Genomic DNA, 72,089 nt, shown 5'->3' with positions numbered 1-72,089 from the left:
CTCTGTTCACGCCTGTAGGAATATGTGCCATCGCTGGAGTTTCCGTCTTTGCCAACCTGATTGTGGTCAACTTCAATTTCACCACCTACTCTTCAGTAAATTCGTTTGGGGGGGCCGCGGGGGTGAATTTTGGAGGGCCTCTCACCCCAAGGTGAGAGCAGAAGCACTCTCTCTACTAATGGCTTATGTTTCCAAATGGTGGCTTATTTTCCACCTGTGGTGACCTGCATTAACGTACTCCCCTCTCTTTGTTCTAGATACACATTTGGGTCAGCCCTCTTCGTGGGCTGGGTGGGAGGTGCCGTGCTGTTGGTTGGCGGGATCATGATGTGCCTGGCCTGCAGGGCGATGATGCCAGAGCGACAGGAACCGTACGTTCCTTTTTACAATACCTCTGTTTCGTTTAAATACTTGATTAATCACCACTATGTGGATACTGTTTTTAGTATTGATTTAGATTAAGTGTTAGTTAGTATAATTTGTATTTTAGTATATTTAGTATATTCTTTATCTTCTACTGTCCTTATTGCTTAGTTGTGTTTTTATATTATATACTTTTAATTACTTTTTCTGCTGTTAGTGAATGTGTGTGTGTATGCTACTGAAACCTTGAATTTCCCCTGGGGATCAATAAAGTATCTATCTATCTATCTATCTATCTATCTATCTATCTACTTCGACCGGATACGCTAATCTAAAGTTTAGAATCTAAACCATAAAATAATGGACAGGAATGCTGGCAGGTAGCTTCACAATAAACTACTTCCAATCATATCATATATTCCAAGAGCCTAATTTACATAACTGAACAGTAAATATGTATGGTAATACAGACATTTCCTATTCTATTCTTTGTGTTCAAACAGGGTTGCCTGCTGTAATCCTCATTCTTATCTTTCAGATACAAGGGTACATCCTACAGACCACCGCAAAGTGCGGTCTACAAGTCCGAAGGAAAACCAAGGACCAACTACGACGAGTCATTCCGGGCACACAGCATGGATGGAAGACAGACCAAATTCGACTACGTCTGACACAACACTGGGAAGAATTTGTGCTTTACTGCAAAATGCAAATGCTGACACCTGTGCATGTACATACATCAATCCACACATCAATCATCATAGAGGTGACAGTCAATTGCATTCTGTTGATAGTATAAATAGAGAAAAAGTTAGATTAGTTACTCTGTTACTGTCTTTTTTGTGTAGTCTTGTTTATTTGTTTACCTTTTTATATTTGTTGTGTAAGAATATTTTGTATCAATATAAATGACTTAAGAATCTAGTAGTTAGAGTTGCACCAATACTATTTTCTTTCTGTTTTCTTTCTTCTTGTTTTTTAAGTACTATTCAGGGTTGCAGTAGAATGAAAAGCTGTAAAATGTTCATTACTGTATATTTGTTTATCACAAGGTCCCTTTTCCTCCTTGAAGCACTCAGTCTAGGAAACTAGCAACTGAACAGGCATGCAAAAAGTAAACAAGAACAACAGAACATAATGATAAATTGTAATGATAAAAGGCTTCTTAGCATATGAACTCATGTCTTTTTAGCAATTTACTTGGAGATGTCGTGCTTTGAAAGCTTTCTTTTCACGTTTTTGTGGGGTGGTTCAACTGGACCACAAAAATGTGTGGTACACAGCCTAGGACACAAGTTGGAATGACCATACACCATGAAAATTGAAGTGTTAGTTGCTTGTAAAAACATGCTTTAGAAGTGGCACATGTAGTATCATTTGTAGTTTGATGTAGTCTGCAACATAATGTACTTGGTAAAATTGAATGGGGATGTGATAAACAAAATAATTAAAAGAATAAAAAAATTCTTTGTTCTGGTCTGTGCTAACCATTTTGATGTATGCCAACAATAGTTGTACTCTTTTTTCTTAAAATAAACAGTTTGAGCCATTGTTTCAGTAGTCTAGCCTAACAACTTATACTGTAATAGCAGCATAATAATAATATAATACGCAAGAGTGAAAGGACGATAAGGAGGGTAAGAAAACATCTACAAAAACATGTTGATTTAGAAATCTCTGTTTGCCCAGAGATTTGTTTTATTACGTTGATGTAAAAGCAGCTTAATAAAAAGGAAGTACCATAACAAGTGCTTTATAAATATTATAATAACAAAGCTTATACAAATTGTTCATATAAAATTGAATCAGAGACAGAAAATGCATACAGACATGTATAGTAATAGTATAAAAATCCATGTGTTTAAATCACTTTACAAGGAACACATAGGCTAAATATATCTTTTTCACTAATTGCTAACCTAATTCAAGCATAAAACTTATTTGTAAAAACTACACAGAATCGAGAATACATGTGAGATATGTAGTACCCTCTTGTTCCCTTAAAAGTATGGGCATGTTTTCTATGCCTGTCTGTGTATGTGCGGTGGGGGTGCTACATGTTGCTGTGAAAGTGTGTACCTATAAACCTAAAGGCTTCAGGGGTTGGCCCACCCTCCTGGACGGCTGGTTGAGGAACTCCAGACGCTGGTGCCCGACGTGCCCCCAATATCAGAGCTCCTCCGCACCCCTACTGGCTCAGCTGACACCTCCTCTATGGAAGACAGCTCCAGATCACTGTCTTCATCCGATAACTGAGGAACACACACACACACACACACACACACAAATACGTATACACACACACACATAAACAAACACATACATGCGTACGTACATTACAAAGTCAAATGCAAATACATAAATACATGTAATACATAATGTAGATGCTGCCAATGCCTAGATGAATTGACAAGTGCACATTTACTGACAGAATTATCTGGTAAACAAGCATTTTACAGCAATAAGCAATGCACTACATTCCAATGCAGATAGTAAATTTAAGTTGCCTATTCTGGGTTACATGTGGTTTTACCTGGAGTTTTTTCACCACACTCTTTGATTGAGTCGTGGCTTTGGTGGCGGGTGGTATTACTCTAATCCCACCCACAGGTTTGCTCATTGGTGAGGTAAGCTGTCTCTCGAGGCTCCTTGTCAGGGTTTGGACAACTGACCCTACAAATAACAACAAATAAACAAACAAACAAATAAATAAGTAAATAAATAAATAAAATAAATAAGTAAGTAAGTAAATAAATAAATAAATAACATATTTTCTTTATAGGGCTGTCAAAATAACTGATTAATTTCGATTAATTAATTTGAGAAAAAATAACTGATTAAAAAAAATAGCGCAGATTAATTCGATTCCGTATGACCTTTGACCCTGAGCCGCTAGTCAGTAACCATTAGACTGTAAAATGGAGAGATAAGAAAATGTGCTGCCTAGATCATTGATTGGAACATTTACTTTTAAAAAATAGCCTGATGGTGTTGATAAAAATAAAGTGTTGATTAAAACAGTGGTTCTTAAACTTTTTGTCTGACGACCCCACAAAAAAGTATGGCGAGGTCTGGCGACCCCACTTTCCCCAAACCCATTCTAAGTCCTTACTCAAATACCCCCTCAAACGTTAACAACTAAATCAAGCAAAAACTAGAAAGCAAAGTCATTTGTTTTATGACAATCACGATTAAACAAGTGTAGGCTGCCGCCATATCAGATCAGAGCGATATGTGCGTAGCGCGCGAGCACACACAAGCACGCACACACACATGCAGCATTAGGCCTACAATGTTACATTAATTATATTTATGGCGATAACAATAAAGTATTTTTTATTTCCCTTTTCTGGTTTACTATCTTTAACAATTTCAATGGGAAGGGTGGGCATGCTTCCGTGAACATAGCAAGTTAATTCTAGGAGGAATGTTGCATACGGCGACACAGAGATTTTCCTCCACGGTGCTGAGCCGCCATCTGTATTTTGAGATGTCGTTTCATTTTTACAGGTTTTAAGCTCTCATTCGCTAGAACATCGCCGCAAATCACACATTGTGGGTGGTCGAGGTTATCTTTAACTTGGCAAGTGAATGCATATTTCAAAAAATCTTTCTGATAAAGCCGACGCACCGTTTGTTCTTTTTTATTCTCACCGGCCTGTAGACTTGTCCCATCTGAGGATCACGGAGGAGTAGACGCACTGGTAGATGGCACTTCCGAGCTTTTGTTCAATTTTTTAAGCAGCCACCTGTCCATTTTGGCAAGTAGGCTACCTATGTTTTTTGTTTGGTTTTACTTAAAACAGCGGGAACAAGTTGAGTTTGCATAGTGGGAGCAGATTGTTTCTATCAGCGGACCAGTAGCCCATAGGCTGAACCAGATCTCGTTGAAAGACAAAAACATTTCTCTCTCTTCTCTTAACTGCGTGTAAATAAGAAAAAGGCAGAAAAGGCCAATATTATTTTCCTTTGTTTCACCTAATAATAATTTCAGACTGAATACAGAAAATAATTGGAGACCCCGCGGAAGTTTTTGGCGACCCCATTTGGGGTCGCGACCCCTAGTTTAAGAATCACTGGATTAAAATAAAGTCCTCTGCAATGTCTGCAGCAAGGAATTTGCATATCACCGGAGTTCGTCAACTCTAAAGTCACACATCAATGCAAAGAAATATTGTTGACATTGAGGGGAGTGTTAATTTATTTTCAGTGTGTCCCCTTGGTTATATCTGTGGCCTGAAATGCCTTGTATGTGAAAAAAAAAATCTTCCCGAAACACTTTTGAATTTATTTCCTCAGGATATTAGGTCATATCATAGATCATTATGGCCATTATTTGAACAGTGAAAATAATAATAAAAGAGTTTTTGAACTTTAATGTCACTAATGCTGATTATTCAATGATTAATTTGAATTTAAATATTTAAAATACTTTCACAGCAAAAATGATATATGCGATTAATTTAGATTAATTAATCACAGAGTATGTAATTAATTTGATTACATTTATAATCGATTGACAGCCCTAATATATATATATATATCCATACATATCATACATGGTACAGAGCGAACCTGATGAAGCGCTAGGCGAAACGCGTTGTTCGTTCTAAAATAAATATTAAGTTAACAGTGATCAGTGATCAGTGTGCGGTGATTTTTGATCTTTCACTCTTGGATATATATATATATATATATATATTTATACTATAGTAATAGCATACAACAGGGGTATTCAATTAATCTTCAGCGAGGTCCAGTTACGGAAAATTTCCTCAAGCAAAGGTCCGGAGCATCATAATGTTTAACGTGCGTGTTTAGGTTATGTATATGTATGTATGTATAATATTAGGATGGATGGATGGAGCCTAGTTGTAGATAGATAGATAGATAGATAGATAGATAGATACTTTATTGATCCCCAAGGGGAAATTCAAGAAATAGAAGATTGTAGGCCTAGGCCTAATGTTTAATGTGAAATAAAATAAGTAGCCTAAAAGGCAACATTCGAAATGAGGAGAAATAAGGCAAGATAAGAGAAGCCTAATTGGGGATAAAAACTGAGTAGGCCTAGCCTTGGCTATTTTTAAGATCTTAACGTGAACTTAAAATAAAATTTGAGCTGAGACAAGGATGTATATCCCACAGCTGGTTCCTTGAACCCATTAATCAGCAGGTTTAATTTAATTGTTTTAGTTTTTTTTATATTGACCCGAAATCCTGGAAACCCAGGAATAGCACGTTGTTGGGCAGTTAATGCATGTAGGCTTAACTAGATTGTGTGATCAATCATATTGCCTTCTTAAATCGTAAAATATTCTGTGGTCTCAGTTCACTGTTGAATGGGCCTAGCCTACCCTATGCTTGCTCAAAATATATGCTTTGTCTAGTAGAGGTGCTTCAAATTGGCGCTTAAAATCGCCTGTCTCAGAATATATAGAAGAGGTCCAGGGCAATTCCGCGCAAAACTGTCACATCCATATTTAGTTGGCGTTACGGACGTGACAGTTTTGCGTGGTATTGCCCCCGTATCGTTATATAAAGCTCTGTTCTCGCTGTCTAGCTTTCTCCTCTTTGAGCAATCGATGATTTGAAAATAACTTAGGGTACTTATCGTTAACTTAGATATCCATCTGATTGCTTCTCGTCCCGTCTCCTCTCCTCGCTCGTTTCAGGCTAGCAGTCTCTTCTCCATAGTAGGCTACTCACTGACTCGACTTTATCAGAATTCACAGATTTCACTGGCTGAGTAGCAGCAAGCGAAATGATGGTTCCTGAAGCTCCTGAAGTAAATGCTGTTATCCTAACCAACGAAACATTTAGCGCAGCTTTGAAATCTTACGTGAAAATCTAAATTAGGCTATTATGGTCTGGGTCCGGATAGGATCACGTCATGGTCCGGACTCGGACCGCGGTCCGCCATTTGGTGATGGCTGGCATACAATCCTTCTAGAAATGTTTGAGCTGGTCATAAGCCCACCTTGGGTGCTCAGGCCCTGCTGGGTGCTGGTGCCTGCAACTTCTTCTGAGAGGTCTGAGTCGGACCAGTCGTCTGTGGGAGCACTGGAGGGGCCCTGTGGAAGGTTCTGCTGGGGGCCCGACTGCACCAGCCGGACCGAGGGAGTGGGCTTACTGGGGCTGGTGATGTAAGCACTGTCCCCTATCGACTCCTCCTCTGAACTGAAGGGCGGGGTGCTAACAGCAAAAGATAAAGAAAGGACAGAGGAAGGGAGGAGCAGAGAGTTGTGGGGAGAGGAATACAGGAAGAGATTTTAAAACAGCTTTCACGGTAGGCCATCAACAAATATGTTATAAACTGTGCAACAGTTAGCAAGCTAGCTAACTTTGGCAGCTGTGTGGTGTTTTTGGTAATTGCTAGATACATCTATTGGCTGATAGCTTATTGTCTTGCTCATTAAAAAAACTGTTCTCATCAGACAATATGAGGTGGTGGTGTATACCTGCTCTTCTTAACTTTTGTGTGTGGGGTCATAAGTAGTTTAGAGCGTGGGGTGGGTTGAGGAGCTGGACTCTTCCCTCGTTTTGGAACAGATTTTACAGTGGTCTGTTTAGGCTTGGCACTCTTCTCCTTTGAACGGCCAGCCGCCACCTTCACTTCTGAAAACAACAATTGACAAAGGTGGGTGTGACTGTTCATCTATGTATGTTAGAACATTTAACTGTGTTTGACTGTGACTGTGTGAATATACTGTAGGCTATAGGGATGCAACATCGAACTTTTTCAGTCTCCGTACAATACTAATACCCAAAGACCAAAACTGATATCAGAGCCTTTGTTTTTAGCTCCTACAATGATATTATTAGCTCTCCTTCTAGCAAATTGTAAGGGTTTAAAGACACACTGGTGTACAATGCATACACACACATGCAACGCAAACAATGCAATAATGCAAAATAAGAATAATGCAATAATGCAATTATGCAATGCAATAATGCAGAATAATGCAAAATTTAATCGAACTGAATAGATCAACCAGGCAATATGAATCGGTTCCACTGTCCAATACCCGATCCAGCTATTTTAGTCAGTATTGGACCAATACCCAATATTTGTATCAATTTAGTGCATCCCTAGTTTCTAGCTGTTACATATTTCCAAACGACAACATGTCTCTCTGTGCTCTGTGAGGCAGCATCAGACTCCACAATAAAACACAACAAATGACATATTGACATTAAACATGAGCTGAGAGGGAGGAATCTGGTCTCACTCTGGCTCTGAGTGGTGGCTCTGGTTATGGTCATGCTCTGGCTCTTCTGTGCAAGGCGCAGGCGGCGGTTCACCTCGGCCTGGACCCTCTCCCTCATGCTCTGCAGGTTAGGGTCCTGCCTGGCCTTCTGCTGCCTCTGCCCAGCCAACAATGAGGTCAGACTCTTCAGCGTCTGCTTGGAGATGCCCTTGGTTCCCTGTAGGGGAAACACAGACGTAGGTGACAAAAGGCATTGTAAAGGAGTCAGCAACCTTGAGTCTGCCAATACAGGGACTTCTAGTCACAAATAAGCTGGTAACACTATGGGAAGTCTCACTTTGTGCTAACTACAGTATATTCAGCCAAACATTAAAGCTTTTGTCAATCAAATGAGTAACCATTCAAAATATTTACACCACAACAGCACTATTTGATCAATATAATCTCTGCATTTCAGTTCATCTGAAACATTAAAGCATCAAATTTAAGGACTTTAAAGGCCCAATTCAAGTTCAAGGACAAAAACACAGCATAGTTTGAGAAGGTCAAGGCCAAGGGCTTTTTAGGGCTGTAAATCAATTATTAAAAATTAATCTGCATGTGTGTGTGCGTGTGTGTGTGTGTGTGTGTGTAAGAGAGTTGTGTGCATTCATGTGTAAAGTACACCTTTTTCAGCCCCATGCGTTCCAGTCTGGCCTCCATGTTGTCCTGCAGGATGGGCCTGAACTCCCTCAGCATGTCAGGGTTCTTCTTCAGGGACTCTCGATGCTGCCGCCTGGCCTCCAACTGCTCCAGCTCTGGAGAGGGAATGCAAGCATGTCGGGACGGGATATGGACCCAGGTGACAAAGAAATTGCAATGAATTTGAATGGATCGGTCCTGTCATAAGGGTTGACTATGAATTCTCTATGGGTTCCATGGGTACACCAGGGCTGAAAGTGGAATTTGGGCATTCCCAACCTCATCCGGTAGCTTCAATATAATGTTACGTGATTGAGAAATATACCATCATCTTCCTCTTCTTCCTCCTCCTCTTCTTCTACTTCTTCCGATGACTCAAGAGCATCTTGTCTAACAGGTGGTGCTGGTGCTATTTGGGTAAAGCTCATATTCAGTCAATGACTAAATGTATGGCCAATATATAGTTGGCTGAAAACAGAATGCTTAATAAAAAGTGTGAGAAAATAGTAGTTGGTGCTCATTACCTGCTGCTGGCTTTGCAGACAGCTTCTTAATCTGCAACAGATTGTACTTGATCAGATTGCATTGAATTGTCAAGCATGTTCAGTGTTGAAGAATCAGTTGAAGAAAACATACTGTACTATCGACATGCCCTGTAAGTGCATCTTTAAGTATCAGGACATCAACTAAGTATATTGGTGGATGAATGAATAACCTATGAGTAACACTAAAGGTGCTAGAACAGGGGTGGACAATATTTTTCTCCAGAGGGCTATACTGACTAAGGTAAGCCATGGGCCACACATTTGACAACTGACTGAAAGAAAAAAACGCATTGTGCTGTTCAATAATGCTACATGATTACAATAAGCCTATAATGTAGCTTATTGAAAGCCCATTCGAAGGCCTGAAAGTTTGAACAAGCTTAATTTAATACATTACAATGAAAATGTTTACCTTCGTCAAACAATCAACTTAAAATACAGCACCCATTTTTACCTTATTTACCCAGCATCTTGTGATTTGTCTGATTAATGGAGCCTGTATCATATATTTCTATTCTATCAAATGCATGGCAAACAAATGCTGAAGAAATACACTGAATTGTGTTACTTAACTTCAAGGCTTTGTGCACAAAGACACATTTGTGGCATAACTTCACACTGTAAGTTTTATTCTTGAGGACAGCAATTAATGAATTAGTGAATTATTAACGTATTATCATATTAGGCCTACTTTTGAACTGAAACTCATCACAAGACACTTAGATGTTTTCTTTATAACACCCACAAAATTCACAGTCCAATTTTCTCTTATTTGTCATATCCATTCAAATTTCACTGATTATTTTGCATTGCAATCATTAAGCCTGTTATTTAAGGACAGTGAAGAAGAGTAATGTTTATTTAGCATTATTTCAATTGTAGACAGTGCCCTCTGTTGGATTGAAATGTATAACCCTAGACTACATTTAGACTTGCCACTTACATACAGAGCACAGTGGCACCATGTTTCTTCCCACCCGAAGGTGCAGCGAATTAAAGTAGTTTGTGGGACAGATATGGAACGCGGGCTGTATGTTGCCCATGTGTGTGCTGGGGGTACTGGTTGAATTTGGACTGCACAAGCTGAAGAGTCTGTGAGAGATCTTTTTGTGAGCCATATGAGAGCTTTTCTAAAAAGCTTTAAAATGTAATGAAGATTTATGAAGATCCATAAAATATGATGGATGCCATTAGTTCTTATCCCCTGTTTTCACCTTGTCTTCCTGGGTGCGGATGAGGTGGTCCTTGCTGTGGAGTTGGGAGGAGAGAGAGTTGACCTGCTGCTGAAGCCGCTGCAGGCCTGAGCTCTGGTCCTCAGACGTGGTCAGATGCAGGAGCCTCTCATTCTCTCTCTGCAGCTATGGGACAAACACACACATCCTGCTGTTAGCATAGCATAGCAGTACAGGTATTGTGAATTAGGCATGCACATTCAGGGCCAGATGTACTGACGTTTTTGCGCCCACTTCAGGCGTATTTGGGGGCGGTGGGGCGGTGGTAGTGTAGTGGTTAAGGAGCTGGGCTAGCGTGCAGTAGCCTGAAAGTTGTTTGTTCAATTCCCGGCTTCCACCGTGGTGCCCTTGAGCAAGGCACTTAACCCCAAGTTGCTCTGGGGACAATGTGATCCCTTGTAATATAGCTGACACATGTAAGTCACTTAGGTCAAAAAGTGTCTGCTAAATGTACGCAATGTGCACGTAAAAACATGGAGAGGTATGTACAAACAGGCCACACTGAGGAATAAACGCAGACTGCCTGCCTTGCACCTGTTAAAAGTAGGTGTAATCCAAATCGCGGTTAAATGCGTCAATTAGAGAAACTTTTAGAGACAGCTGAATCAGTATTCAGAGCATCGGTTTTCTTCATTGTCAAAAGCATGTCAAAAGCAACCTTAAGTTTTGTTTGCCTTTCTAATATCATATTTTCACTTTCACGACATACACTTCCCATTCTGCTAGACTAGGGTATTAATTCATAGCCCTAATCTACGTGCAGTTAATAGTTCAAGCCTTTTTTAAGTACATTAGTAGAACTACTAGGCCTACTCTGTATACCGCTGCTCGTTGACATCTTATTATCATATATGATCGCTAAAGTTTGATTCTTTTTAATGTCGCAATTGGTTAACTCTATTCAACTGAGCTTGTGGTTCAGCTGTGGTCACGCAATTAGCGCTGTAGAGGGGGCGGGGCGGACGGTTAAGCTGTTTACGTAATGAAGTGACAGCTTAGTAAATTCCCCGCAATATGGCAAAGCACAATGTTCGCTTTCTGCGCATAGAAAAACTCGATATTAGCGCTTTCTCTGTACATCCGGCCCTCAGTTCTTTGACTTGTCCACAATCACTAGAGCACATACTGTGCTGAAGGTCATGTCCTATATAATGGACATAAAAGAATGCAAAAGCTATACACTCAAAGATGTATTAAAGAAAAACAATTCACCAATACAGATGAATGTGCTTTGCCTTGTTGTTTTGTAAGAGAGTGCTTCTTACACTGAATGACGTTCAATCTGGAGAGACAAAAGCGTGCAAATGGCCTCACCTCCTCCTTCTCTAGCTGATGCTTGTTCTGAAGCTCCTTCACTCTCTTCTTCCAATCACTCTTCTAAATGAAAAGGTGGGAAACAAAGACTTGGTTTGAAATACAAGCACATGATCAATAGGAAAACACACACTTATTATGCATTCCAGTTGTCTCGTAAAACGACTAGTGATTCGAAATGATGTCACATCCATGTAAGAGCCCAAACTAGTTGCGTTCCAGTTGTCAACAAGTCGTGAGAACAAAATGCTTCTGGTTGTTAGCAATTGTCTGTTGTTAGCAATTGTTACCAGATATAGAAATACTTTGTATGTCTGAATTCACTCTGGCCACAGTGTGCATGCACTGTTGGCAAAATATGCTGTGAAACTCACACCCCATATCTACGGCTCTCATTTACTGTTAATGGGTGCGGCCATGTTGGATATTTGAACTCGGGGTACTTGGGGTTCCAATGAACTGACGAGTTGGGATACAACTTCAGTGGGTGTTCCATTTGCAAATTCCTGTTAGTAGCTCGGGAAAACAACTCGGAGACTGACTCGGGCAGACAAATGAAACGCAGCATTATGCACACTGAAACCATATCTACTGCTATGTGCACATGCAATCCTAGCTAATAGCTAGCTAGGGCCTGACTCATAGATGAGAACAGGCATAAAACAGGTTTATGGTCTTGGACTATGATTTCAGGAGCGTTCCCTCCTCGGTGAGATCCCGAGCATCACCAAACCGTCTCTCACCTGACGCACCAGCTTCTCCCTCAGCTCCTTCTCTCGAGCCTCCGTCCTCTCCAGGTCCTCCTCATCTCTGGACACACGTATTTCTGGCATACTGTGCACCTCCTTCCTCTGCAGCACCTCCAGTTTCTGCAAGGATGATTATCAACTTCACAGTTCACACAGTCCTTATACTCAATCATAATTACATGTTAAGAGATGTTGCGTAGACAAGGATATATTCTTGTAAAGATCCATAGTGAGAATTGTGGCATGCTGTGTTCTTGTCATCGCAAATCCATCATTTTTAACATATGCCTCCCCCTAGTGGTTAAAGACTGATTGGTGGAATATTTCACAAACAGTAGAAGGAAAAGGTTAGTTGATGTCAAAAGATCCCAGCACTTGCTCTATGACCTCTGCACAGGATGTTCTATGGTCCTCATAATTTGGTTTGGCGCTGTTTGGAATATGTCAAATGATGACATTATAGGTGCACAAAACGTAGGTACATCTCAGAAAAGGGTAAAAAAAAGAATCTTTTCGCATGTGGAACATGTCAGAATATTTCAGTGCAACAACTGTCATCTGAAACAAATGTACTACCTACACACAAACTTGACACCAAACTAACATGAAAACAATCAGGTGAGGTGAGGGAGGCACTCACAGCCTCGATGGAGGAGCTCTTGCTGTTGATGTCTTTGAACTCCTGCAGGAACAGCTGCTTGAGTTCGGCCATCTCCTGATAGACCTTCCTCCTTTCCTCCTCTTTCCAGCGGTCCAGCTCCTGCCGTTCGGACACCTCCCTCCTCCTCTGCTCCTCCAGCTCCTGTGGGGCATGGCCATTACAGAGGATGAATATGAGAAAAAGGCTTGACAAACAACCCATCTGAAATCCTGCAACACTTATGGAAATCTTTGTAACATTGATTACACGTATAAGCCACATAATCTCTACAAGCTGTATAGTAGATTGTGTCCTCTGACATCAATTATTGCACACACTGAACAGGCCACTGAGTATCCTTGTATTAACAGAAGCTGATGAGTTTATGTAGCCAAAAACCAACTGGGTCAAAGAGAGGGGTGGGTAGAGTACTGAAAACCTGGCGCAACTGGCTGGGGCACCTGCACTGTTCGATACCCGCCCCGTGGTCCTTTCCAGATCCCACCCCTGCTCTCTCTCCCATTCTCTTCCTGTCACCCTCCACTGTCCTATCATTAAAAGGTAAAAAAAAAGCCCCAAACAAAAAAAAAAAAAAGTAAATGTTCCCATCTGAGAAATCTACTCAAGTAAAAAAAGTACTTTGTTAATAAATTACTCAAGTAACAAGTTACTTTTTTTATATGGCCCTTTAAAGGTATACAAAAATATCCTTTACGCCTGTTTGCTTGCATTAAGTGGCTACGGATTGAAAAGCAGTCACTTCCAATCAATTGTCAGCTGATTCTTCTGTTTGCATTGCTAGAAGTCTGGTTATAACTTCACCATACAGACAACGTAACCTAAAAACAATGGCTATATTATGGATAGACCCAATATTTAGGCTACATATAGCCTAGGCATTTCCACTCGGACAGAGCGACAGAGTAGGCTATCTTCTTCCCCAGTCGACTATGTCTGTCATGTCCTGTGATGACAACATTAAGGCTACATAAACGAATGCTAGATTTATCTAACTTGTGTGCTCGATTTCCAGTGCATTTGATTTGCTTGTAAATTAAGTTGTAGGCCTACTTTCCTTGTCCAATGTGATTGTTGAATGAAGCTGGCCGGAAATGAATATAGGTGAAAGTTATATATATATATCTGTGTCATGTCATATCTCTCGTTTCGCTGTTACTATGGCAGTTTCACTAGAAGATGCAGCAGCTGGCAGGACGTCATTGACTTAACTGAGCTGTTATCGTAGATATATAGAACATCTACTTCCGTGTAGTAGGGTACAACATGACAACGTACAACGTAACAATGCATTCTGAGGCCCTGTTTGTTTTCTCCCATGCCGTTGTGCACCGAGGGAGAGGTGCGCTTTTCTCCCTCGAGATATTTTCTCCTCCGATAATAAACTTGTTCTCGTAACGAAAGGCAATTGAAGATGTAGAGGAGTAAAGTGTAGATTACTGGCTCAAAAATGTTTTTCGTTCCTTGAAAAAAATACCTTTTTACTCATGTGCGTTACTTGTAACGCATTACTACCCACACCTGGTCAAAGACAACATGTGGCCTGCATGTCTTGGCCACTCTCTTCATCAGTCCAGCAGCACCCACTGTTTCAGACGTGACAGAGCAGCTGTTCCAGTCCCACCTGGTTCCTCCTCAGAGCCACAGCCTCCTTCTCGGCGTCCAGGGCAGCCTGGCTAAGCCTCAGCCTCTCCCTCAGCTCCTCGATCCCATCCTCCACCTGCTCCAACTGCTTCTTCTTCTGCTTCTCTGAGAACGCACAACACACAGCACATAATCTACAGCAACTGACACTTCTTACAACCCAACACACCAGGCATTTCCCTTCTTCCCTCCTTTCTAGTTCTAGCTTCTTCTTCTTCAACCACTATCTCCTTCAAGCTCCACTACACTTTGACTAGTACTTAAAGTTCTGCACTATCATCCTCTGGCAGTAGTATTTATTGTTCTAGTATTGACTGTCACCTAGGTCTCCTCTTAGTAACTTAAATGTTATTCCACACAGTATTTAAAAGAGTCTGCTAAATGAATAAATGTAATGAATATAAATTCTGTGGAACAGAAGAATAGACAATAATCAGGTTCAAAACAACAACAATCCAATCAAACTTGAATTTCCCCTTGGGGATCAATAAAGTATCTATCTATCTATCTATGTATCTATCTATCTATCTATCTATCTATCTATCTATCTATCATACATCCAGGAAACTAAGTAACAGAAACTCAATTTTCCATTCAGGACTTCCTGCACACAAATGAAGAAACATAGGATATTAAGACAACACTGTCATTTACTCAAAGACCAATCTCACCTGTTTCTGTGGCCTCCGGATGCCTGCGCTGTTGATGAGCTTGAAGGTAGGAGTAGTTTATGAAGGACTTCTCACAGAACTGGCACTACAATTGTGAAAAATCCAAGTTTGAAACTACTTTTATAAAAAGAAAATACTTTCAATTCTGTAATTAAGCAGGGGAAAAAACAATGACATTAGCATTAAAAAAGTTGATACAGATTTATAAAAAAAAAACAGGATTATAAACAGGATTTTACTGCATATACAGCGGGGAAAATAAGTATTGAACACGTCAACATTTTTTTCAGTAAGTATACTTCCAGTGAGGCTATTCGCATGAAATTAGTATTAGCTTAGGTAATCCACACATATATAAAAATCCAAACATTAATGTCTAAAAGTAGTGTTATGAGTAAAAAAGTGGAATGGCACAGGAAAAAAGTATTGAACACGCTAAGAAAAAGCAGTACACAAAGGCGAGGAATGACAAGGAACAAACTGGAATCTATAAGTAGTTAGAGAAATTATCCCTCCTGTCTGTGCAAATTGATATAAGATGGGTTAGTACATACTGGTGGGCTATAAAAAGGTTTTTTATTACCAAGGTGTCACAAAAGAAACATTTCATGATGGGTAAAAGCAAAGAGCTCTCCCAAGACCTTTGCAACCTTATTGTTGCAAAACATATCAATGGAACTGGTTACAGATGCACTTCAAAACTTCAGAATCATCCAGCAAGCAATATTGGAGCCATTATCTGCAAGTGGAAGAAACATCACTGCATCATCAACTGGCCATGCACAGGATCTCCTTGCAAGATTTCTGACCAGGAAGTCAGAAGGATAGTCAGAAGAGCCAAGGACCACTCTGAGAAAGCTCCAGAAAGATTTGAAGGCAGCAGGTACAATTGTTACAGAGAAAATCATAGGTAATGCACTCAGCGCCATAGCCTCTATGCACGCTCATCCCGCATGAAGCTTGTTAAAAGTTTGCTACACAACATTTGAACAATCCTATGAAATACTGAGAGAATGTATTCTGGTCAGGCAAGAGCAAAATTGAACTTTTCAGATGTCATACTACACACCATATTTGGAGGAGAAATGGCACTGTGCATCACCCTAAAAATACCATACCAACAGTGAGGTTTGGTGGTGGTGGAATCATGGTGTGGGCTGTTTTGCATCTCATGGCACTAGCAGACTTCATACAGTTGAAGGAATGATGAATGGAGTCATTTTGTTCTGGGAGAATCTTTACTTCCACCAGGATGATGAGGATGAGACATGACTAGACCTTCCAGCAGGACAATGATCCAAACCATTCAGCAAAGGAAGCTCTCAATTGGTTTCAGAGAAAGGAAATCAAGGCCCTGACTTCAATTCAATTGAACAGTTAACTAAAGATCAGGATTCACAAGAGGGACCCCTGAAATATTCAATATTAAAGGACTATCTGTTTAAAAGAATGGGCCAAACTCACACCAGAATACTGTGACTGATTAGTTTCGTCATACAGAAAATGCCTTGAAGCTGTCATCACGAATAAAGGCTTTTCCACAAAGTATTTAAGAAATTTAAGCAGGCGTGTTCAATACTTTTTTCCTGTGTCATTCCACTTTATTACACATAAGTCTACCTATGGACATTAATGTTTGGATTTTTTTATATCCATTTATATTTATATTTATTATCTGAGTTAATTCTAATGTCTGGTGAAAATTTCATGCAAATAGCCTCATTGGAAGTATACTTACTGAAAAAAATGTTGATGTGTCCAATACTTATTTTCCCCGCTGTAAACCCAGTGGAGTGTCTGACCTTGTGGTAGTTATTGGAAGCGGCCTGCAGGAGGAGCTGTTGGGTGGTGATCATCTTCTTCCTGCGCTTGCTCTCCAGCCTCTCAGCCTGCAGCTCGGTGTCCAGCTTGGCCTTCTCCTCAGCCTCGCGCTCCGCGGCGGAGAGCGCCCCCTGCAGTCTCTCCTCTAGGCTGCCGAGCTGGGCGCTCAGGTAGTCCTGGCAGTGCAGCAGGTACTCGGTGCTGAGCTGTGACATACGCAGGACCTTCACCAGGGCGGGGTCCACCGAGCCCCTGCAGTGGGGGCACCTCTCACCACTGACATCGCAAAAGGTCACCCCGGTGACGTGCTCCTGGAGGAGCCCAATGTCCATCTCCCTGCCGACACGGTCCACATCCAGAGCCCCGATCCGGCGCCAGTCGACGGGTTCGGTGCGCACCCGGAAGTGGAAGGGGTGAACAGGGCCGGGAACCCAGGTGGGGGAAGGAAGCAGGCCTGACAGAGGGGGTTCGCTGCTGGAGAGCTGTCCAGGCATGGCGATGCGTTTCAGGGGGAAAAGGGAAACTGGGTACCCTATGCCTGTGTAGAGATGCTTGAGAGAGTGATAGAGAGATTTCATTGTCTTGTAAAAAATGGGGTTGCTGAAGAGTCTCAATTCTACCTCACAAGCAGTTACAAAAAGGCATGCCAATTATGCAGTTATTAAATCGTTAACATCTATTATTTTAATAACGGTTAAACAGACACACAAAATGTATTAAGATGGAGGATTTCAACTAGGAATTAATTTAGTTAGTAAGATCACTGATGCAAAAACTCAAATGTTATTTTAGTGCAGCCATCATGACTATGCTACAGTATTTATTTTACTCTATATAAAAAAAGAACAGTGTACAGCTGACCTACAGTGTCCTCCGACCCAGACACTGAAATTTTATGTCATTATAACAATACAACACTTTATCCAAAGTGACTTACAAAAAAAAGGAAGAAACAAGTCAAGAGCAGTTAATTCACTGATAGCAAAGCTAACAATCACTCTTGATCAGCTCTGAACGAAGCAGATCAAAAGGTACATTCACCCTTGCCTACACAATAATAAACAAACAATATAATCAAAAAACACACATAAAGACATAATGTTGCTAATGCAATTTCAAAACTGAAGTTAATAACTATTTAAGTATTCAATTTGTCGAAGAAAAAAAAAGATTCTTGGGGCAAACAGTACCTGGTAATGGTTCATCCTGCCTTCAACGGTGACATAAACTAGCTTGTCTCCTTGGAGCCCAGCTGTAAACATTAGCTTTGCAAGAATGCATTGTTGCCATAAAACAGCGTTCTACTTATTACGGTCAGTCTTCTGTTGCCTATCAACAATTCTTCAGCCATTCAACAATAGCCTCTGTCTATTGTGTACTCTAATGTCTACCACCAAGTTTAAGATGCACTGTCAATGCCTGTTTGCCAAATAGATACAATTTGTCAAAAAATATGCAATTTCAAGCATATTAAATTCCCAAATGAAGCCTTCACTGTTAATAATGTAGTGGTAATAATTTAATTACTGATTGCATTTCCAAAATAAAATATTACAAAAATTGGCACTACTTTGAAAAAAGAAAATGCACGTGGGATCTGACGAATTGCATTTTTGTTGGGGTCTTTTTTAATCTAATAATACAAGTATTCATTTTAGTAGTTTTTGATATATATATATATATATACGCACATGTATAAAACATCTGCGTCTTATTGTTGAGGTTTTGACCTCAGATCTTTGATATTGTAAGCATAGCAGACTTTTTCTGTGCATGCAATAGGCTACTGTAAGCGAAATATGCAGACTATTTTAGGAATTCAAGACCGAGCACAACAGTATAAAATATTTTTCACAACTAACTTCTAGTATATCGTTATAAAAGTATAAAAGGGGCACAAGTAGTCACTTTCATCTTGCATTTGAACGAAACCTTAGATTGAGTGTCAGCAAATTATGCAAGTCTGCACATAGGCTACTGCATAAGTTACTGTAACTATGTTTCATCCAGACACTTTGAACTCAAGCAGGGTTGATGTAATTTCTACTCAACTTTGCAATGATATTCTAAAAGTTACTTAAAAATTGCAGTTCAGTTAAAGTCGGAAACAAAAAGTTTAACGTTGAGGCATCGCATCAGTCTGGTATAGTAGCTTGTTGGCTAGGATAAACGCAACTTTCTAGCTAACGGTTGGAGTAGCGAAAACTTACCATGCCATACATAAAGCAAACTTTAGCGAGGTTAGCACGCCAGCTAAGTTAATGTGATTTTTAATGAGGAATAACGTTTGCTGTTAGCCTTCAAACATTACTTTTGCTTCCTATAACATTATCAGCACTGAAAGTTACCGTAACGTTAACGTATTTTTTTAACCTTCCCAGCGGCTGTTGCCACAGTATTTCTCCCAACTGAAGGCAAAAAGCAAAAAGCAAAACGTTACCGTTGATGATAACATAATAGTAGGCCTATCGATAAGTGTATTTATCAATTTTGCCACAAGCTAACGTTAGGGTAAATTGCATTCGACTGTACGTTAACCTCTTTAACATGGTGCGTTTAACCAGCTTTAACATGAGCTAAGACAGGAATTCCTAAGCTCCGAATGAGATGACAATTATGCTCATTTTGTTGTTATCTGCCTAACTTAGCTCAGACATTCTCTGCTTAGCTGGTTCACGTTCGTGTTCGACTGTGCTAGAACTAGCTAGCTAACACTCGCTGACGTAACTTACCTGCACTTTGTTTGATCGCTTTCAAATTGCTAATGTGAAAAAATAACCGACAATCCAATTCCCATCTCCAGCAAAGACATTCTATTCCATCAAACGAATGTCTTGATTTCTTGTTTTGTTGACAAAGGCGAGCTTCGTGCAAAGACGCATCTGCAGCAACGAACAGCTGCAAAAACTAGGGGTGGAGCAAAGCCAAGCATAAATGGTTACCAAGGAGATACCAGTCCCTGAGATGAGTGTGGAAGCAGAGGTCATGGTCAAATAGTCCAGGCAAAGTAGCGTTTTACGACAGACTAATTGTAAAATAATTTTTTGCAGCTTAGATCATTTCTATGAGGTGTCCAGAACAACATACTAAAAGTCCTAAGAAATCCTAGTTGAGGAAATATGTTAAATTCTCATCAATCCAAGATGTGTGCCAAGAAGACCAGGCAACAATAGGCCTACACCATCAATGGGGCTATTTTTTTCCTTTACTCCTATCAAGATTAAACTTTACACAATGAAAGTAGCCATGAAAAGTATTTTTTTTTGTATTACAAGTTTTTTTGAAAATTAATTTTAATATGCAAATGAGCTATACACTAATCGAATATGCCCGAAATACACCCAAATAGGCTTAATTTTTCCTTTACTCTTACCACATAAACTGATTTAACTATATAAACCATATATTTTCTGGAAGGTTAGACCCTCAGGATGTGATCTAACATAGGTTTTGACCTTTCTCACCCTCCCCTTTACTTTGCTGCCCATTCATAATAGATAGGGTATGAGTAAATTGGGTATATGGCTCATACCTTTGGGTCTGTGCCATTTAGGAAAAACTGTTTCAACCATATAAACCATATATTTTCTGAAAGCTTATACCCTCAGGATGTGATCTAACATGTGATGAAACATGTCCCATCCTCCTCATTAGTATGCTGCCCATGCATAACACATGGGGTATTGGTAAATTAAGTGTGTTCTGATACATTTTGGGCTGTACCATGAAGAGAAAACTAATTAAACCACTTAAACCATATATTGTCTGAAAGCATATACCCTCAAGATGTGAACTAACATGGATTTTGACATTTGTCACCCTCCTCATGACATGACAGCCCAAAAAGGTATTAGCCATATACACTATTTACCAATACCCAATGTATTATGCATGGACAGCATATTAATGAGGAGGGTGGGGCATGTCTCATTGTACCCATTGTAAAAAAAAAATGTTACCTTCCATATATATTTTCACTGCGAGGATTGATTGTGATAGGAGTAAAGGAAAAAATAAGCCCATTAGGGTGTATTTTGGGCATATGCGATTAGTATGTTGCTCATTTGCATATTCAAATTAATTTTCAAACAAACTTCTAATACAAAATGTTTTACTTTTCATGTAGACTTTCATTGTGTAAAGTTTTATTGTGGTAGGAGTAAAGGGAAAAAATAAGCCTATGGGGGCCTATATTTGATTAGTGTACAGCTCATTTGCATATTCAAATTCATTTTCAAAGAAACTTGTAATACAAAAAAATTTACTTTTCATGGATACTTTCATTGTGTAAAGTTTTTTTTTGATAGACGTAAAGGGAGAGAATAGTCCCATAGGGGTGTATTGTTGTGTGGCCTTATACTGGCACACATCTTGGATTGATGAGAATTAAACATATTTCCTCAACTAGGATTTCTTAGGACTTTTAGTATGTTGTTCTGGACACCTCATAGAAATGATCTATGCTGAAAAAAATTCTTTTACAATTAGTTCTATTTTTGGCTCCAAAATGGGTTACTTTGCCTGGACTAAAAGAGCGCTCTAGCGCCTTATGGTAGCTTCTAGGCTAGGCCTATGACTACATTAGCTAAAAATAAGTTGAAAAAATAGTTGAAAAGCCTACGTTAGCCATAATAGTAATAGTAGGCCTAATAATACCAATAAAGAACAATATCAGATAAAAAATAATGAGTTTTCATGTAAACAAAAATCATAAACAATCCAAACTCTGTAAGATAATTAATTAAAATGGTGCAAAGGTGAAAAAGCCTTTAAACTCTTCCTGAAACTCCCCAAACTAACGCAACGTAGAGCATCCAGCTAATAATTTACATTTTGGTTACATTGAACGTTCTGGGAACGTTCCCCTAACATTGTAACATTTTAGGGAATGTTCCGCTAACATTGCAATCTTAGGGAATTTTTAGGGAACGTTCTTTTTTACATCCCCTAACCTTTTAAAAGCTTTAACAATGTTACACCATGGTACCAATTCAGAATCAGAATCAGTTTTATTGGCCAAGTATACTTACATATACAAGGAATTTGACTTCGGTAGGTGTTACATTTATAAATTTCTATACATTTAACAAATAGACATGTAGTAGTAAACATTCAGTAGACAAATATTAATATAGACACACATACTGTACAATAGAGACAACAATATACATATAGGCACACATCAACATAATATACAAAAAAACAAATATACAAATAGGCCTAAAACATAATATCAAGAAGTACACATGGAGTGGGATGTAAAGTGCAAAAAGTAATAGTGCAAAGTAGTGTGCAAGATACATATTGGAATGATAATGTAATGGATTGTGTAGGAGAAGTGGGTGAGTGGCCAAAGTGGGGATGACCCCACTTATCCGCTGTTCAGTAGAGTGATGGCAGTGGGAAAGAAGCTGTTCTTGTGTCTTGTTGTTTTTGTGAGCAGGGATCTATAGTGCCTGCCAGAGGAGAGGAGGTTAAAGAGAGTATGTGCAGGATGTATGGGGTCTTTGGTGATGTTCCCTGCTCACTTCCTGGTCCTACCAGTCTACAAGTCCTGGAGGGAGGGCAGGGGGCACCAATGTTGTTTTCAGCTGTGTAGATTGTGTGTTGTAAACGCCTGTCGAACTCTTGCAGCTCTGTGACTATCTATAGGCAATTCATTCCACCTACAGGCAATTCATTCCACCAATGAGGAACCACTGAGGAAAAAAAGTCTTGATTGATTGTGACCATACAGTCTATGATTATGACCTGTTAGTGGATAGTCTACACAGCAAATGCTCACCGTAGTGGGTGAGAACCATTGTAATAATCAGGTAATAATTTAGTTAGTGCTGCAGTTTGGTCAAGTTTACTAGACTGGCCTGGTTCTACAGTCACTGTGGTGTTTGTAGTTCAATTAGGCTTTGCCATACGTGAGCTCTAGTCATCTAGTCATCGTCACTTAGAGCCCGATTCTTTTTGCAATTAGGCCTACCAATTGAATGAAAATAAAGTAGGACAATTTTTTGTCATTCTGATTGAAAAATGTGTGCATCCTGTTTACATGCCAGGCCTATATGGAAGAATATTAGACTCAAAAGTTTTGTACGTGTGTATCACGTTTTGAAACTGTAGAAATTATTTGTAACTGTAAACATGATCTGTACACGTAATTGTCAATATCACAAATATGCCCTACACTTACAAATCTATTCTACGGGTACGGATCGGTTTTACAGCTACAAATCATATTACAGTTCAAAATATTTTACCATTACAAATCAATATTCTACATACAAAAAGTTGTCCTACAGTTACAAATCTTTTCTGCAGGTGCACAGACTTTTGCACCACCTTAGGGGTAAGAAGCGTCTCATATGTATTGTGTGTGTGTGTATCAGGATTTGTAACTGTAAAAATTATTTGTGATTTAACAAAAAATAACACAAACGATTTTAAGTATTACTCATATGTCCTTCACTTACAAATATATTCCACAGGTACTAAACCTTCCACAGTTGTTGTCTTTCAATTACGAAACTAATCTGCCATTAAAAATCTCTGCCGTTCGCAGAAGTATTTTCTGCAAGTATACAAATACTTTTGAGACTGTTCTGGCACTTCCTGTTGAATAGCCAATGGCGATGCTCAGGTTTGGCTAGCCAATCAGGAATCTAAGTTCACTAACCAATCACAGAGCTTTAGATACGGATTTTTCCAAAACGTCAATGGGTGAAATGAATGGGAAACTTACTTCCGGAAACTAAGCTCTCTTGGAGGAGGGGCGGGACTGTGATGCTCTATTTGATACTCCCTTGATTGTATGTAATGGGCTAACCAGCTAGGCCTATAGCAAACTAAATTTGTTGAACTAACAGTCTTCAAAACCTCTCTGTTTACCTTGTTTCTAAGTAATAATCTCTATAGCAGTTAAGTTTATGCTTATTATTATTATTCCAACTAGTCTTTTTCCATTTAAGACCATACTGTAAACTTTTAATTTGAATGTAAATGTATCGATAATGTTTATTGATGTCATTGTAAGTCACTACCAGAGGGCAAAATAAAATTTGTCCATATAGGAGCCAAACATTTCTAGCAATGGCCCTGCTCTTATGGGATATAGCCCTATAAGCTGCTGTTGCCACCTGCAGAAGCTCACCTGCTGGGAACTGACATCTCAACACCCTTTAATTTGCCATAAGTTAGTTCTGAGATCTAAGCAAAAACTGGCAAATGTATCTTTCACTATTATAATAGTGACATATTCCTTCCAACTGACAGAACAAGTGGTCATGCTGTCCTCTTTATTCTGAATGTTTAATCCGATGAGCAACCAATTTATGCACAAAACGGGCTGTCCTCTCCAGAGCAAACATGAAGGCTCTCACAGGGCGGCATTCAGGATGAACTATTTAAAGAAAGACAAGAATAATTTATTTATTTAATCATTCATATTACCTTTGTCTAGTTTCACATCTGTATTTGGAAATGTTGGTCCTCATCACCTCATCAAAGGTAAACCCAGCTATCTTGCAGTCACAAGGTAAACCAGACAGGACCTTAGCATCAAATCGTCCTGGGAAAACAAAGATAAAGGAATAAATTACATTTTTCTTAAAATTAACTTTTACTTTTCAGTACATCACTAGTGTGTGCCACACATGTGTATTGGGTATTGTAGCCTACCTTTCAAGATCTCTAGTTTTGTCAGAATGACTACAAATTCATCATACTCGTCCTTGCCAATCTTGTATATATTCCACAGGTCCTCTGTTGTCTTATAACTTAAATTCACACCTGTGAAAAAAGTAGGGCATGAAACTGGTGAAGCAAAGGAGTATCAGGTATAGAAAGGGGTTCTACAGTGTGAGGTGGGACTTCAAGAGATTTCAAGAAATACATGTTCAGAAACGGCGGATGAAGAATGTATGAATGGTGAATAAATTAACTTGAAATGAAATAATGATTTGGCCTTTTCAAAAGCTATTTGAAGTGATTTAGCCAACACATGAAAATTAATTAATATCATTTTGACTGCATTTGTAGCCTACATTTGCTGAGTGTGCCAGTTGGTCCTTCAAAAAGTGTTAGAAAGCTATAGAGCTTTCAGCCATTTAATTTTTTGGTTTGTTTTGTTGATTGTGCCGTTATTTACTAGTAGTTATCTACAGTTATCTGCTATTTCACACCCAATGCCAGTGGGCTAACAGGCCTACAAAAATTCAATCACATTGCACGATCGATGTTCCAGCAACGTCACTGCTTGGATCCCTGAGGAAAGCACCAGAAAAGACGACCATCCGAACAATGCATCCAAATTGGTGTGACAGCATGAGCAAATTGATAGTGATTCGTAGGATAATTGCTGTAAAAACTGCTTAAGAGTAATGTTGTTTGCGTTGATGATGGTTGCCTACCAAATGGAAATGGTTGGTTAATTGCATTAACTTTAATTAGGCTAGGCACATCTCATAGATATACTGTATATATATGCCTAGCCTAATTAAAGTTAATTGCATTAACTTTAATTAGGCTAGGCATAAATATACAGTATATCTATGAGATGAGCTATATTGAGCAGTCAGAATGGAGATTCATCACTTTTTTTACAGTTTGCTGGAGCCACTTCACAAGATAAATCGAGCATGGATTGCAGAACAGGTGATAAGTCACCATTTCCGGAAGGGAAAGTCACCTAGCCCACGTCTTTGTTGGGTCGAGGTCCCCAGGTCCCAAGTCAACTACCTGAGCCCAACCCCAGTGAGAAGACCCCCATTCCCCTCCTATCTAACAAGGCAACCCACAGTGCACACCTAGGTGGTGTTTCACTGGAGAACAACCCTGAGGAGGTCACCCCAGATTCTTGAGGTCCTGGTCAGGACCCGCGACCAGCGTGAGGCCCCTCTGCTTGCTGGTAATGTAGACACCACTGCCATAGCTGAACCCACCCAGGGTCTGCTGGCCCCCGCACCTGCTATTGAGGACCCTGACTGTGGTCTTACAGTTCAGGCAGACCTCACACCAGATGCTCAGAATCTGGTTTATGAAACTACCTTGAACTGCGCTGACCATGCATTTGCCATTGCTGACACATCTGGGATACCCCTGAGAACCCCACAGCCCCAGAACAGTGTCAGAATCACAAGGAGGACGTTCTGAAGGAGGTTACGCAGGGCAAACCGGATGGCTCCAACCACTAACCAGGAGGACTTCAGGAGCAATCATGGCTGCTTCCCCTTCTGGCAGATGTTAAGCAGACTTTTTAAAATAAATAAATAAACTTGACTCTTGTTGAAAACAATAACCGGTATTAATCTCTTCATTTGATATTCTTCAAAATATATAGCCAATAGAAATGAAGAGGAAGACAAAAACATAATAGTTGTTAATAGTTAATAGTAATTAATAGCATATACTAATTAATAGAATCAATTGGTAAATTAATAGATAATTACTTTGCACAAACAACAATGTATGCACCATCTTGTAGTTGATAATGTAATTGACTTGACCATGGGATGGTTGCAACACTTTTTGCTTCAGCACCTGTAACTCACTGAATTTGAATTATTCATAAAAAAAATGACTCATTGCTTCCCAGTTCTTACCACGATCCTGCAGAATCTGTCGAAAAGATCTGTGGTGATGACGTCCTGGCAGCCAGCGTTCAGTAAACTGTTGTCTTAAAATAGCGAGAAAGCTCTTCATTTCTTGATACTCTTTGTTATTTAGATCGCCCGATCCATCTTTCTGAGAGGTATTTGTAAGGCACCCAGTAACGTTTATGGCAATACAGAACTCAACCACAGATATTATGGATTGCACATGGGAGAGCCAATGGGATTGACACTTAGGATTGATCGCGATGCTATTGCACACTGACTTGTATAGTATTATTATTCTGAACCTGCACAATTGGCTGATTCAGTCAATACCAGTATAATTCTAAAGCAGCATACAAAAAGTAATACCTGATTGCTACTGTAATTTTGTTACAATATGGGCCAATAACACGGCCCACATAATGAATAGTAAGGAAGAACAGTTAAAGGATACATCACTGTAGAAAAATAGCTTTCGCCAGGTCGTTGGACTTAAAGCTGATATCAAATGGTTTGAAAAAGATATGGATGCAGTATATTAGATATGGATCACATCACAACATCACAATACCACATGTTTCTGAATAAAACTCAGATATTATATTCTACCTTTATCATGATCTGCAATGTCTTGCAGAAGATGAGGGATATCTGAAATGGTGATGTTCTGAATAGTCTCACTCTCCTCGCAAGTCTCTTCACTGAATTTGTCACAGTTGAGCTGTTCAGGCCACTCAAAGCCAAACTTGGCCATGAGTGGCTGGCAGCCCTGTTTTGCTGCCATGCAGGTTCGCTTGCAAGGTGCACGGGCACTCCCAGACTCACACTCAGGGGCATACACTGAGCAGATGAAAGGCTTCATTGCTTGGGAGCATTTGATTTTCACCAGGGGGTAGAACTGATGTGCTTCCAGACCAGCATCCTCCTGAGTCATGTGTCCTAGCAAATTTGGCATGAGGGTGTGGTTGTAAGGCAGGTCTTTGCATAGAAGGATGTTGATTTGTTCACAAGATCCAGTGGCTGTGTTAGGCGTCGCCATTCCCTCCCCCTAGAAAGGTAAATAAAAATGCAATATGCTAATGTCAACCCTAACCCCTGACCTGAACCCTGGCAATATTGACAGTGCACAAAAAACAAACAAAAAAACACCAAAAACAAAAAAAACATTCTTGCTTCCAAATTGATTCGGTATACTCCAGTCTGCATTTGTTCCATGAAAATAATGTTTCAAGAAATACTCTCTTGACTAGAAAGTGTTTCAAGACAAAACAAGTGTCTAGAAGTACTGTATTTAGTAGGCCTAATACAAAAAGAACTACAGAACATTATACAAGTGTAGGCCTATTAAAAATCATCCTCATCAATAGACAAGTTTTGATATCAGTTACTGTTTGAAGATGATCAGTTGCAAACAAAGCAAACATTCACCAACATTTTCAAAGAGTTTTTTGTGTGCTTTGAGTTCACTGCTTAGGCTAAATATGCAAACACACAAACAGCCTGAGGAGTTCTCTGTTAATAATAATGTGAATATAACCCATCCCTCCTGAACATACTTCACATACACATTATAAAGCTAATTATCATCATAAGTAAACTCGTGCCTCTTACTAGTTACTTACTCTCCTATACAAAATATATTCAGTGCAGTATACTTACTAAGACTGCAAAGTGAAATGCTAGGATCACACATAGTAGAGCCTTCATCATAGCTTGTACTGCTTCCAATTCAATATGATCACTTGCTATTCGCTCTTAACAAGCGTGAGTGGAAGATACCGGAACCGGGACCTTGTCCTCTGCTTTGAGGCATTGCAAAATCCTAGTGTTACATAACCTGACTTACATAATATCCATTATTGATCATATGGGATCAGACTCGAAAATACTCGAAAAAGTTGCATGGTGGACTACTTGCCAGAGGGCACCTATTTCTGAAATGTAAAGCATTGAAACTAAATTATTTGTCTTTCGTTGTTTTTGGAAAGTGGAAAGGCACTTATTAGAGTATTACCAAAAAAAGAATCTAAGTCAAATGGGGAGTAACTATGTTCTGCGTAAGTTACATGAAATGGTATACAGGGATGCTACAGTAAGATTGAGCAGACATGGATAAAAAACAGCTACACAAATGAAGTAGACCAAGCTCATCTGCTTCAAGACATTGTGGCAACAATGGGCAAGTCAGTCACAGAATTGTTCCAGGTCAAGATCATGACACTAACAGAAAACTGCTTTGAGCCAAGCCAAGCAAAACAAAGTAATGGGCCGTACTCCCATCTCTGGCTGCATTGTGAGACAAGGCTACAAATACCACCCAGGATCTGCTGGAAGTTGATGTTTAGTTGGAGGCTCCAGTATAGGCTATTTCATAATATTCCACCGAGCCTCTGTTGGCTTTGCCTTTAAATGTGAAAACAAAAGGTTATCAAACTGATAAAACAGAGAGGTATCTAGGTGAAGAGAGGGGATTGTGCTAGTTGTGGGTATAGTTGTGGGACAGACTGGCAAGAAACACATTTTCCAAAATATTAAAATGCATGGGATGATGCATGGCCTTGAAAGTAAATGACTGTGATCACATGTCCTCCAAGCAACAAGGTGTGGGTATTTATCCCTTGGCATACATGTTCAATGTGCTATAGCTTTGGCATAATTTTTTAATATGCAGGCTTTCATAAAAGTCCATTTGACTGCCCGTCAAAAGGTGAAAAGGCATGCACTTACACCAAAGTTACATAGTGCAATATCAGGCAATCCAGGCATACAGAGACAATAACAGAAATACCATTTCCCCCATTTTAAGGCATTCATCATGCCAGATTTGAATGTGAAAATGCAAAGCATCATCTCCCATCACACAAAGCTTTGGAACCTTCTTGGACATTTTCATTGCTTGCGCCAGACGGTCCTTTTAAAAGTGATTGAGAATGAAGCTGAGTGAAAACATATTTACAGTTAGTTGGTTTGGTTGATGTCACCAGTGTTGTGCCTGAACGCGTTCATTGAACGAAAGTTCATGAACTCGTTCATATTTTGACCGAACTTGAACTGAACGTCCTGCATTACTGCCTGATGAACGTTACTGTGAACTCGTTCATTCTGGTGTCTGTGAACGGCACGCTCTTTCAGTTTAACTTCGTTCAATAGGGTGCCAGATTTCTACACAGCCTTCCACATGAAAACCCGGCTAAAACACACCGTAAAAAGGCCTTAATATGGCAGCATGCAGGTCACCATTTCTCAAACTATGGGCCGCGGTCCGCAACGTGGACAATGCTGGTCTGCAGAGTGAAATTATTCCCGGGGCATCGTCTGATAATTTGCTGCGCAATTGATCAAGGAACCGCGGACAGAAAAAGAAAACAAACGTTTCTGCAATTAGTAGGAAATACTTGTTAATTTGGTGTCATCAAACATAGAGGCATAGAATTAAGTCGTGGTATGAGCGTTTATTCAATGCATGCGTGTGCACGTTGGTAGCAAAGCTAAGCTCAACCTATTGGAAGGCTATTTAATTATGAAACGACATTTAATAGAACGACGTGGATTTACGGAACTTCCATAAAAACAGAGCACAGACTATATAAAACACTGTCTAGCATTAAGTATTAAAGTCAGCCAAAAGCTATTAATTAGTCTTAGTTAAAGATAGCTAAAGATCTCCAGATCAGTGATTTACGCATGATCTGATCCGCCATTTACCATTCACAAAAGCTGGTTGTGTTTCCTGAATCCTTACAATCAGGCATTCAAATGAAATGTATTTAAATAGCATATAAATATTCTATCAGTGTATGATGCTTGCATGAGGGAAAGATCCCAAAACAACGGCACCCATATAATTGCTTTTGTTTTGAGAAGTATTTCTCATGCAAGCATCATCCAACAATGCAAAAACATTGCAGGCCTAATTATATTTTACAGTAGTAAAGCAGTACTCTGATGTGCATGTTTTCACAAACTTTTGTGAACAATCTTAGCACTTTAAACATTGACTGTTTTGAAGTGCATGTATAGCAATATAGTATAAAAATAATAATAATTGTGATATCATTATAATTTGATGGGGGGTGGGAGGAGGGGGTGGGTTCATGTAGGTGGGCCCTATGACCCCAAAGTATGCCTTGACTGGGCCTCAGGTCAAAGAAGTTTGAGAAAGGCTGATGTAGACGACAAAGCAGCAAGGAGGCGTCTTATGATCATTTAAACAAGTTTTATGACAAGGTCGGTGAGGATGGGAAAAATCGTACATTTCTGTGCAAACTTTGCCCGCACTTCACATCCACAGCAAACCTGAAACGGCACACTGAACTGAAGCACCTGGCTAGCCTTTCAAGGTATGTGCAAGCCAATACAAAATCAAAAGACTGTCAAGACAGATCCTCAACCCAAATTAACTGCATTCTATATGGGCTGTGGCAATAATTTTGAAAAATAATAGCTCGCAGCAACATATGAAAAAAAAAAGAACTATGAACTAGTTCATTTTTGGAAAGTGTGAACTTAGTTCAAAATTTTGAATTATGAACTATGAACTGAACTAGTTCATTTTAAAATTTGTGAACTGAACTTTGAACTAGTTCACGTAGAAAGTGAACTTTCCCAACAATGGATGTCACTCACTGGAACTCATCCAAAATTGTGTCAGTGATAGAACCTCCTATTCCAATGTATGGCTAATTACTAGGCCATTTTTACAAGAAGCATCCAATTGCCCCTCCAGACTGTTGACTTTCTAGCTAAAACACAAATTGTTGCATTTTGTATGCCTAATTCATAATTCACACTTGAGATTCAATAGATCACATGTGGTGAGCAATTGCATTATTACATATAATGTATTATAACTGGGTCTTTACAGATTTTAATTTCTCATTTTCTGCCATTTTCAGTGTCCTACACTAGATGGCGACAGCATATGCTCAACAAAAACTTTGTGTGAAAGTGAAGGTTGTCATTTATCGAAACTGGCTGAGTTCTAACACTGACTGCAAACCAAATACTCTGTGAATGCTTGAAGGGTTACTTTCTTCAGCAGCTGGGCAAACACACAGCACAGTGTTTATGTAGGTCAGAGAGGTTCTCGACGGCCCAAGCTCCAGGAGGCAGAAGCGGTGGCCTTGGTGACCCAACAGTAGAATGATTCAAGAAAGAGGGAGAGAGGTGGTGATGTGGATAGACCATGGAAGTCCCTTTTCACTGGTGTAATATCAAATGGGGGGGGGGGGGGGGGGTGAAATATGAATATATTGAATATTTGTGATCGGATTCATAGAGAAAAGTAAGGAAAAAAGTGTTTGAATGCAGGGGGTGAATCCACAGGGGAAGGCTGAGCAATGTTGCATGAAATAAATGTGGCTATATGGGTTGCTAGATCATATTTCACTTTCCTGTCTTTGCACACACACACACACACACACGAACGCACGTATGCACATTTGCACACAGCCGCACACACATACAACCCCCCCCCCACACACACACACACAAAAATACGCACGCACACGCACACACACACACACACACACACACACACACACACACACACACACACACACACACACACACACACACAAACATTCTTAGCAGGGGACTGATGACTGACTGCATTCCTCATCTGTGGGGGGCCTCTCAACAGTGCCCACCCCAAGCCCACCCCCCGTCCCCCATCCAAAATAAATCCTGTGGGGTTCTGAAACACACTCTTCTCTTATCCACACATTTATTACCAACCCCCCCCCCCCCCCCCCCCATCCAGATGCTGCTGCACTGGCAAAGACTAAACTAAAACAAAAGACTAAGCTAAACTCTATTGTTTTTATACTTTAATGAAGGAACAGGCTTGAAAGGCTCTTTTGTCCTTATTTTCATGGGATATGTCCACTCCTCAGCATACTGTTGTTCTGTTCACTGTTCTGAACACACTGGAATGAAACTGTCTCAACTGCTTTACCTAAAATGTCCACACGGCGGTGAAATGGTGGTGGAATGGATGTGCAATACTGGATATGGAAATAGAGTCAAACCTGGATGGCGCATTCAGGACATGGAGGGAGAAAAAAATGTCAGGAAAACACACCTATTACCAACTTTAGTGAAACATTAAGGGATATTATTATTGCATTTGTGACAGCAAAAGAAAGGATTTGTGACACAGCAAAATCTGGATGCAACAGGCTATAATGACTAGTGTAGTTTAGACTGTGTATGTGTGTATTTGTATCTGAGTAGACATGTGTAAAAATGCTTCTTTGCAAAACACAATAATGTATCCATTTTTGGATAAGAACACCTAGAAGAGTCTTAAAAGCAAAAAAGTGTAGGCCTACTAAATGTTTTCACTGAATTCAGTGCTTACTATGATTTTGTACTTATTTTTGTGCAGATTTTTTCTCAGTTAACGGCTTGTCTTTATTTACTTCACTATTGTATTATCCTGCTTTAGGTGTATGTCATAGAAAGATAAATGTGCAAACATGCTGGTATATGATACAATTTACATTTGTTGAGTCATTGATGAAACGTTAACGTTTTACTATAATACCATTTAAAAAAAAATTTTGTCTTGCTTCTTAAGAAAGGAACTTACTTTGCCTTTACGTACATTATGACTATGACTGTCTTACAATATTGCTCAATGACAGCATCATGTGTTAGACAAAACACAGCCTGATGTATTCAATGTGGAGTCAAAGCAACCTCACCCAGTGTGGGCCAGGATATGAATCATGAGACTGAGTGGCTCCCAGCCCAAACAGATACCAGCTGATCCATTAATGGGTCCATTACAAGTGCAAGTAACTATGAGTATAGTGATAAGGCATACTGTACAAATTGTACTTTACGTGCCTTTTCACATGGCATGTGCAACATTATTTCAAGCTGATGATGTCATAAGTAGATTTGAAGAAAAAGGCACAACCAAAGATCCTTGATTACTGACAGGATTTGCTACAGACCTTAATCCTCTTTTTATGTACAAATGTTTGGTGTAAGTTAGGAGCTCGTGTCTTCATAGAAGTCTAAATAGAAGTCTTCAAATTCATCACAACTGAAGCTTGTGTTTCAATGAAAGGTCTATCATATGATCTATATAATGTGCAAGAAGCTACAATTTTGCAAAATAGTTTCACAGATGGACATGACATTTGATAAAAGGTAAGAAAAAGCGATTTTTTTTACCTGATTTTGATTTTCTTATGTTAAAAAATGCTGTAAAAAAAGCCAACTTATTTTTTTGGATATAAATATCCAAATTAGTCATGCTACTTAGATTGTAGCCTATATCATTCTTATTATTTAAGTGTGGCAACACTGTTGACCAGTGCAAAATGTCCTGTACAATACTTAAAAATCATCCTTTCATCTTTCATATCTTTTACTCTTGTTTTAGCTATATATATATATAGCTGCCTGTGGAAAGCACACTCAGATTCAGTTTGACGTGACCCGAAAGCCTGACGAAGAGACGAGAGGATTGTGAAATTGGTGCTTTCTGAAGTTGTCGGTTTTTTTTTTTGGTTCCGGAAAGGACCATGGGGCGGGAATCGAACCCTGGTCGCCGACGTACGGTGCTGGTGCCCCAGCCAGTTGTGCCACGGCTGGGGATTCAAGTTGTTTTAATAGTGAAATTCTGTGTGTACCAGTGCCCTTAGCTGCTTTCAGACCTACGTGTAAGTTCGCATGTTCTGCGGATGTCAAGCGGTTGCCGTATATCTGAACACCATAACCGGCCATTTGGAATTCCGAACTTATCCGACTGTTACACTACCCCTCCTAGTATTTCAGACACACATTATGTAAATGAGCTTGTGCCTGAACGAAGAACATGCAGAGATTCTGAATGTGCGTGTTCAACCACACGGAGATTCTGTTAATGTGCGTCGTGTCATTCACACATATGTAAGGGGTAATGTATAGAACCCCCGTCATTATCGGAAAATAAGTCCCGACAGAGCGAACAGGACCCCGATGCGCTAGCGGAGGGGTCTTGTGTTGTCCTGAAGGGACTTATTTTCCGATAATGACCGCCATTCTATTGCACATGATATGACTCTTTACATTAATTTGTTACCGTTTCATCGTGGCTTTTACTGAGAAACAAATAGTTTGTAACACACGCTGAACTTGAATCAAACATTCTTTAGAACACAGCTGATCAACCCTCTGCTTTCACTTTTGAATGATGTTCCATTGCAAGAAGTGACCGGACTACTTGCGGAGTGATATGAAAGACGTGAATAAGAAGCACAAAACCCATTTTCCCTGACAGAGGTCTGTTATAGCAATGGTCTGTTATCGAGAAATATCAGACCACCGAACGTTGGGAAGGCCCATTCAAGTGAATGGAGCATTCTGCAGTATTATGAAGAGCCGTGTAATAGGACTGCATAATGTCAGCATGTTAGCATCATATCTGAATCGCCCGAAGGGTCGGACCTCAGTTTGACAAAGCTCTACATATACTGTGGAAATTTGAATTTATATGTCACATGTGTCACTGTGCAACAACAAATGCAGTGAAGTATATAAATATACCAAGATATTACTGTATATAAATATACTTTTAGGCTTTATTTATGAAGAGTGTCAAAAGGGTATGAAGTGCAAACAGTGTTGTGTTGTGTATTAATGAAGTGATCATGGCCTGTATGGCCTGGGGGAAAAAGCTCCTTCTCAATCTCTCACCCCTGGCTTTGATGGAATGGCGATGCCTACCAGAAGGCAACTATTGGAAACTAGTTGACAAATCACAACTTGAAACGGTGTATTCCACTTTATTCCATGTAAAGGAAATATTGTGAACATGAATCTGCTTGTCTAATTACACAGAGGATGTTAAATGGATTCCTGTCCAAACAGGTCCGTGTTGACGCATGGAAACTGGGCCATACGTGCATAGGCTTCACCAGCCAACACGTGCATGTATTCCAGTGAATGCTCTTAAACTTGGTGAAGCCAATATGGATATCACCCCATGGGGGACTGTTGCTCTTTGAGAGCTTATGTATTTAACATTTTCCACTCTGATTTTGCTGTCTGTCAACCACTGCACCAAGGGTGTGGTTTAAATGTGACGTGGCTAACCACTCACTGACCAGTGATTCATCCCTTGAGTCATCAGTGGTATGAGACTATGACATGCCACTGCTTGCCCTGAGGGCAAATTCACTTGAAATCAGATGCACTGTGTGGTGGTGGATACAGCAATGCCCTGACATGACTTCCTGAGACGGCTTCTTTTGAATTTCATATTAACCAGTATTGATACCGCAATCCTCCCACATAAGATTGTAATGGGAAAGTGGGAAACAACATGCCTGCTGACACGCACATGATGACACTTCTCAAACTGAAGACTTTTATGCTTATCATACAACCCCAAATCAGAAAAAGTTTGGACGTTGTGTAAAATGCAGATAAAAACAGAATGTAATAATCTGCAAATCTCTTAAACTCATTTTTAGTTGCAAAAGGGACACAGACAACATCAAATGTTGAAAATGACAATTTGACTTATTTCATGGAAAATATGTTAATTTTGAATTTGAAACCAGCAACATGTTTCAAAAAAAGTTGTGACGGGGGTAACAAAATGCTGGAAAAGTTGTATAATGATAAAGAAAACAAAAGGAGTTATGTTTCACAACTAATTAGGGTAAGTGGCAACACGATTGGTAATGAAAAAGAGTATCCCAGAGAGGCAGGGTCTCTTAGAAGTAAAGATGTAGGGGTATTCATCACTCTGTGTAAACCTGTGTGCACAAATGATGAAACAATGCAATTTTAATGCTTCTTAACATGAAACTGTGAAGTATTTGGAGAGTTCATCGTCTACAGGACATCATATATTTAAAACATTCAGAGAATCCAGAGAAATCTTTGCAAACAAGGGAGAGCTGAAAAACAATATTGGATGGCCGTGGTCTTTTGGACCTCAGATGGCATGGCATCAAAACCAGACCTGTTTCTCTAAAGAAAATCATTGTAGGGGCTCAGGAAAACCTCTGATAACCATTGTCTATGTGCACAGTTTGATAATTCAAAAACGTTAAACCATGCAACAGACAAAATTGTATTGAGACATGATACAGAAAATACCACCGTCTTATCTGGGCCTGAGCTTGTTCAAAATGGACTGAGGTAACGTGGGAAAATGTCCTGTGGTTAGACCAATCAAAATTTGCCATTCTTTTTGGAAATCATGGACTCGTCTGGGCTAAAGAGGAGAGGGCCTGTCTCCAACCTATCCAACTTGTTTTAGTGCTCAGTTCAAAACCCAACATCTATGACGGTGTGGAGTTGCATATTAGTGCCTACAGCATAGGCATCTTGCACATCTGGCAAAGCACAATCAATTCTGAATGATGTAGCAGGTTTTGAGCAACATATACTACCATCCAGGCAATGTCTTTTCCAGGGAAGACCTTGAATCAGGAAAACAATGCCAAAATGAATTCTGCACATATTTAAACAGTATGGCCTGTTAATGTTAATGGCCTGTCTGCAGTCCAGATCTGTCAAATTAGGTGTATCATGGATGGAATAAAAAACATGACATGTTGAGCATCTGAAATCCTATATGAGGCAGTAATGGGACAACATTCCATTCTCAAAACTCTAGCAACTGGTCTCCTCAGTTCCTAAACATTTACAGAATTTTGAGAATGAGAGATGAAGCAGCACAGTGGTACACATTTCCTGTCCCAACATTTTTTGAAACATGTTGCTGGCATCAAATTCAAGATGAAAATATATTTTCCATGAAATAGAACATTTATATGTTATCTATGTCCTTTTTGCTGTTAAATCTGGGTTTACGAGACTTGTATACATTCTGTTTTTATTTGCATTTTACACAACGTCCCAACTTTTTCTGATTTGGGGTTGTAGTAAAAACAATAACTCTTGAGTCTTCATAGTGACATTTCCTATTCAGTAGAAATGTTAGTGTAAGTTCATTGTGACAATTAAAATATTCAGTAGAATTGAGTGTAAGTTCATTGGGACATTTCCCATTCGTAGGAATGAGAGTGAGTTCATGGGACATTTCCAATTGAGTAGATATGTGAGTGCAAATACATTTTTCTTATTCGTATTTCATCCAAGAAATTGTCTGAAGTTCAAAAGCACCATAAAAAGTCTGGTAACCTGCATGTGAACAGGTCAAAAGGAAATAAATACCACAAGGCATCTGACATGATTGGGTTGTTCTAAATAGAACAGTAATTTATTTTGATGGAGAAAACAAAAAAAAATGTCAGAAATAGCACATTACAAGGGCATTTCTTTTTTTTAAAAGATCTCTCAAAGGCTCAGTGATCAAGTTCATACAATACAATTTGCTTGTTTACTAAATTTCCTTCAGACAAAACACACAATGCCAGTGGAGAATGGAAACGAAAATCTGGCAGAGGAGACGAGACTGTACAAGTAACCCATGTGTGTTTGGTATGGATTCATACTGAGCTACAAACTATGACCCAGGTCAAGTACAGAAGCAACGGTACAAGAGGCACAGAAAACATTTAGAAAACACAGAGGACATATCATATGCTTCTCACAGATCTGGCGCTTTCAAATGAGATTGCTTTAAAAAAAAAAAAAATAAATAATAAAACACACAACTGTTCATCTTTTGTAGGTGCTCAAATTTTGGCTTTCAATTGCTATGTTTTAGGAGTTTCAGTACTCAAAGTACACAGTTCTGAATCTAAATTATTACATGTCAAACATGTTAGAATTGTCCACACCCCAAAACCTTTTATTCTGCATATGAAGTACATCACTGAACATTGACAAGATGACTGCTCACTTCATTTTTGTACTAGCGCATTTTAAATAACTCCAAGCAAATCCTCCAGCAAAACACCATCTACAATACCCTTCCACCTCTCTAAACAGCAACCCTTGCGCCATTCTTTCCAAGATGACAGTTGTTCACAGACTACTATGTTACGATAAGAGTGCCGAGTACAAACATGAGGTAAGAAAGTGGTTGGATTATACATCATGCAGAACATGCTAAACAGATCCCCCCCAAACAAAACGGATGTGAAGTAAAAAAAAAAAAAAATACATAGTGTGCATTACAAAATTAAAAAATAGACTTACACAGCTTTGCTTCTTTGGTTACAAACAGGTTGTTGAACAATTTCACAGCTTTTTGCCCCCACCTCCCAAAACAAACTATGCGCCTTTTTAATTTTCTCAACTAGTCTGGGGATGTATGGCAATCATCTCACCATTCTCAAAAAAAGAACAAATGAACAAGTTTTCTTCATCAAAATATCTCACTATAGATTTGTTAAAATTTGTCATTTCATAAGAACTGGTGTTTCACCTGTACAAACTTGCTATGCTCTTAATACTTTACACTCTTTACAAATGTACATTCATTGTAGACTTTACCTACTGTTTGTTAGCAATGCCAGTTTTATAATTGCCATTAGTGTCGAGTTGTCATAGGGATTTCTATCGTCTTCACCGTGTCTAATTCATGTGGTGCAACATTCAAATGTGTGACTATTTGAAATTTCATAAGCCAGGAATTTTATCCACTACTAAACTATTTCTGTGGCATTGTTCATTTACGTTATGAAAATAGCAGCCCAGTAATAAATAAAACAGCAAAACAGTAAAATCTGAACTGTTGTCTTTATCTGTCGTTTTCATGTTGAATAATAAGCTCAGGAGACAGAAAAGGAAGGGGGGGGGGAAATGACTGAATGCGCAGTTCTTGCAACATGAAAACAGGACTTTTAAAACCAAAAAGGAAAAAACAAGGCTCACCATCGCACCCAAGACCCCCGTTTTCCTAAATTAAGCATTCATTCCCCCTCAAAAGTGTCCAATTCCCTGTCAAAACTCATTCCACAGAACCAACACCTTAAGCAGGACTTGCTGCAGCTGGACAAGCTCCTCCGCACTGCCTCTAGCCAGCCAGCCAGCCAGCCTTCCCGCTCTTCTCCGTACTCCGCACAACCTCCTCGCCCCCTCCGGCACCCCTGGGCCAGCCCCTGCTGCGGATGCTTGGCGCACGGCCAGAGAACAGGAAAGCACTCACATGATGATTGTCTAATACTGGGAAGGCCACACAACACAGCACACTGAAGCATGGCTCTTCACTAGTTAAAAGACGTCGGTGGCAAAACAAAAAACAAAAAAAAACAAACAAGGCTGATTTTTTTTTCCTTTCTTCTTGACAAAAAGAAAAAAACTGCAAAGATGTTTGCTCTTTTTTGATTCTTAAAATGTTTCTACACATCCCGTGCCGTGCCGGGAGACACAGAGAAAGCACTTCAGGCGGAGGAGAGGTTGTGGGGCTGGAGGGGGGGGGCTGCAGGTTCGGCACTGGTGGGGGGGTTCTGCTGGGGCTGATAAGGCTGCTGCTGCTGGGGGGGCGACGTGCTGCCCGGGGGGGTGGTAATCTGGTTCGAGAGCTGGGAGAGCTGGTCAGTGTTGGCCAAAGACTTTAGCACGGCGTTCTCTCTCTCCAGCACAGAGTTCCTTTCGTACAGCTCTTTAATCTGCTCCTTAAGGACCTCCACCTCCTCACGTACAGCATACATTAGATGGCTTTTCACCAGATCCTGGTAGACAAACACAGCCATATAAAGTGTAACTATAGGAAACGCATTAGGGACAGTGATGGACAGATTTAAACCTCAAAACAAAGTCAGGTCGGTCAGTTAAAACACTTCAGAACATGATTAACATTTTCAGTTTTCTTTAAATTCTCTGGAATTGTGCTACCACTAAACAATAATTTGAAAGTTCAAAGTAGGATCTTTCAAGGCCACTGTGGTTATATGATGACACACTCTGATATGGTCTCACCGCCACTTCCCATCCACTGCAGAGTAAGAATAGCTACCCTGAGCTATTTTAAGATAAAATATAGGCTAGGATGAAAACAGCCACACTCACCATTGCCTGCTCGATTTTATTATCAATGGCTACAACACTGGCTCCAGAAGCACTGAAAAGAGAAGGAGAGAAATGTTAGGATGATAACATTCCAACATAGTGAGTGTACCCTCAAAAAAAGGGGACAACAGCAGACTCAATTTGAAAGAACAAGCTCCAACAAGATCATTTATGACATCAAGTCAAGGAATCACGTCTCAGGAATCCTGGCAAGATATCACAATTCCATGTTTTAATGACTCATCTGATCATATTTGCCATCTCCCAATAAGATGGATCATATTACCACGCGACAGCTTAAACCTACTGTCCTGAGATCACATCTGTAGTTTACACGTGAACAATGAAGATGGCGCTGCGGTCATAAAGGGCAGGGTGTGGGACACTAAAAGCGGATCCCCCCCCCCCCCCCACACACACACACACACACACAGACGTGCAAACACAAGCACTGAAAACGTTATTGTCCGGAAGAACACATTAGTTGGCAACACAATGCCACCTCTCAATAGGTAACATTGAGCCAGCTGCAGAGCGCACAGGCCCCACGTGACAAGGCATTTTGCGCGTGTGGTGCACATCCACAAGCACCGTAAAGGCACACCCAGTAGACCCTGATGTCTGTTTTTTTTCATGATAAGGCAGGTAATTTGAATAATTAGTGATACATTTCAAGGCACGTATAGCTAGTAATACTTATCGCCAATCTGAAATACCCCCACCCATCCCCTCCAAACGTAAACAAACGTCACCGATTTATCGGATTCTTTTCAGGTAGCCTACCATTTAGTCTATCAAAAGTGTATAATTTCCCAAAGTTTGTGACGGTTCACGTATCAAGGTATGATTTGAACTCCTATCATTCCGAATAAGGAACACGAGTTGGCCACGAGTCAAATGTAGAGAAAACAGACTTTCTGTACCCATAGAACGTACACGATAAGCAGCAAATTGACACAAATCCACCCACTCGACCTGTAAAATCTAATATGTAATCCTATTTTGGGTTGGCGCGGACTAAATTGCATTCTCTTCTCCAGGGAACACGCTGTGCTAACACGACAGAACATAGACTACCCCTTCTCAGGAAGACCAAGGATATTAATGTTGCAACAATACGTATGGATTTACTCACTTCGTTCTGTGCAAAGCCGATAATGCCTGCGTTACACCGCTGAGATCTCTATCCTTATGATATAAACTTAACCAGTTTATCAACACAATCCCATGCTCCCTCTGTGCTGCCTCTCCGTCGTTTTCTGGTGAACAAAGAGACCTCCCCGCAATGCACTACTACTCCAACAGCAGGCGCTCCAGCGGACGCTGTGGGCTCAGCTGTACGCTACTATATGATGCATTGCAGCCTATACACTGTGCAAGTTTACAGTGCTAGTGAAGCTTACAAGGCCACATGCAATTGCGACACTAATGGTGTTGGTGGCATTCGTTCATCATCGATTCATCATCACGTCGTTAACAAGGAGAATTCAATAGAACGCCTATAGCATCGGCTACAGATTAAGGCAAGCTTATTTACCACTTTAAACAAGTTAATACGGTACCACGTCAACCAAACACCAAAACGGCCATCCACATCAAAAGTTAAACCGGTGCAGTCCTAACTGCAAATATAGGCCACAACATCAACCGATCCTATTCATCTGTAGCCTACATGTTGCCAGCGTGTTATGTGCACGTTCCATACGTGACGCGCAACATGTCAGAATGGCACAGAAACACTATACACACACGCCTCCCCGGCGGCGTTTTGGCTACATGAAGGAATTTTTAGAATATCTGGTCCAGTGACCTAGATAAATGGCCAATATATCCCCCTTTCCCACCCACACTGCCCATGTCCCTCCGAAACAACTCAAGCCTAGAACATTTGGTTACAATTCAACGTTGCAACAGAATCAGAGAACTGTAGGCTACACTTAAATTCCACCTGACAAACTTCACAACACACATCTATTCTAACACTTAGAAGCACATAAGCAATGTACAGAAATGCCAAGACCAAGAGATTGTTACCTGCTGCATCGCGCTCGGTAGCACATCAGTCGCCCCGAATAAGGTGGCGATGAACCGGGGGAGCAGGGAAGACTGTAACTCATTTTGCACCTCATGTCGAATGTTGTTTTCTATCAATTTCTCCTTCAAAAGTCAGAGGAAATTCACTCACACGCGTCCACAATCAGACTGACTACAAACTTACTTCCGAGGCAGTTTTAAAGACTCGAGGAGAGAGGACGCAGTTCATAAGGGGGAGGAGTTGCGCCACGACTGAGTTTGGCGACGTGAGGAATGTGCCTCGGTACAGCTAGGCCCTTCTCTTTATTATTCTAAGCATAATCTAAAGTTCCTTTTAGTGTTATTCCTCCACCCCATGCTTTCCCTCAATTCTCTCCATCCTGATCTCTACAGATTCACACTTGAACCCAACATAACAGGAAAATATGCATGTTTTATGTTAGAAATACAAAAAAAAAATCGCCATATCCCACCAATAATTTATCAAAATAAGTGGGCCAATACCGAAACTGACAAGAACTGCACTGACTCAGCAACAGCAAACTGATAACAAAATCAAAACAAATGAATGACGCACTATCCATATAAAAAAGTTTCTCATTACTCATGCTTTGTCCTACATAAACTGATCAAGAAGTATCCTATAAATATTGTTACATCCTAAACGCCTTAATATAATGTGCATGTATCATTTTCTGCTAAAGCAACATTGGTTGTGTTTACAGTATACACATCCAAACTGACCTCACTCTCTTCAGGTTCAGATAAGATTATTTTTTCATGGGTGTAGTTACAGTCTCTGTGAGTAAGCATGAAGCAGAAAAGTATCTCCATGGCTGACTGATACACCGTGGAATGTTTTATTGCAAACCACTTACTCCCTGGCTGCCACATTTCTCCAGCGTTGGTAAATGGAATGGCCTACTTTCTCTGAGCTAGGTGGATGCCTTGGCCATTGTTCTGACTGTTTAGTGGTTTCTGCTGGGAGGGGAGCGAATTCAGCATGTGCCTGGCAAGGCAGCTGACATTATGTCTCCCAATCCCCTCTGCTATCTCTGGACTGCCATCTAATTGTTTATCCAAACAGTTGGGGGACAAGACATTCTTGCCTTTGAACACTGATTAGCATGGAAGGGACAAGAGCAAAGATAGTACTTCACCAGCTAGACCGGGAATGTGTTTATCAATGCCGGAGCCGTGACAACATTGTCAACATCACATTTGGATTAATGATGGTGTGTGTTTGTGATGGTATCCCATTCTTAGAGAATGAGGCAAAACAGTGCCCCCCTCCCAAAAAAAAACCCAACAACAATGGTGCCTGTACATATTCTTCTAGAAGGCATATGAACTGCTTATGTAAGGACAACTTGCTGTGTCACCACCAAGAAAACCCTGCTGGGGACCAAAACATGTCAAGCACTGACCCTGCAGAGACCATCATATCACTTTTTTTTTTTTCAAAACACCTACTCAAAATCTGTTCTTGATTAAACACACACACACACACACACACACACATACATTTTATTTTTCCAAAACAAAAAACACATACATGGGGAGCTTTAAAGCAAAACATCCCTCTCTACTTGCTGTAGCCGAGGTGTCCTGATCATCTAAAAAGCTGAGCCTGCTGTCGATCGCATTTACATGCAAATGTATGATTAAGGCTCTTCACTTTTGTATGCTAATGGGTAATCACCCAAATGATCCCAATGGGCTCAACAATGGCCTCTCCGATAAACATGTCATAGGTCTGAGCTGATATTCCATGGCACCACCACCAAATGGGTACAGACTGCTGATAAAGGGGACGGTGTTAGTGTAGTGGTTAAGGAGCTGGGCTAGCGTGCAGTAGCCTGAAAGTTGTCGGTTCAATTCCTGGCTTGAGCAAGGCACTTAACCCCAAGTTTCTCCAGGGAAAATGTGATCCCTTGTAACATAGCTGACATATGTAAGTGTCTGCTAAATGTAATGTAAAGTAATGTAATAAAGAACTTAAGACTGTCTACAGATGTTATGCGAGAAATGGTCCTGAGATTAACTAGTGGTGGGACGTTTATTTACAAGCTGTAGGTTATTTCAGGGCAAGCTTGCTGGACATGGTCTGAGGGTTGGTTGTGGTCACTCGTGGCCAAGGATGGGGCTGCAAAGACAGCCTGTCCTCTGGATCCAATGTGCAAATTCTGAGAAACATGTTCACCCCAGGGGGCACATGGAAGTACACGTTCCAAGGCTAACCCTAGAGCCATCAGGCCACAGCCAGGTGACCTGGTGCCAGGATATCACGCCCTCGCATGTACGTACACACACGGACACAGACGATACCACACCAACCACTCCACCCCCCAACATACTCCCAAGAAATCAAAGTCGTTTGATTTGAATTGAGTCGTAAAGCAAGCTCTTGATTTCACAAGTGAAGCTGTACCAGTGCCAAACCTCACACCAACAAGCTTATGTAACAGCTTTGCATGATAATGATGAATTTCATTCTCAAGAGCTGAATGGAATGTCAAAGGACGCTCACTTGCCTGTTGTAACCCAGGCAGGCTTTTCACCCAAATATCCCAGGCCCCCCCCCCCCCCTGGGATGCCCTGCCGGAGGCTCGAGAGCTCGTTACAGCCCTTAAATCAGAGTCATGGGTAGGCTGTCCATCATCCCCCTCCAGTCCGTTGCTGTAAACAGAGTCAGAGGTTTCGTAAATACAGCCAGAGCACTAATTCGCTCCCCATTCTTTGCTCTTGTTGCATAATCTGAGCGGAGCCTTCACGAACAGCTGGGAAGGGGCACAGGTGGAGAGGCTGGGGCAGGAACGGACATCCCGTGGCAGGACACATCGCCTGAGGCCAGACAGGGTTGCGTTCCTGAGGGGTGTTTTGATACGAACAGCACACAAGCCTTATTTCTTTGATAAAACAACAGTACACACACACACACACACACACACACACACACACACACACACACACACACACACACACACACACACACACACACACACACACACACACACACACACACACACACACACACACACACACACACACACACACACACACACACACACACACACACACACACACACACACACACGCCACTGGCTGTTATGGGTGACAGTAGTCATTAACGGTCCTAACCACATGAATTAAATTTGAATATTACATGAAAAGTCCATTTTATAAACATGCTATGACAAAAACATCAGACTGCATGAGACTTGAAATTGAACACACAGCTCATGATCTGTGTGTGTTCAAATTTAGAGCAAGATCGAAGACCACATTAATAAATAGGACCTTTCATGTTTTTTTGGCTGCTTATTCTGAGCAGATGATTTCTTTAGTCTGTGTTCTCTCAATGCAGTACCAACCAAAAATGCTTACCAAATTGTAAACCAGTGGTTCTCAAATGGGGGTACGTGAGATTTTAAAATATACACACATACATACAAACACACACATACATATATATATATATATATATATATATATATATATATATATAGAATCCATGCAAAAATACTTTAAAAACTAATCTGATAATGATTTTTATGTGCACACAAAATGTGTTGATAATTATTTTATGTGCACAAATCTTTATTTAGAATTAAGTTAATTATTTCTTTCTTTTTTTTTAAATTATATCTTTTTATAGTTCAAGAGAGAACACTACAAATGAGTGTTTTGCATATTTATGAAGTTTTAATTGGTTCATTTAATAGTATTAAATAGTTATATGGTCATTGTTTTCACTACATTAGTTTGAATCATTTGCAATACATTTAGTCATGGATTATTAAAATTTAAAATGTTCAAAATATTTTTTTTCCAAATGTTTGAATTTTGTATGTATTAATTTGACACTCATGACACAGTGCTCTGTTTTAAGTCTTCTCAACTAAAAATGCTTTGCGCTGGTTAGGGGGTGCTTGTCTGAAAAAATATTTCACAGGGGGTACATCACTGAAAAAAGGTTGCGAACCACTGATGTAAACCAATTAATATTAGTCCTGATAAATTTACTTTTTTATACAGCTACAAAAATCTTTTGCAAATTCTCAAAAAAAACCTACCTGGCTTTAACGGAGAATATAGCCCCATCTGGTGGAACATTGGGTCTTAAAAAGGGTCCCCAGAGTTGTTCTAGGGTACCTTTCAACACTTTATTTATTTAAATTGAATCTGTATTATTTATTTTTTTGGAGGGGAAAGAAAATCACTGGCCTGCTCTTAGATGTTGGTGATGTAGAAGGTCTTTTCTCTGAATTAAGAAAAAAAAAAAGATGTGTTCGTGTTTTTCATGTGATCTATTTCTTCTCTTCCATGTTTTGCCTTCTTCATCCTTGCCTTAATGCTTGGCCAATAAAGGTCAAAGGTTGTTTAAGCGAGCCATACACCTACACCCCCCCCCCCCCCCACACACACTTTCAGGAAAAGCCCAGGTCTCTTGCGTAACCATTCATCAAGTTGATGGTAATATTTACATCCCCTAATACATTTCTTGGCTTAGCTTAGTTTCTTTCAAGAGGCATTCTCTATTTAGTAACTTGAGTAATGTGCTGCAGAACCTTCTGCTTAAACTGACGCCCAAAGAAAGTGTGCCCTTTCAACAGCCCTTGCCATGTGGAAGGTGTTAGCAGCACTGCAGAATGTGTCTGTACTGGGACTACTAGTTTTCTACAACCAGGCAGGAGTGTGAGAGCCTGACACCCTCAGATGGTTATTATTAAGGTGTTGGGCAGTCAGGAGACAGTTTACGGTCACTGAACCTTAGCATTTGCATTGATGAGTAGGCTACTACAAATTAATGAGAAGTTTAGGGTCCGTTTACATTTATTCATTTAACATATGTCAGTTCTATTTCAAGGGACTACATTGTCCCTGGTTAAGTGCTCAAGGGCACAGCGGTGGAAGCCAAATTGAACCCATACTTTTCAGAACTTTTCAGGCTACCGCATTCTAGCCCAGCTCCTTCACCACTACTCTACCACCTGGTACATGTATGATTTGATCTACTGTTTTTTTCCATTTATTTACTTTGTAATTATATTACATTTAATTCTGTTACAAATATGACTTAACAACACCAATTCATAGAATGCTTATATAACATACTCAGGAAAACATGTTTTAGAGTTACTGAGAACTAATCTTTTTTTTCTATCTGAAATGTCGACTTTTGACCTACTTCAGAAGCTGTGAAGGTGCACTGTGGGTAAATGTTGCACCTTTAATGTGGTGTTCACAGATCACTTATTTAATTAGAGTCCAGCTTTTAAAACCCATCACCAGCTAACCCACACCATACCTCATACTGCTAGACAGTGTGTACAACTAGACACACCTCCTCTTGCCATCGAATCTCTAGACCAGAAACAAGTCTGGAGCAAATTACTGACCCCTTACTAAATGGGGACTTACTCAGGTACGTTTAGCAGACACTTAAATCTTTCCCCTACTTTATGACCCATAATCACAAAATCTTTTATTTGGGCGGCAGGGTTATAAAAACCGCTACCTCTCGTCCTGTTTACGGCCACCTCATTTTTTTTTCTCCCCTTCTAGCCCCGACAATGGTCTCCTTTCAGCCAGACATCGCTGCAGCCTTCTTGGAATGTTTACAGAGAGGATAAACATGGTCGTATCCAATTAAACGATCAAAAATGAACTCATCCCCGGGTGGATGATGGCAGAAAGAACCACTGACTTGGGAAAAATAGAGATGGGAGTTGAGCAGACACATTAGGCCATTGGCCTCATAATACCCCAGTTCTGATGTGGGATGGAGCACTTCTGTGACTCCTTGTGAATAGCATTACCTAACAAGTGACATGTACAGACCAAACATAAACAGGGGTATTTGTTTTCTCAGCTCTGTTGAACAAAACGTATAACGTAAATACTGGAGGGAAAGCAGGAGGGACAACAATCAACTTGACTAAACAATGGTTTGATCTTTTCTTCTTCTCTTTTTTAGTTGCATGTTTCACCGTATGTACAAGATCAGGGAAACATAAAAAAAACTTTTTCCAATGCATTTGATTTTGAAAAGGAAACAAGATTCAGGAAACACAAGCCAGGCAAGTACAGGCTCTGAAATAATAATAAAAAAAACAAGAACAAAAAAGCCACAAAGTGACTCACAGCCCTATCGGGCAAATTAATAAACGGCTTCTGTTCGGATGACATGCCTGCTTATTTGATGGCTTTACTGGGCTAAAGCTCAAAACTCATACCATTAGGATAACTACTCTGGAAACCCTCAAGGGAATACAGTGGTGAGAAAAAAAAAAAAACAGTAAATCAACTGTCAGCCAAAAAAGTGTGTGCAGGCAATGTTGGGAAAGACATTGGAAAAAAATAAATAAATAAATAAAAAAAAACTCAACTAAAAAAGGCATTTTTAGATAAGGGAACTTTGACCTCACGGGGTCCTAGGGACGTGCCCTGCTGCACGTCTCCTGAGAGCTTGGTCCCTCCCCTGTCTGACAAGCAGGTGGATCAACCAACCACCACCCAGAATGAGGGGCCTCGCACATACAAAAGAAGCTTGGATTAGAAAGGGAAAGGGAAAGGGGTAGGGGTGGGGGATGACATCAGGACTCACAATCCCCGTTGTTTAAATGTAATTCAAGAATAAATAGGAAAAGACTGAAATTCTGGAGATCTAAATCCGAATTTTCACAAATTTCACAAATGTTTTTTCTTGTTTTAAAATGCTGGCCCTTACTTCCACAACAGTAACAGACTCTGTAGCCATTTTACTGCACAGAATGCATAAACGACAGTTAAAGAATTCTGTTTAGCCTTTAGTCCCTTTCCAGAGGTACCTGCGAGGAATACAACTTCTCAAATACGCCCTGTAAGAAGTTTAAAATATCTACCTCAAGTAACAGGTCCTCTGTTGTGTCAGAATTGTTCGATGTAGTGATGGATAGTTCAGTATTCACAAAACTTAACACCTAACAAAACGGCTCAAGGGAGACTGCGAGGGCACAATGAGCCAAAATTCTTCTAATGTGACCCACATTCAAATGCTGGCAAGAATCCTGCTGCATAGCATTTGGCAAAATGTCAAACACACAATTCAAAAATGTGTGTATGGCAAGCTGCTTCTCCAATACAAGCATGATCGAACATGAAGCCTATTTGGAAAGGCTCTCATCTCATCCCACTTATTCATCATAAGGCAGTAAATAATTTGTTTCCCAGACCGTCACACCACATCAGTGAAACACGCAAAAAAATTGATGTGCACCTGATGTACATGCACCCATTTGGCTACATTACCAGGCAACTATTCACCACAATGTGAGTTACATCAAAGTTGACAACAACAAACAATGGTAATAATAAAAATAAAAAAAAAATTAAAAAAAGTTGCAAATACAAGACTGACGGATAGATGGGCTGTAGAGAATGTTATGGAGATTTCAATGAGTATCATTAACTTTGTTAGGAATCAGAAGCCATTAGTAGACCAGTGGTTTAAGTCCTCCTGAAGGGGTGGATATCTACCCACATTCAACTTTCGTTTTTGTTACTCTGTGCCTAACTCAAGTCTTTACAGCAACAGGACTCCAACATGGTGATGGAGGGGCCACTTAAGGTGAACCACCTCTCAGCTCATAAAGCTGGGTCCCTTCCAGGGTCTGCACAGAGCTTACAAAAACGGTGCAAGGTTTCTCAGGTTTCTTCCATGATTTTCATATGTCATTTTTGCTATTTACAGACCTCAACTCTGGCATCAGCCCACAGAACTTATACTGGTTTTGGCTGGCCGTAGGAAACCTGAGCGCTTGTGTCTTATGACTGGGAGATCCGAAGTGTTAACAACCTTGAGAAAACCCTGCTAATGCATGTGAGTGAGAGAAATGAGAGAACCATGATGGCATGCTCCCCGCAAGCCCATTCACATGTGACTAAAACATCAATATTCCCCAAAAAATGCAAACACATACAGAGCCATACCTATCACCCAAGGGCTTTAACTCCCGCAACTTGCTAGTTTGGAAAGCTTGGAAGAAAGCCGTAGATGGGTTCCTGTTTGACAGTGGGGAATCAGACATAAGAGGAAAGAATTACCACCAGAACAGACAGGATCAGAAGGAAAATGTAAGATACAAATCAGAAGTAGAAAGCAAGCAAGGAAGAAAAATAAATAATAGATAGAATAGAAAGCATGCAAAAATGTGTAGAAAGCACATTATAAACTCGGTAAGATAGTATAAATTTCACTTTTATTCATTGAAAATTGTTAGATCTATTTTTCCAAATCACCTACACCCATCATGAGCATCATACACAAAAATGAAATCTCATTTTGGGTTGAAGTGTTCATGTCAAAAAAGGATTGTGCTTTAAAATGGGCAAAGTTATGATTCTATCAGCTTCAAGTTTGTAGTGATTTCTCCATCTACCGTCAAGTTGTTTCAATGTGAAAGGTGACTGACTGTGATACTCATGAAGTTTTCCCCTCTTTCTTTGTTTTTAACTTTAAATCATTGTCCTATGCCTGCAGACCTATTAAATAGTTCCAAGAATAGGAACTGTTATATGTCTTCTTTTTTGCCAATTTTCACAGCTTTCAAGTCTATCGTCTCTGTGTAAATCAGGTTTGAACTGAGAAAATGGAGAACTGTTAAGATTGTGCCGGTTTTCCCCTATAGGCTACTCTCAAGAGTTGGCTCCATCTTTTGACGAGGCTAGGCTATGTTTTGAAGTTTCGTTTAGAAAACCTTAAAGCAAAGTCATAAGATGATCCCTCACATAACACATCCCGACAATGAACACTATGTGCACACGTGCAGGCCAGTGTTTTACAGGAATTTATTTATGTATTAAGTAAAGGGAGGGCATTTAAGACTAGCTGCAGTTCTCCTTTACAGATGAGATGAGGAACCTTAGAAGAAATGGTTCCGAGAAAGTCAGCGCCTAAAATGGTCTATGAGGAACTATTCCTAAAAGCAGAGGGCCTAGCTGTTTCAGCGAGACAACACTTGAATGTCAAGCCCCTATAAAAGAAACAGTTAACAGTGAGTGCAGCTTCTCTTAAAATGATTGATTCACATACTACTCATTGGTTAGTAAAGGTATACTTCCCCTCAATGACTTCAGACCGAAGTCTCTGAAATAGAAAAAAATGTGGCCTCTTTTTACAGGTAGGCCAACAAAACCCCCCATGAAATGATAAACGGTGGTGCTGCTGGTAGGAGAAGTGCCGTTTTCACAAGTAGTTAGCCTACATACTCTCCACAAATGGTTAACAAAAAGGCCGTTCCTCTTTTATCCATAAATGGTGATCTGAGTGGGACAGACCCAGAGGACCATCTAGAGACATGTCCCCCCAGCAGAGGGCCCCAATTTTGACAGAGCATGGCCAACACAGAGGTGGGTATTGGGGTTGGGGGAGTGGACTTGGAGGACTAGGTGAGGTCAGTCCTTTTGTGCATGGAGTGATTGAAACCTGGACTGTGAACCTATTCACAGTCTAAATAGTTCAACCCATGTTCAACATATTTGTTAATATAGGTTGAACCATACAGTTTAACCTCACAGTTCAACTTAAGTTCAACCTTTTATCACGTATCGTTCGAGGATTACGAGGAAAGGGAAAAATGATACTGCAGGATGAGCGTGTAAATGAGAGTAAGAAAGACAAGATACAGGCTGATAAGAGTGAGCAGGTCTAAACAAATTTCTTTCATTATGATTTTGAAAAACCAGGACAGTGATCAGAGGCCAGCATCTTGGGCTAGGATAGGCACCGACATGGAACGGCCCACTCTGCTTTTCACATTTGATTACTTAAGATTCCATTGTTGCTAGTACCACCTTACCCCGCATATCACCACCGAAACCTTTCGGCGCCACCTTGTAGATTACGATTCAGTTCTATTTTTGTCTGCGCCGTTCATTAAAATCCACTGTTTATCAAAATATTTGTTATATCAAATGATATTATCCGCGCTGGTGTGTGTGTGGGCAAGTGACAAAAAATTTTGGTGCACTCATGTCAACAGCTTCATGCACAGCGCTTTAAAGAGATCACTGGAGGCATGCTGAGGACTGAGACTACGTTTACACGAAGCAGGGTATTTTCCTAAACGGGGCGAATTCTCCGTTTGCGTCTAAATGAAAGGCTCAAACGTAGGGAAATGTCTTAGTTTATAAAAATACACATGCTCGTGTAAACGGGGTCTGAGCCATCCATTAATTCCTAGAGAGAGGTCAGCTCAGCGCCTTTCTTTTGAGTAGTGACTGAGAAGTGGGCCAACGTGAATGTTGAGTTTAACCTACCACAAACAAAGTGAAAAATTCTCTACATACTTTCTTGCTCAAGGTTAGCAGGTATAATAAGATATTCATCATCTGGTTTTGACTGGGCAACAGAATGAAAACAACGTAGGTTAAGCAACATCTGTCAGGAACCCTTAATCACACAATGATTCACTAAAGGTTGTATCAGCGATTGCAGGCCCAAACATAAATGATCACATTCGTCTAATTTTTCCTAACGATCCGCTAGCTGCCCGCCCCATAAGCAGGTCGTCAAAAAAACGCATCTCTGGAGGCAGCCTAGGCTCTGAGATCTGCACACAAAAGCAATTGCTACCAACAAGTGTTGCCAACCACTAAAAGGCAAAATACAACCTTTAAGGAGTGAAATACCATGAAATACAATAACTTTTATGTTCAACAGAACACGGTCCCCCACCAATATTTAACCAGTGCTTGACTGTCTTGAAATGTGGCATTCCTAGTCTTAAAGCAACACCAAAGACTTTTTTATACCTTAAAATAATGTTTCCAAAATTGTTTCCGTGGTTCATCAACTCGTAACAGGGTGAACGGCACTTCTGCATTCGCTTCGCGGCCCTCTATCGGCTATAAGCACACTATGTAAGTTTGCCAGATCGGGTAGCGGATCTGTAGTTCGATGGAATGAGACATAAGAAACTACAAATTTGACTTGCATTTAGTCGCAATACATCGTAGCCTACTTTTATAAAATCATGCAACATATTCTTAACCTGACTCTCGCCAGATAAATTTAGTTCCACCTAGCTCCGCCTAGCTCCACTCACATCCATCTGGGATCGGTTCCATTGAGAGTGATTTCAGCACGAGATTGTATGGTAGAGCCAATCAGGATGCAGGGCGGGAGTTTCATAGATGCTAGCGTAGAAGCGACTGTGAGACTGTTCTCAGCGTCACGGGTTGGCTTCGATGTGAGTGGTTGAAGTAGCACGTCAATAGATGACAGACAAGTGGCTTATCCAATCTTATGCAAGGATTTTTAATAAGGCCCAGCCTGCTGAAGCACCACTCCAATGGATCAATCCCAGATGGATGAGTGGAGCTAGGCGGCACAAAATTCATCTGGCGAGAGTCAGGTTAACATATTCTACCTTGTCTATGGACATCTTTATTTACAAAGCTGCTGGATAAACAAATAGCGTGCGTGCGACAGAGGAAAAGTTCTTTGGAGTTACTTTAATGAAGAATGCCCCATTTTCTCACTAGCTGACAATAACCACACTGAAAACACATGCTTTGGATTATTACTTGCAGAGGTGTGCATGCACGTGACACCTTCAGGGCGGAGAGTAATTTACAACAGCACAATGACCCAAATAGCAATGACCTGTGAAGCCAACCAGGCGCATTTCTTGCAAGTGCCGATTTGTTGGACACATTTACCGACCCCAGGCTGTAAAGTCAGCTAGGTAATGCCTTACCTGCCAGGAGACTTGCTTCAGAAGTGCAAAGACTGTTGGGTCATTAACACAGGCAATGACTCCTGCTCATACGAGACACATTCTGACCGTGCATGTGCCTTCCAGCGAAACAAGGATAGCGAAAGAAAGATAAGGGTACTCCAGAGGAGAGTGTGATGGCAGATTAACAGGTCTGACTCATTCTGTACTGAAACAAGACAGGAGTGCATGACAATAAAAGTGTGAGTTTAACGTGAGACTGAGTGAAATGATGAAGCATGAAGCACCCACTTCAATGTCTTAAAATGAGTTAAGAAGGATTAAAGGTTGTATCAGCGATTGCAGGCCCAAAAAAGGCCCAAACATAAATGATCACATTCATCTAATCTTTCCTAACAATCCGCTAGCTGCCCGTCCCATAAGCAGGCCGTCAAAAAAACGCGTCTCTGTAGGCTCCGAGATCTGTACACAAAAACAATTGCTACCAACAAGGGTTGGCAACCCTCTCAAAGGCAAAAAAATGTGTTTCAACCAATAACCAACGAGATGCGCGTTCAGGAGAGTTTCAATTGCACAGGAGGGAGGGGGAGGGAGTAACGAGCTAGCTCTCTGTTTTGTTTGAACGTCAACAGAAGTGACGTTACGCCGCCATCGCTGATACAACCTTTAAGATGATGTACAGGAAAGAAGGTGATCACACTGCAAAGTCAAGCGTGAGTGGAAGACCCTGGACACGAGGGCTATGAGAGGAGCAATGACCGAGATGAATATGGATGACAAACATGAGTGAGAAAGATTGCGCAAAGGCAAGCAAGAAAAAAAAACAAGGGGTGGTGGGGTGAGCGCAAGCGAGCGATATTGAGAGAGTTGGCCTGGGGACAGGGACCTGACAGGGGATTAGAGAAGAACAGGTTTTGTAAATATCGAAGCTCCACTCCACAATGCCTCTTTAGAAAGCAGGGGCAGAGGGAACTGAGAGAACCGGAGCAGAACTGTTCTAAGATTAAATCCCCTGCACAAAAAGAGACTTTTGGCTGCCCTTTCATATGCCCAACTGCATTACATAACATGCCCTCCTGTTAGCCTTTTAGCTTCTTTTCATGGCAGGGGTATTTGTAGGGTCCCCATGAAATGACTGAGCAGGATGAAATTGGAGTATCAAAAACCTAGAGAGGAAAAAAGGAAATGCCTGACTGACGCATAACTGTACAATAACAGTTTGCCGTGAAAGTGAGACATTCTACGGCAGGGAGGCTTAGGAGTGGGTGTACGAAAACAAAAACATTTAAGGGATTTATTAGGAGTAAGCAGGTTGCATGCAGTCTTTGGGGAGGCACAGCTCTAGATAAATCCTTTTCAGCATCTTAAGCCTTGGTTAAGGACAGAGATCAAGCCACTGTTAGAAGAGGAGGGTGTTGGACAAAATAGGGTTAGATACCCCAAAGGGATGAGCTACAGCTCATAATGATGGAAAACCAGCGGTAATGTTTTGCATGCTCAAAGGTTTGGCATTTTGGGAAGAGGGGATAAACCAATGGGGCCAATCTCAGAAGTGCCTAGAGCCTTGTGGACTAAAGGGCAAGGGCTCAACACAAATCTGTGGGTGTAACACAATTTGTGTCCAAGGGTGTGGGTTCGGTCTGCCTGCCAGGAAGATAACTAACTGTGGTAGTAGAAGTCAAGTGCATAAGATCATGAGTGTCACGTTTGCACACAGCATAGATCAGGGGTGGGCAAACTGTGGCCCGCGGGCCGGATCCGGTCCGCCGAACATTTAATTTAGTTTTTTCTTGCAATAGAGACAAAGTTGGTTATCTTTACTGCAAACTTCTTTTCACTCTTCTTAGAGAACGTTTACAATGTCGATGTCAAAACATCATGTAACATAGAGATGACGGGCCTACTCTTTGTAATCTCTTTTGCAGCAGCAAGCAGATCTAACTTGAACGTTATGCTACTCCATTTAATTGTGAACGCGTCTGAGCGCTCACGAAAGGGAGAGAGCACGGCAGGTTCCAGCTGGCTTGTCATGGTTGATAATTGATATCTCCTTATAAGAAACTTTAAAAAGGAAATCATGAAGGCAACAGTAGTTCCCACTACTGACCATTTATAAATTGTGATAGGGCACAGCCTTAGGTACAGCAGTAGCCCTAGCGGAGCAGAGTTGGCAGAAGATCATTGAGAACTAAACTATGATAGGCTAAAAACAAAATCAATTTTCAGAACCCAATGTGGCCCTTGAGCCAAAAAGTTTGCCCACCCCTGGCATAGATGAATAACACCACCTACTCCACATGATGACACTAGACCATCATTGCAAACAGAAACCATCCTCTTCCTCTTTAGTCATGTGGTAATTACAATGTTTGTATGATGATGAACACCTGGTGTGAAATGAACCATGACTAATCATGAGGTGGTTACTAGGTTAAATAGTAACCACCTCAGATGGTTAAATGCAAAGCACTGTTTCAGACTCACTGGGAAGATTTGGGGCGATGCTTGAAGCAGTCACTCAAGACGAAACTTGCCATGTCGAAAGTGCATTCATACAGAACTCCAGTCTATTATTGATTCGCCTTCATATACAGAGCAATATTCTCAACCTATTTACTATAAAAACAAGCCGTCCAACTCCCTCAATATTGAAATGTGAGGTCATAATCAACATAACCTGCTAAATGAAGCTATGATTCCAGAGACACTCTGAGTTCTGGTTCATCTTTGCTTCTTTTCAAGTGTATACAACAACATAAAAAATATAATAAAAAAATATCAACCTGCTAAAAGCACACCCCAACTTCAAAAAAAAAAAAAAAAAACCTGACTCAAAAGGACTAGTGACCAAACTCTTTCATGCAAGTAAGTGTGACCTACAACATGTAGATTATATTTCTCAGTGATGCCTGATGAGTAACAGGTCTTCACACTTCAAGAATTACCATGCAGAGGTGCCAAATGCTTGTAGGAGCCTAGATCGCCATCATGTCCACTTGAACTCCTCAAAATCTAGTGGCCATGTCACATTGAGTGTGGGGTGCCTGGTATTGAAAATGGTTTTTAACACACATACTGTATATCCTATGGTACTGGATAAAAATAAAAAACTCAGGGTGACCATCAGCACTGAACTGTAGAGAAAATTCTTTCAAGTGTTTATAGCAGGGTGTATACAGAGAGGGTTGAAGCGGTAGTGATCAAGGATCTTTGGTGTATACAGTGAGTCAACGACTGACATCATCTAAACTCTTTCACTCCATTTGAGATCACAGAACAATGCAAAGCCGCCTGAGGCTTAGATTAGGTTTATGGACTTGGCGTTAAAACTTGTTATCCTTGTACATAGGCTAATCCTAAAAGAGGGTTTTCTCAAATGCTTAAAAATGTTGCAAATGCTCATTTCTTTTCTACCCCAAACCCAAACACATTTCAGGGATCTCTGACTGAAAGCCTGTGTCACTCCAGCACAGACAAAGACTTAAGTCCTCTATTCTGTTAGTGATCAGACTACAGGATCAAGGCATCAGGCAATGCAGCAGTCATTGGACTAGTTAGTGGCTGACGAGAAACTACTTCATGTTACACAAGACCAACCAAGTAGCAATTCAGTTGCATACATGTGATGAGAAACATCAGATGTTGGTGCCAGCCACCACCAGTCCCTCAGGGTTCACAGCTTGTGACATAAACAGTCAAAGATCTGAAAGAAATTCAAGATAACCACAAAAGGTAAACCTGAATGACATGAAACCAGCAATTATACAGCATATAAATCACACTTCAGCACATTTCAGCCTGCAGCCAAAACTTTTGATATTCCCACACAGCACAGCAGGGTGGAGAGTGGTCAACAGTCTTATTATTATTTTTACTACTCGGGTAAACTTGCACAAAACAGTGTGTTCGACTTAGAGCTCACCTGATACTGAATTTGGCCAAGTGCTACGATCACTTTAAAACCACTCAAGCTGCCAGCAAATACATACATTGGGCATGGGCCTGTACAGCCGAGTGGCCTTGGTGAAAATACATTGAGTAAAAGAATGAGTAACTCCATATCAGTAACACTACGGTGTAAGAGCAGTCTTCAATTCTCCCTCCTTTAGTCACGACAGGATAGGCCCATTCAGCAAAGTGACACAACAGACTTTCCATAAAGATAGTATTTGCCTGTTACTTCATTTGAAATCTGTGAATTAAACTCTGCATCTTGCCCCATCTAGAAACTTTGTGACTCACTTCCTTTTCCTGGCACAGCATGAGGGGGGAACAGAAAGCTCAATCTGCTGACAGGCGGAAATATAGACACCCAAGGGCCTAGTGACTTCCCTCGGTGATAAATATGGTGAAGCATGTGGGGCATTTCAGAGAGTGAAAGTAGAATAGAGGATAGGAATGGTGGTAGATAGGACATACTGAAGAAGTAGGCGAAATGCTTTGAACCTGCAAGACTATATTCTCAGCCTTATTTTGGATTTGAACGTAACTTCCCGTGTGGAGACCATGTTAGTCAAAGAAGAGTCTGAATAAATATTGCAGTAGGGTTCAGTAACAGTTCAGTTTAGTCTTCAAGTACGGTTCAGTAAGGTTCAAGACTAAACCTTCCATTTCAGAAGCAAGAGTACCTGGCTGAAACAACGGTTTCTAACAAGTCAGTCACCATACATCATTGACTCAAACTGACCCACTCATGCAGACGAAAACTTTCTTGTACTCTTATTGTGCAAATCAGTTTTTCACGCTAAATGTTGTGCCTCAGCATTCCAAACGGAAATGCTTTAGAATACAAGAGAGCAGCTGAAACCCAGGGTGCTAGGCCCTGTGTGAGTGAGTCAACAGCAAACCATGCTTTCCACACATCCTCATTGCTCATTGTTAGTCATCTCACCTCAGAGGGACCTGTTTGCTACCATGTGCCTCCTAAGCTGTAACGTTTCTTTTAGTTCAGTCATAGAGGGGTTTAGCAATGGGTGGTGTGTCTAACAGACAAAAAGTTATGCATTGCCCACTGGAAGAACAGCTTAAGAAACATGATCCTATCTGACAGGGCCACAATAGATGTTCTAAAGTGGATATTCTTTTCAAATACCATATTTTGTCCTCCATAAGCCCATATTGTTCGCTCAGATCCATTTGTACGGCAAGGAATTAGCCTAACAGGCTGACCCCAACAAGGTTAGCAGCTCAATTATTTCATAGTGCTTGCACACAGACAAGCTGGGTGCATCATATGGTAGAGTGACTTTGATTGTATACAGTGCTAAGCATATTCATTCATAAACATACATAACAACTTCAACACTGCAGACTTGTATGAGAGCTGCAATAACTCAGACTACTCTGGCGAAGTCAGGCCAAGGTATTTCAGTAACAGAGTAATAGGATATCTGTTGATTACAATGCGTGCTGTTCGCTTCATTCAGCTCTTACCCTGGCTGCTGTCACCACCTTGTCACCACCTCTCCTCTCTGTCCTTGTCAGAGAAACAAAAGTGTGAAAAAATGTGATAACCAGGACCTCCCTTGTAGACAAGGGAACTAAAAATGGGGCAAAACAGGCTTTACATCCAGCATCCACCCAAGAACTTGTTAAAGGAGAATTTCGGTGTGATATTGACCTGAAGTGTGTTGAAACATGATACCGAGTGTGTGTACGAACGAACAGGTATGATAGCAGCAACTGGAATCCATGCATTTTCACGGAATTATTTTTGGAATCTGATCCCTTATCATACCTGTTCGTTCGTACTCGTCGCTCGACTTATCGTGACTAAATTCAAGATGGCGTCGAACAGTAAAATTTCTTAAGGTACTGTCTGTATAAATCATCTTGTAAATAAACTACCAGTGCTTTTTCAAAAGTTCTCTATGTCTCCTTTTAAATGTCAAGGTCCTCGGAAGTCTACCAATGAAGTATGGAGCTACTTTGAGCCTCGTAAATGGTGTAAAACAGTGATTTATTTGCATGGCTAGGCCGATGCCCGAGGCACCACAACGAAACACTGTGTTGGTAGCATTGGCTAACTAGCGCCAGATTTCTGAGTGCAGGGGACAAGCCGAGGTGAGCTATGAGACATACGTTCACACTCGTTATCATGTTTCAACACACTTTAGGTCAAAATCACACCGGAATTATCCTTTAAAGGAGGGGAAACGACACGGTTAACCTCTTAGATAAACACAAGTCTATAGGGGCAGCTATGTTCTTCGAAGAAATACTTGTGACATACTTTTGAACTGATTCAATTCTGTGTGGCTTCATGTAAACCAGGTTACATTAGGAGCTCAAAGAGGCTTTGTTGGTTTGCATGTTTGTTTGCTAGACTAGTTCCAAACCCTTTTAACGTCAGATGATCCTGAAGAGGGAGAATAATTCTCCAAATGCCCTGACTTAAAAACAAATCCCACAATTATGCCTTTGCCTATTCTTTAAAGTGTCCATCAAAAGCCCATCCAACAACTCACAAATTAAGGAAAAAAGTAAATCAATTCACAGGACAGCTTTGAAGTTTGAAGCATAAATGAAAGCCAGGTCAGTCGTAGTGCAGACAGACATCCATGCTGACCATGCCCCAATTCATTAGCCAATATCACAAAAGGACTGTGGAGGGCAGAAGAGCAGGAGGAGGGGGCACACTAATTGAGACCTAGCGATTAACCCCCTGGCGATGTGGAGTGGACCAGCCGACAGAGGGCTGGGGCCTTTGTGAATGGAGTGTTGGGCACGAGTGTCCTGCCATTGGACCAGAGGACATCTGACAATCAGAGTCATTCAGAGAGCCCCTGGAATTCAGCTTTGGAGGTCTGGGCAGGTCAGCTATCTCTGGAAAATGAGCTACTCCCTTGTCTCATTCCCAAAGTGCCCTGGCAACTGCACTATCTCTCTGCCTGTGTGTGCTGCCAGAGCCAGGGGGGGGTGCAAGCTGTGTGAGAGACAGTGTCAGTGCTTGTAGGATTCTTAAATTTGCCTATGCTGAGGAGCAGGAAGGGACCCAATCCTTACTCCCCTTCACACAGATCGCTCCCATAAATTATACTTTTAAACAAGCATGCCTGTCATGCCTTTCCATTGTACCGTCACACCAGAATGGCAGTTTACAAGCTTGTTTCAGTACAAGTTCTCATTATCACTCATCCACACAAACAAACGGTAAGCTGCCCTAACCATTGACCCTGTGCCTGAAAAGGTCAGGAAAACAAACACTGGAAGTCATTTGTCATACTAGCAACTACTTTTGGGGGGGGAAGATGAAAAATGTAACAATTGGCATCACCTCTTTCTGTTCAAACAGACGTTTTTAAAAGTCTAAAAAGAAATCGAAGTATAAATGCTACAAAGCTTTAGCGTTGCCAATTTGACTGTTGCCAAAAATAATAAACTGTGAAAGGTGATGGGTGTAACTAGTCATCTATGGGACGCTGAATCTGAAAACATCCACTCCTTATTAAAATAACATACAATTCTTTAAGAACAGATAAATATTCTGTAGCATTACAAAAAAAAAAAAAATCAGGGTGAACTTGCATGTTGAATAATCAAGACCTCTTCCCAATGGCCTGCAAGCGGCGGTTTGCACTTATGCACGTTCATACTCTGTCCAATACAATTCTGAAACAAAATTACCATCACTGAAATAATGTTCTAAACCCTGGGGAAAAAAGAAGGAACAATCAGTATAAGTATAAATATAACTATAAGTATAAGTATATATACTCTTTTGATCCCGTGAGGGAAATGTGGTCTCTGCATTTATCCCAATCCGTGAATTAGTGAAACACAGTCAGCACACAGTGAACACACAGTGAGGTGAAGCACACACTAATCCCGACACAGTGAGCTGCCTGCCACAGCGGCACTCGAGGAGCAGTGAGGGGTTAGGTGCCTTGCTCAAGGGCACTTCAGCCGTTCCTACTGGTTGAGGTTCGAACCGGCAACCCTCCGGTTACAAGTCTTAAGCGCTAACCAGTAGGCCACGACTGCCCCAAAAATCATAGTGAATGAGAAAAGAAAACAAGACAAAACTAATCAGTAATACACATCAAGCTCTGATGCTGACATCACTTGTCAGGACTGGCTGACTGGGCACCAGACACCAACCACCCCCCACCCCCCACCCCCACCCCACACACACACGAACATCAAGGGCTCCTTCAACACCTTCCTCTTAAGCTTGCCTGTTAACAATGCACAGGTAACTCCTGGAATGCTCATCCATGGACAGAATGTACACATTCCTCTAGGCTGTCAGCGCCCACCTACCAACAGCCACCACCGAAAGAAAGAGACACACATTGTAGCAAAACTAAGCAGAAGATGCAAGCAGCAAGCTTGCCAACATGCGTTGAATGGCAAACATCAAGCTGAACTGACAGACTGTTGACTGACTTGCTCATCTGCTCAGCAAGATGAGGAGAACCACTGATACTCACTGAAGGATCCATACTAATCAGGATCCTCTGAGATTCAGTTTGAGAAAAGGATCTCTTTTTACAGCTCACCATGGTCCCCCTACCCTGGTCTCCTTTCTTTTGTCCACTCCCTTTTACACATACAACAGACATTTGACTGTCCAACGTCAGTATGAGCAACTCATGTCGGAAAACATTCATGTCAAAACTCTGGCCTTTCGACTAGCCTATTCCCTCCACCACACAGAAAGCTGTGTTTCTCCCTCATGTGCCAAGGTGTGAGAGGAAAGCCCTGGAGACACCCATTTTCACTCTAAACACTCTGACCTATTCAGATAGAGTGAGGGGCCAGTCAAGTCAACCATTTAATGGCTAAATGTCAGGGTATGATAATAGCATTTAGCAGTAAACTGCCTTGATCTTAATACAACCACAGGCTTAGTGGGGCAAGTTAACTTACCCTCAACCTCCAAACATACACCTACAAGCATACGTGTACATGTCACTCTCCCAAATTTAAAAGATGTGGACAAACTCGATAAATAACATGAGCAACAGGAGAAGGACAAAAAAAAAATTGTGTTCCCAGAATTCTAATTGAATAAAAATTAAAGAGATAATCCATCTGAGGCCATTTCAGTCAAAGGCAGCCATTCTTCTCTGTGAGCCCAAGCTTGTCCGCAGGGCTGGCAGAGACCAGTTTGTTTATCAGAGAGGACTTTGCTGAGTCCAAGTGCTAACCCCTAACGGAGTCCTCTTCTCCTACATACACCGCCCCCCCCCCCCCCCGGCCTCCACATACCCTCCTTGACTTCTCTCATTTTCTGCCCACTTTCTCTCTTCTATTTCTTCTTCTCTCTTCCTGTTTTGTGTGTTCTCCTACTTACTCACCCCCTACCAACCCCCTAACACCCATCTTTTGTTCTTACTTGTCATGCTGCCTCAACTAACTCAGGCCAGAAGCAAATAACAAGCTTGGCGAGCATTTTGGAGGCAGTGTTTGGCGCAATCAGTCTTTCATAATAGTGAGCATCATGAGTCTCCCATCTCTGGTTGCAGTAGAGGAGGGGGTAGAGTGCTGAAATGGTAGAAGGGGGGCGTGGAGTCCTTCCATGTTACCGACCTGGCACTAGAGACCTCAAATGACTTAACCAAAAACAAGCAGCAAAATACTCCTGCTCGCAAACATGAATGAGGACAACTGCCCTCTGACACTCTGGGAGTTGTGTGTGGGAGGACAAGAGGGTGTCTTTGTGTGCGTGTCTATTGGAGAGACTGTGTGTGTGTGTGTGTGCGACTATGCGTGTGTGTGTGTGCGACTGTGCATGCGCGTGTGTCCACTGACCAGAAAAATTGAGACTGAGTCACTTAGGTGGAGTTGTATAGACATCACACAGAATTACTCACACACACAGATACACACAAGATACGACACAGGGATTTGGAAACTATCAATCTGTTGTAGGCAAGTCCCCAACTTCAACACAAGTCATCTGTTAGTCAGCACAGCGACCATTCTGAGGGCGTAATGGGGCAGCCAGGCTGGTGACACACTCTACTGTGGGGCTGGCCACTGAGATCACGTCACTCAACCACATGTGTGAGTGATTAGGACACGGGCACGAACTGTTCTACACGGCCTACATATCAAACACACACACATACACACACACACACCAAACATACATGAACAAACATACACACAAACACACAACCACAAAACGACCTATTTCCATCAAGTCAATAAGATCTTGGAGAAGAGTAAACAGAGATTGGAGGGTTTTGAAGTTGAGGGAGGTTGCTCAGGACAATGAAGTCAGACCTCACATAACCCCCCACACCCCAACACGTACACAAATGCAGACACACACTCAACATCCTCTGCCCAGACCATCTCCCCCAGGCCTTCTCCATTCCAATCCCACACACTGACCAAGAAAAATACTGACAGCACGCTTGAATGTAGTTTTGAGACGCCAGGAATGGACTGTGATGGATACATAAGCAGAAACTAACCAGAGCTCATGTTCAGTTCTATCATGCCTATATTGGCCAAAACAAAAATGCCATACCCCTATCATATACCATATATGTCTCTTGCTGCATGTTAATACTGCAAAACATGTCAAGACAAGTAGTCCAACATAGTGAATCTGGAGTGACAAATCATTATAATCGCGTAAGCCTGTCTCATGACTGTTAGCTTGGCACTGCTTGGCAGGCCCCGGGGTCACCACCCATCCTGTAAAGTTTACTTAATGACTAAATCTAGAGTGGCTTTCCAAATTCACCGTCAGTGACAAACAACCTCACAGAAGTGTTAACTGAGGAGGGCATTCAGTGTAAAATAAACGCATGTGTGGCAGTGTGCCCTCATAATGTTAAAACAACAGGGGCAAGAGACCATTTTTGACTTAATTTTCTCCTCCCCTTGAGTGATCCTCACACTTCTACTTACATCACTGCATGGTACACAGAAGAGAAGTGCATAGTTTCACAAATCACCATGCCAACAAACCAACCCCTTGTGCCAAAGGAGTGAGCATAAGAACATACACACAACAACACAACAAGGATGCTGAGACATCATTCCCCCAGCTTCATTCCCCTCCTTACCTGTCCTCATCCCCATCAATGGAAATGGGAATCCCAAACAAAGCGTTGACAACTGGTGCTCCTAGCGTCAGGCCCTCTGGAATGACAGACTTGCCAGCGTCTTTTCCCAGCATGCCGGTAGGCTGAGGTAGGGCATCTGACTTCCTCCGGGTCTCCTCACTCTGTGGCGCCCCTGACCGCGATGGCTGGGGCTGGCTCTGGCTCAACACCCCACCTGCCAGGGCCTGACTTGGCATGGTGTGAGGGGCAGTGGGGTTGCCAGATAGGATGCCGGGGATCATGGCTGTAGGGGCTGCCTGCCCAATGGGCTGCGTTGGCTGCTGCGGATGTCCACCCTGAAACAGGCCACCAAGCCCAGCAGGTGATTGCTGAAGCGGGAGACCCTGAGCTGATGCTGTCTGTCCACTGGAAAGAGACCCTCCAGCAGGTCCTGCCGAATCTCCCACATGGGACACTAGCCCCAGCATATGGTGAGGGACACCAACAGGAGTCATGACTGGCGAAGGGCCCTGGCTCAGCGGGGCTCCCACAGGGAGAGAAGCCACAGGAAGTGTGTGTGTCGTTGTGGATGTGGTGGTGCCTGGAGGCTGGGGTGCCACAGTCGACTGATGCTGCTGCTGTTGTCTGTAGTCCAGCTGGGTGGGGGGCATCACTGATGGGAGGTTATGGCTGGGGGGATGATGCTGCTGCTGCTGCTGTTGCTGGGGGGAGTAAGGAAACTGCTGGGGTTGAGTGGAAGGAGGCATGCCAGGTGACTTCTGCATATGCATGGAGGTTGGCGGGCCTTGAAGCACACCATTAAGTCCAGAGGCAGCAAAGCTTTGAGAAGCCCCTCCAAAAGCCTGATGCGAGATCCCATAACTCTGTGCCTCACCTTGGGGTGCAGACACGTAGCCACTCTCCGATGCAGACTCTGAGTGGGTTGCCACTGAACCAGCCGTGTCCTTGTCAACACTGTGGTCCAGGGTGACCACATGCTTACTGCTATCCACAGTCCTACTGATAGAAGAACTTTCAGAATCTTTGTCATAGAACTCTGTGCACGTCCATCTACCCCGTTTGAAAGGCTCTCCTGTACCATGATCTAGTTTAATGACTCTGAAGCGCGAACTGCAGCTAGTTGTTGTTGAACTAGCAGGGGGGGGCTGCGGAGTACTGTATGACTGACTGGCAACCGCTGTTGACTGCGGGATGGGCGCCGCATACGTAGTCGCTGGCATATTCCCTCCTACAACATGCGTGTTGGCATGAGCAGGGCCAGTGTTTCGATAGGCAACACCCCCGTTAGGTGGACCTGACACTGAGGCTATATGCACATCCTGAGGTATATGAGACTTCATAGCAGAGGAGCTTGCCTCGGTCTCCGACACGTTGTTCAGAGTTTCCTCCGATGAACTAATATCACACACCTCCGGGTCATAGTCGGCCCTGGACACGTCAAAGATTTCCGATGACACGTCTTCGGTCCTTGATTCGTCTGGGTCGTCCAGACTCTCGGTGTCGTCAGTGATGCTGCTAGCCGCCACCTGAGCCTGTGTCACACTTGTAATCTGAAAACAGCTTTTCTTCTTAGCCGGCATTTTCGACATTTTGAAAACTATGGTGTGAGCCACTCTAACTCCGTCAGCAAGATGAAAGTGTGTCGAGGTTTGAGTCTTAACTCAAGAGCACAATTTGGAAATATGTCAGAAAGCTAGCTGGTTAGCTTAGCTGGCAAACTCTGTAACAAGTTCACAGTTGGTAACTGATAAAGTGACGATTGCACGTCATCTTCATGGCTCTCCACTCCTGTTGCATTTTACTGACTAAAAAAAAGAAGCTCGGACGTTCAAAAAACGGCGTCCCCGCTATCCAAACTGATTCCAACCTACCTCCCCAATACCACAGACTGAGTGCAAGCTGTCTGTAAGAGTCGGCCTGTTCCGTAGAGTCGCGAACGTTGGTGTCCCGGCTCCGGAGTTGCCAGAAGGCCGCTGTCGCAGATAGAGCTAACCAGCTGCTATCGATAATACGAGGCGGGCCCGTTCGTCAGCTCAATCCTCTTCAAAAGCACTTTCCTACCTGGGAACTAGCATGTAAATCATCCTGGGAAAAAGTTCGTGTTCATCTCCGTCTCTTGACGAGAAAAGACCAACTTCAGACGCAGATATCTACCGGAAAGGAAGTAAATTTAGCCTCCCTATAGCACAGTCCGTCCCATCTACAGGCTGCTGTTGCTGAATTTCACAAGCTGAAGCTAACGGCGTTTCTCTTCCTCTCACTCGACAAGATGGCTAGAAAACGCAAAGCACCATGGGAGCTGGACGTACGTAGAAGGCGAATACATACGTAGGAATACGAGTAGGCTACGCCGCAGTTTTAGTAGCCAAGTTTATCTTTCAGAATATAATAGGCGCATACTTTGTTCTCGCATTTTGTTAGATTTTGTTTAAAAAAAAATATTTTGACTTATTATTATTTATAGGTATTATTAGTTTAATATTGAGTAAAATGGTGTTGTTTTCTTCCAATTTGGTTTGCGCATCTTAGAGGGAGAGCAGATAGCTAGCAAACGTTCGGAAAAAGTCCTGTTGGCAAATTTGAGGAAAAGTCGGGCTATTTCACACAATTTGAGGGTGCTGAATTCAAACATTTTGTTTACCAAGCTCAATTTAGAGTTTTAAGATTGCTAATTAGCATAATTCACATACTTTTTGGTTTTGCCATCAGATATCATAGGAATTGCAAAAAATAAGGCATTAATATAGGCCTACTCTTTAATATACTCTTTATGTATCAGATATGTTGTAGGACAGGACAGGAATTGCCCCAATGACCCTCATGAAGCAAATGAAAATAAGCTAAAATTAAAATATAAATTGAAATAATAGCTAAAATTCAGTATGACGTTCAGGAACAAAATAGTTTCCTTAATAAATTGATAGAATAGTAGATGACTGCTCATTTTTCTGTAGAAAATGCTTTGACAGTAACTATTATGAACAGTTGTCAGTCTTTACAGAGGATTTACACTGTATTTCTCTTTCCTATCATTCACATTCCAGCCATGCAGACAAATGGAAGAGTGTGCATGTTTGAGGAGTGCTGAATAGTGCTATGGAGATTGCATTATTTGCAAAACAATTATGGTTATGGGATTTTGCAGACGCCTTTGTCCATAGCGACACACAAATACAAAAACAACATAATATAATAAACAACAATGTCAATTCAATCAATAGCCTAATAAAATAAGCAATGAAAATGAGGGAAAAAGCAAAATAAACAATAATGTCCATTCAATCAATAATATAAAAAACAATGACATGGTAAGAATATATTAAGGCGAATATCAATAATAAACAATAATGTCAAATTAATCAACAGCCTAATGGAAATAAAACAATATTATACAAACCATAATGCATAAGAAGCACTTAAAGAACTAATGTTGAACAGGAATGTCTTTAGACCCCTCTTAAACAACCCAAAACTACCACAGGAAAGGAGACCACTGGGCAACTCATTCCACCAACATGGAACCACTGAGGAAAAGAGTCTTGAATTAGACCTAGTGTTTATGACTGGTCGACATAACAGACGCTCATCAGAAGACCGCAGTGGGCGGTTGGGGATGTATGCCTTGATTATTGAATTAAAATAACTAGGAGCAGATCCAGTCAGTGTCCTATAGGCCAAAGTGAGAGATTAAAATGTAATTCTGGCTAGGGAGCCAATGGAGAGTAACTAGGAGAGGAGTTACATGTGTCCTCTTTGGCTGATTGAAGACCAGGCATGCCCCAGCATTCTGAATCAGCTGTAATGATCTTATTACCCAAGTGGGTAAGCCAACGAATTACAATAGTCCAGCTTGGAGATGACCATGGTTTGAACAAGAAGTTGTGTGGAATCTTATGTCAGATGAGGTCTGATCTTCCTAATGTTGTAAAGCATAAACTGACATGATTTTGCAATAGAAGCTCATATTCAGAGAAGTTAAGTCGGTCATCAATTACAACGCCCAAGTTACGTGCCGATCTAGTTGGGGTCAGTGAAGTTGAGTCAAGCTGGATGTTAATCTGTTGGGGAATAGCTGCTTTAGCTGGAAACACCAAAACAAGACAAGATATCCTTTATAGTGCAACAAAAAGAAACATTCTTCAGTGCATCATTACTGCATATAATGCTGAAAGGGAAGTGGACCTAGGGCAAATCCTTAGCTATGAACTGATTAATGTCCCTGTACTGTAGCTATTGCAGATAGCGATGGTTATTTGTGAAATGGAAATAAGTCTATCCTCACTCAAGTGCTGTCTAGCGATGTGGAATGTCCAGTAGTGATCACTGCAAAAACTGCTCATTCAACACTGGTAATAGATGCTCAAGATCTAGTTATGTATTTAGGACACCCATCTGGCTGCAGCACATTTAAGAAGTATGCAGGAAAGTTTGTAAAAAACTTTTGCATTGTTATTTGGTATTTGTTATGTGGTAGCAAATGATGTTAAAGAAATAGACCTAATGTAGGAATGCACACAGATATTGCAACAGATAATGGTGTAGGCCTATCTGATTAAGACCTGAGTGGTTGAAACATACTTATTAAATTACACTGGGAGCAAAGAAGACTATCTTCACTTTTTTCCCTTTGCAACTGTCAAAGAAATCCCATAAAGACGGGAAGGCCTAGGGTAGCCTACATCAGATGACCTTGATCTAGCCTACTTTGTCTATTTAAAGGTAATTTATTGCCAAAACACCACACAATATAAATGAGCTATAACAAACATTAAGGACTTAATCACACAACAAACTTTTACTGACTACAAAAATAATAATTTAGTTTAGAAGTTTAAAACCCAGAATTGACCAAAAGTGCACCAAATTCAACACAAATGACTCAATACACTTGGAGGAGGCCTGCGTCCTTTCTTTTCCAGATATTTTAGAATTTGGATATCGTTTCAGTATCGAGTATCAAGATATTTATGGCAGGTATTGTATCGAAGTCATAATTTTGGTATTGTGACAACACTATGTCAGAGCCACTCTGTTTTCTATATGTCGAGGATCGGCTCTACCACCAACAAGTGATGCTGCTCAATGGCATATTAGAAGAGCACATTATCAAGCTCTAGTATGGAGGCAAGCACACATACCAAATCCAGTTTTACTATAGTAAAATGTTTTTTACTTGTCGGTTGTTGCTGACGGTAGATGCAGTTCTGTATTAGGCTTATTCCCGTTATCTAAGTTCTGTAGGATACATTCTGAGTTGAAGGTTATCTGTGCAACTTGTTATTGTGATGAAATGCATTAAACACCACATATCTTCTGTACACTTTGGTCAGTGGAAACTGTTTTAAATGTGCTCTATAAATTAAATGCACTTACTTTACTTACTTACATGAGTGACTCACTATGTTATTATATGTTAACTGTAATCATGTTCCCATTAAATACATTAATAAACTATAGTATGGCTTCTTTAATGCTCAAACATGTATTTAGAGAACACTTTTATTTGGTTTTAGTGATTACTTTTGAAATCAACCCAATTTAGGGAAAAATAACCAAAAGATATTTTTGTGTTAAAATGCTGATTGTGTGACTTAGAACTCAGAATTGAGCTTGGTAAACAAGATATTCAGAATCAGCACCCTCAAATTAGGTAAGAAGGGTGGTTTACAAACTTTTCCTCAAATTTGCCGTCAGAAGTCCTCTTCTGTGAAGCTGCTCTCCCTCTATCTAGGCCTACCCCTGATATCAAACATTTTGGCTTTTCGTCTGGCATACGTTTGGTATTTTGGGGTTTGTTTTGGCATAGAAGCAGCAAAGTAAAGCTTTTGGCTGAACTGTGGCAAGATTGTGGTTTACGTTTCTTTTGATTTTTAATGAGAGGCTCTGGGACCAATCCAATGGTGGGTAGTAGCCTACTGCAAATCTATAGGCCTACTCAAGTTAGGCCTACAATTACTCTCTTAAATAATAAAAAGTGTAAAAAAAAAAAGTAAAAGTGAGAATTAGGGTTGGGTATCGTTTGGGTTTTAACCGATACCGGTGCTAAATCGATACTTTTAAAACGGTGCCAATGCCGAAACGGTGCCTGAACCGGTACTTTGTTTTTAAATTAAAATGGTCTCTAAAGCATGAATTGCTTTTTTTTATTGATAAGACAAATTTGAACATGAAATTAAACTGTTATATTCAATTTACTATTAATATCTCATTGCTCCTACACATAATACATGTAAATGTTAAAACAGCTTGCCATGGATGCACACACAATGGTAAGCTCTGCTTTCAAGTTTACACAGTGTAGGCGGTTTGCCATAAGGTATGTAAAACCGCTTGCCATAGAACTGCCAAGTCATGGACAATGGCATTTGCAAGCAAGCTAATCTAACAGGGACTCTACCTTACAGTTAATTCAGTGTGTTCCCAAATGCTTCAAGAAATTTCATGTCTTCCCCCATAACCAGAGCCGGACAGTAATGGAGTACATTTACTTGAATACAGTACTTGAGTACAATTTTGAGGGATCTGTACTTTACTCGAGTATCATTTTTGGGGAGTACTCATGACTTTACTCAAGTACATTTAAGAGGCAAATATTGTACTCTTTACTCCACTACATTTCTATCCATAGCCGTTAGTACCCGTTACTTCTTCTACAAAAAAGGAAAAAAAGAAACATCTCAGAAACCCTCAATTTGTTGTTTCCCTCTCAAACGTGATTGGATTGTGCAGGCGCCACTGATTGGGACAGCCTATCAGCAATCACCTTCAGCTTTCCGCCAAAGTCAAGAGACAAAACCATGGATGAAACAATGGATGAAGACGCAGCAGGTCCATCCCGGGAATGTGCCAACCTGTGGCCCCACCTCGCCAGACTATTTCAATTTTCTGAACAAGTTA

The 72,089-nt window shown here is 41.0% G+C and overlaps 3 protein-coding genes across 5 annotated transcripts in view; 1 reads left to right on the top strand and 2 right to left on the bottom strand.

Moving 5' to 3' along the window:
• LOC143116450 (claudin-18-like) overlaps window positions 1-1,034 on the top strand; it is a 2,710-nt gene extending 1,676 nt beyond the window's left edge. Inside the window, exons 3-5 of the mRNA XM_076277652.1 lie at window positions 19-151; window positions 258-371; window positions 902-1,034. Coding sequence (XP_076133767.1) covers window positions 19-151; window positions 258-371; window positions 902-1,034 — 380 coding nt within the window. The remainder of the gene's footprint in view (window positions 1-18; window positions 152-257; window positions 372-901) is intronic.
• Window positions 1,035-2,045: 1,011 nt separating this feature from the next.
• dzip1l (DAZ interacting zinc finger protein 1-like) lies at window positions 2,046-19,782 on the bottom strand. 3 transcript variants are annotated; one of them, XM_076278833.1, is made up of 16 exons: window positions 19,622-19,782; window positions 16,871-17,440; window positions 15,069-15,153; window positions 14,378-14,502; window positions 12,736-12,897; window positions 12,090-12,215; window positions 11,347-11,409; window positions 10,015-10,158; window positions 8,780-8,810; window positions 8,581-8,664; window positions 8,241-8,371; window positions 7,596-7,791; window positions 6,825-6,981; window positions 6,344-6,558; window positions 2,897-3,036; window positions 2,046-2,615 (listed from the first exon to the last, which is right to left on the bottom strand). In XM_076278833.1, the coding sequence occupies exons 2-16, from the start codon at window positions 17,381-17,383 to the stop codon at window positions 2,460-2,462; spliced, it is 2,328 nt and encodes a 775-aa protein (XP_076134948.1). In that variant the 5' UTR covers window positions 17,384-17,440; window positions 19,622-19,782; the 3' UTR covers window positions 2,046-2,459. The 3 variants fall into 3 exon arrangements, with proteins under 3 accessions (XP_076134948.1, XP_076134946.1, XP_076134947.1); XM_076278831.1 differs by lacking the exon at window positions 19,622-19,782 and having other exon boundaries at window positions 16,871-19,603; XM_076278832.1 differs by lacking the exon at window positions 19,622-19,782 and having other exon boundaries at window positions 12,099-12,215; window positions 16,871-19,603.
• Window positions 19,783-37,674: 17,892 nt separating this feature from the next.
• Window positions 37,675-67,437, bottom strand: tsc22d2 (TSC22 domain family 2). Its single transcript, XM_076278830.1, has 3 exons — window positions 65,193-67,437; window positions 40,409-40,460; window positions 37,675-40,071 (listed from the first exon to the last, which is right to left on the bottom strand). Exons 1-3 carry the CDS (start codon window positions 66,779-66,781, stop codon window positions 39,781-39,783), a joined length of 1,932 nt encoding a protein of 643 aa, XP_076134945.1. The 5' UTR covers window positions 66,782-67,437; the 3' UTR covers window positions 37,675-39,780.
• Window positions 67,438-72,089: the final 4,652 nt, after the last annotated feature.

The sequence above is a fragment of the Alosa pseudoharengus genome, unplaced genomic scaffold, assembly GCF_046254945.1.
Source record: "Alosa pseudoharengus isolate Yale_2024_CS ecotype anadromous, Long Island Sound unplaced genomic scaffold, YU_APseudo_1.1 YU_APseudo_1.1_scf_11, whole genome shotgun sequence".
NCBI lineage: Eukaryota > Metazoa > Chordata > Actinopteri > Clupeiformes > Clupeidae > Alosa > Alosa pseudoharengus.
The sequence above is the reverse complement of the archived record's forward strand: the minus strand, read 5'-3'. Positions and strand labels throughout refer to the sequence as shown.

Excerpts from the sequence above, each read along its gene's own strand:
- dzip1l (XM_076278831.1), bottom strand. The coding sequence starts at position 17,467 with ATGAAATCTCTCTATCACTCTCTCAAGCATCTCTACACAGGCATAGGG. Across the intron at positions 12,898-14,377 it reads TGGCTCTGAGGAGGAACCAG|GAGCTGGAGGAGCAGAGGAG; the intron begins GTGGGACTGGAA and ends CATGCCCCACAG. Across the intron at positions 2,616-2,896 it reads GTGTGGTGAAAAAACTCCAG|TTATCGGATGAAGACAGTGA; the intron begins GTAAAACCACAT and ends TGTGTTCCTCAG.
- tsc22d2 (XM_076278830.1), bottom strand. The coding sequence starts at position 66,781 with ATGTCGAAAATGCCGGCTAAGAAGAAAAGCTGTTTTCAGATTACAAGT. Across the intron at positions 40,461-65,192 it reads ATTGATGGGGATGAGGACAG|TGCTTCTGGAGCCAGTGTTG; the intron begins GTAAGGAGGGGA and ends TTCTCTTTTCAG. Across the intron at positions 40,072-40,408 it reads ATAAAATCGAGCAGGCAATG|GATCTGGTGAAAAGCCATCT; the intron begins GTGAGTGTGGCT and ends TTTGTCTACCAG.